A 69,962-nucleotide genomic window follows, 5' to 3' on the forward strand; every position below is an offset into this window, starting at 1 on the left:
TGCAATGCCATTCCCCTTCAAGTTGTCATTCCTGGCATAATAGATCATATGATTGTCAGATTCAAAATGGCCAATACCAGTCCACTTCAGTTCCCTAATGCCTAGGATATTGATGTTTATGTGTTCTATTTCATTTTTGACTCCTTGCAATTTTCCTAGAGTCGTACTTTGTACATCCCACATTCCTAGTGTTAATGAATGTATGCAGCTGTTTCTTCTCATTTTCAGTTGTGCCACATCAGCAAACGAAGGTCCCGAAAGCTTTCCTCCATCCACATCATTAAGGTCGACTCTACATTGAGGAGGCAGCTCTTCCCCGGTCATATTTTGAGTGCCTTCCAACCCGAGGGGCTCATCTTCTGGCACTATATCAGACAATGTTCCACTGTTACTTATAAGGTTTTCACTAGCTAATGCTTTTCGGAAGTAGACCACTAGGTCCTTCTTCCTAGTCTGCCTTAGTCTGGAAGCTCAGCTGAAACCTGTCCACCTTGGGTGACCCTGCTGGCATTTGAAATACCGGTGGCAGAGCTTCCAGCATCACAGCAACACGCAAGCCCCCACAGCATGACAAACTGAAAGACAGGATGGCACACTGGCTTTAGGGCTTCAGGTAAATGACTTAACTAGAATCTCTAAGCTTGATTTTCTTGGTCTGTAGAAATGAGAATACAATATCTACTTTATGGGGTACTTGTGAAGTGTAAAGGAGATAATTTATGTGAAAATCTCACCTGTTCATTAGGTTCAAAGTCAAAGTCCGCTTCCCTTGAAGTCCGAGAGTATGTGCAGTTGGGGTTTTGGCTTGGGCTCCAGCACTCATCACTATGTGACCTGGCCACATCACCATTTCTTGGCCCACAGTTACTCCCGTTGTAAAATGGTGGCGAAGAGGATCATTAGATTAGACTGTGGTTTTCAAAACTGCACCTCCATTGCCCCCCTCATCCATGCCACCCAAAATAAAAGAGCAGTCCCATTTTTATGCATTCTGTGTGAAGTCAGAGCAGCTAAGAGCATGAGCTGTGGAGTCGGAGATAATGAGGGTCTGAGTATTGGATCTGCCACCAGGGCACTGTGTAACATTAGGAAAGCTACTTAACTGTCTGAGTCTCAGTTTGTGTCTGTAAAATGGGGCTGTGATAAGGAGTGAATGAATTAATGTTATTAAAGTGCTTTAAGCAGAGCCTGGAACATAGTATTTGCTTGATAAAATTTGTTATCATTATATTAAATTTTGAGTAATATTTAATTTGGAAAAAAAAGATTGCTTCAAAGCGAGCTTCTCAGGCACCAGCATTATGCCCTGTATGATGGTAATACCACGGAATGTGAGGGTGGCCAGCATGGGTTTGGGAGCCAGATTACCTAGGTTTGACTCCCAGCTCCACCACTTACCACCTGTGTGACCTATAGCAAGTTACTCATCCTTTCTGTACCTCAGTATTCTCATCTATAAAAAGGAATGTTGATAAATCAGTCAATATACGTAATAGATTTATATATACTATATTGTGTATATTGACTCATTTATCAACATTCCCTTTTACAGATGAGAAGACTGAGGCATAGAAGAGAGGAGTCAATATATGTAGTATATTTACATATACTGTATTGTATATACTGACTGATTTATGCTTAGAACTGTGCTTATATATATATTTACACACATGACTGATAAATGCTTAGAATAGTGTGTAGCACGCGTTGTGATGAGGTGCTGTCAAGTCAATTCTGACTCATTGCAGCCCCATGTGACACGGTAGAACTACCCCACAGGGTTTTCTAGGCTGTAATCTTTACCAGAGCAGATCACCTAGTCTTTCTCCCGCTGAGCTACTGGGTGGATTTGAACCACCAACCTTTCAATTACCAGCTGAGTGCTTAATCACTGTGCCATCAGGGCTCCTGCTTGGCACATAGTAGGTACTGTTAGCTACTCTATGTTAGCCCTTAGCTGGTAATATAATTAGTTTTTTTTTTTTTTTAAATGCTTGTTTTAGAGGGAGAGGAGTCTTCACTAACTAGATTAAAAAAAAAAGAATTATTTTAGGTGAAGGGAAGGACAGCACACAATACAGGGGAAGTCAGCACCACTGGACTAAAGCAAAAGCTGAGAAGTTTCTTGAATGCAACCAAACACTTCAAGGGACAGTGTAGCAGGGGCGAGGGCCTGGGGACCATGGTGTCAGAGGACATCTAGGTCAATTGGCATAACAAAGTTTATTAAGAAAATGTTCTGCATCCCACTTTGGTAAGTGGTGTCCGGGGTCTTAAGAGCTAGCAAGTGGCCATCTAAGATGCATCAGTTGGTCCCAAACCACCTGGAGCAAATGAAAATGAAGAACACCAAAGACACAAGGAAAATATGAGCCCAAGAGACAGAAAGGGCCACATAAACTAGAGACTCCCATCAGCTTGAGACCAGAAGAACTAGATGGTGCCCAGCTACCACCAATGACTCGTCTGAGAGGGAACACAACAGAGAGTCCCTGATGGAGCAGGAGAAAAGTGGGGTATAGCACTCAGATTCTAGTAAAAAGACCAGATTTAATGGTCTAAGACTGGAGGGACCCCAGAAGACATGGCCCCCGGAATTTCTGTTAGCCCAAAACTAAAACTGTTCCCGAAGCCAACTCTTCAGACAAAGATTAGACTGGACTACAAGGCATAAAATGATATTGGTGTGGAGTGTGCTTCTTAGCTGAAGTAGATACATGAGACTATGTGGGCAGCTCCTGTCTAGAGACAAGATGAGAAGGCAGAGGGGAACAGGAGGTGGTTGAATGGACAGGAGAAATACAGGGTGGAGAGGAGGAGTGTGCTATCACATTATAGAGAGAGCAACTAGGGTCACATAACAATGTGTGTGTAAGTTTTTGTATGAGAAACTAACAAGAATTGTAAATTTTTACTTAAAGCACAATTTAAAAAAATGCTTGTTTTATAGCTCTTGTGTATGTATACTATCCTTGACAATAAAAAGGTTGTTTTTAAAAGAGAGAATTCCTCTGCTTATAAAAAATAAGTGAAAATCATTGGATTCAGTCTCTAAGGCTGCGCTATTCCAATAGATGTGGCTACTGAAATTTAAATTGATTAAAATTAAATATTCGGTTCCTCAGTTATACTAGGCACATTTGAAGTGCACAATAACCTCATGTGGCCCGTGGCGACTGTACTGGACAGTGCAGACATGGACCATTTCCATTATCCCAGGAAGTCCTATTGGACAGTGCTGCTCCAAGGCAATGGCCTTCAACTTGAGCACATTAGTCGTCACTGAAGTATTTGAGAAATACTCATGCCAGAACCCCACTCGCTTGAGTTTGCATTTAATTGGTCAACAGTGGGAGCCATTAAAGAGTTTGGGCAGGAGGGCAGCGTGAGTAGAGCTGAGCTTTTAGAAGCTTCCTCCGGCAGCAGCAGGGAGGTGGATCCAGGAACCTGGAATTGCCAGGCCCACGGAGAGGGTCTAGCAGTGGTCCCAGCTTAGGAGAATGTTTGTGCATGCCTCCGTGTGGAAGAGACGACAAAGTTCCTGGGGAGCTGGAGTCCTGGGTTTTCTTCTCAGGTTTTTCCAAGAATTGTGGAAGGGGTCAAAGCACCTCAAGATCTGACAAGTTCCAGTTTACCACTAAGAAAATTCAGTTTAATTTCTTGCGTAGGTAATGTGTGCACACAGTGCAAAATTTAGGAGACAGAGAAGATAATTTAGTGAAAATTTCTCCATGTCACCCCTGCCCCTCAGCCATCCCAATTTTCCTCCTAGAGGCAAAAAATTACAATTTTTTTAAAATTAATTCTTTTAGTTTTTTAAAATTGTATTCTAGATGAAAGTTTACAGTGCGAGCTAGCTTCTCATTAAACAATTAATATACATATTATTTTGTGACATTGGTTGCCAACCCCATGACATATCAACACTCTCCCCTTCTTGACTCTGGGTTCCCCATTATCAGCTTTCCTGTTCCCTTCTGCCTTCTAGTCCTTGCCCCTGGGCAGGTGTCCCCCTTTAGTCTCATTTTGTTTTATGGGCCTGTGTAATTTTTGGCTGAAGGGTGAACCTCAGGAGTAACTTTAGTACTGAGCTAAAACAGTATCCCAGGGCCATACTCTTGGGGATTCTCCAGTCTCTGTTAGGCCAGTAAGTCTGGTCTTTTTTTTTGTGAGTTAGAATTTTGTTCTACATTTTTCTCCAGTTTTATCCGGGACCCTCTATTGTGATCCCTGTCAGAGCAGACGGTGGTAGTACAATTTCTTATATTTTCTTCCAGTAATGTGCTCGCTCTATAATTTTGAAGCAAATGCAGAGCTATTTATTTTACACAAATTGTAGCATACTATAAACACTGCTCTGCACTTTGCTTTTTTTTAATATATAATTTATTTTATTTTTGTTATTGAGAATATACATGGCAGAACATACACCAATTCAACAGTTTCTACATGCTCAATTCAGTAACATTGATTACATTCTTCGAGTTGTGCTACCATTCTCACCCTCCTTTTTTGAGTTGTTCCTCCCCCATTAACATAAACTCACTGCCTCCTAAGGTTCCTATCTAATCTTTTGAGTTGCTGTTGTCAGTTTGATCCCATAGAGATAGATCTTAAAAGAGCACAATGTTCAAGGCAGACACTTTTTTACTAGGTAAGCTAAACTATTGTTTGGCTTTAGGAAGACAAGAGATACTTTTGGTTTAAGGTTTAAAGATTATCTCAGGGCAATGGTTTCAGAAAGTCTGGGTTCCATTAGAATGTGAAATTCTGATCTGCATTTTCCCTTTTTTGATCAGGATTTTTTGAGAGAATCTTTAATCAAAATGTTCAGTAACGGTAGCCAGACATGCAATTTGCTTTCTCCCCTTAAGAATATATCTTGGAATTCCTTCCCTATTCGGTACATGAAAGTCTGCCCCATTCATTGTAATGGTTGCATAATAGTTCACTATATCTCTGTGTCATCAATTATTTATCCAGTCTCCAGCTGACAGGCAGTTAGGTTGTTTCTTTCCTTTTGCTAACACAAGCAGTGCTGCATTGAGTAACACCGTACACATGTCATCCTATTCAGGGGTGAGGATCTATCACCATTTTCCCCTCCAGTTTGCAAAATGACAACGGCACAAGGGCATTCACAGCGACACTGTTTGCAGAAGTTTGCTGATAAGCAATGCTGCAAGTAACAGACAGGGGTGCCAAGGTTGGATAAAAAACCCCACTGTTCTGTATTGCCACAAACCCCAGGCTCTTTCTGCTTTCCCCTTGGTCCCTGGGGCTTAAAGTAAGGAAGCCCAGAGCCAGCGTCAGGCAGACAGAAGTGCCATGACTATGATCATGTCAGGCCACACTCTTCAGCCCTCTCCCACTGAGAATATTGCCTCTGAGACACCAGGGACAGAGGCCTGGGGAGGAGAGGGCCTGAACTGATAAGACTGAGTCCTAGTGGGCTCTCTGCCTGTCCCTCTTAGGAGAGATAGCCCTCCCTCCCCCATGGCAGGCATCAGGTCTGGCCCTGCTGGAGGAGGCTGATTGTGGCTTTTGCAGATGGCAGCGTGAGTACCCAAAGGTCATTTCTGCTACATGTTGTCTGTGGGCTCAGAGCTTCATTCATTCACCTGGTCATTTATTCCTTCATTCATTTACCCCCCTCCTAGGTGCTGTGCCAGGCTCTGGGTGATTGTTGGGGGATAGGAGTGGGCCCAAAGATGAGTAAGACAGGTGATCAGCCAGGACTTTAAAGACACTTATCCACAAGTGCTCTGGTATCCAGCCCCGGGTCCTGCCAGTCCACACCCTGATCCTGCTCCTACTCCAGGATTCCAGTTTGGAAGCTTCTATTTTTCTCATCTCAAATTCCACCCTTCCCTACTCTCTCCCCTTTATTTTATTTTTTTTCTCCCAACATAGACCATGATTACTTTCCTCTTCTGCACAACATTTTGTTTCCTCGAAGTTGTTAACTTTTTTTTTTTTAATTAGTTTTCTAGGTTCTTATTCACTAATTCAGCCAGAAATTCTCTACCAACTATTTCAATGTTTTTTCAAAATATTTAGACACATCAGATGATTTATCCATTTCAAGTTCTTGGTGACATCTCAGGAGCCATGGTGGTATAGTGGTTAAGCACTTGGCTGCTAACCAAAAGGTTGGTGGTTTGATCCCATGAGCCGGTTTGAACCCATGAGCTGCTCCGTAGGAGAAAGATATGGCAGTCTGCTTCCGTAAAGATTACAGCCTTGGAAACCCTGTGGGGCAGTTCTACTCTATCCTATAGGGTCACTATCAGTTGGAATTCATGCGAAAGCAGTGTATTTTTTTTTTTTTTTTTTTGGTGCCATCTCTCCCAACACCATCTAAATTTGGTCCGGATCCAGTCTAACCCAGTCTGACTGGTGGCCCTCTACTTCCAAGCACAGCTGACCTCCTGGAATCTCCCTTCTCCATCATCCTGTGGATTCCCTTCCCCTCTCTCCTAGGTTGGAGTCTGTGTTTTCTATGTCCTAGGTGTCCCTCTTTCATGGTTTAATCCCTTTTTTTGTTGGCATACATCCTCTGATAGCTTTCTGAGAAAGAGTGCTTAGAACATAAAAATTTTCTGACATTAGATGTTTGAAAGTGTCTTTATTTTACTCTCACGATTGATGGTTTGGTTTGGCTTCTAGGTTAGAACTAATTTTCCTTCAGATATTGAAACCCTTGCCTCAATTGTCATTTGGCTTCCAGTGTGCTGTTAAGCCTGAGGTCACTTTGTCTTAATTCGTTTTGAGTGATCTTTTCTTCTCTTTGAACTCTTGTGGGATCTTCTCTTTGTCTTCAGTATTATGAAATGTTGCAATGGTGAGGGACATTTTTATCTGTTATGCTGGGCCCTCTATGGATCTTTTCGATCTGAAAAACTCTTGTCCTTCTGTTCTGGAAAGGTGTCTATAATTATTCTTTTGATGATTTCCTCCTTCTGTTTTTTTCTGGAACTCTTATTATTCAGATACTGGACTTTCTGGGCTGGTTCTAATTTTCTTAACTTTTCTAATACTTCTAATGAGAATTTTGTTTATGTTCTTGTATTTTTCTTTCCCAAGAGCTCAGTTTTGTTCTCTGCATGTTATATTTTTATGACAGTCTGTTCTTGTTCATGTATACAATATTTTCTTTTGTTTTTCTGGGGAAATTATCGATGAGTATTTTTCTCTCTGAACTGTCTCCATTTTCATATGTTTATTGGTTGGCTTTGTCTCTATCACTCATGTGAGAGCCTTTCACTGGTGCCTGCTCATGTTTAATAGTTAAAGGCTATAAAGGCATCTTGTACCCCTAGACCCGTGGCTGGCTTTGACAACAGAGAATTTCATGTCAGGATTATCTGGTTGGAAACTTTGTTGGGGGAATCCCTGATGTCAGTCCCTATAGGTCTTCCCTCTTGGGCTGAACGTATTTTCCAGCGGAGATTTAATAGTCTCCTGCCTGGAAGCTAAAGGTCCAGTGGCCCATGTTGTGGGGAAAATAGGGCTGGAGGATCTCAGTGTTCCAAGTGCAGAAATTGCCTTAATTCTCCTGGTTTCTGTACAGTATGCCTCCCCTCAACTGCGCCTGTTTTTCCCCACAGTAGAAACTCTGATTTATTCCCTCTTGAGAAAAACCCTTCTTTATTTCTTCGGGGGTTGGGGAGAGGCAGACTCACACTAGCATGAAGTGGGGGAGGGGGTACAGAGATATGTCTCTTAAACAGCTTTTATCCAGTCCGCATTTCTGTTTCCCTCCTTTCTCATTCACTTCCAGAAGAACTTGGTGCCGTCTCTCCAGAGCTTTTCAAGGCTTCTACGGATAGATCAGATTGATTCTCACCATTCCCCGAGGCCAGCTTGCTTCTCAGCTCTCTTGGGTCAGCCAAGTCAGTTGCCTTTAGTCTATCTGCTTTCCAGCTTTCAAAACTTTATTGCTTTTGTGTCTTCTTGATCACTCCATCCTTGTTGATTTAAGTCTTCTCCAAAAAAAAAAAAATTTTTTTTAAACATTTTATTGTTGTTTAGGTGAAAGTTTACAGAGCAAATTAGTTTCCCATTCAACAATTTATACACAGCTCAATTCGTAATATCGGTTCAAAAATTCTTTTAAATGCCTATGCAAAAAAAAAAAAAATCCCTTTATTGAAGTTGTAGTAGGGTTTCAGGAGGGAGGGAGAGTAGCTATGACTATAAATTCAATATCTTTTACTGGAAAACATTTTTTAGTATTATTGTTAGGTGATACATGCACTGGTTACAGATTTCTAAAGGTAGAAAAGGGTACACAGTCCCAAAACAAGTCCCCTGCCTACCCTTGTCCTGCAGTTTCTATTAATTTCTTACATGAAGACCATCTTTTTTTGTATTTTATTTATTTTGTTGAGAATATACACAGCAAAACATATACCAATTAAAAAAAAATTCACCAGTTTTTGCATGTACAATTCAGTGACATTAATTGCACTCTTCGAGTTGTGCAACCATTCTCACCCTCCTTTTCTGCATTGTTCCTCCCCCATTAACATAAACTCACCGCCCCCTAATGTTCCTATCTAATCTTTCGAGTTGCTGTTGTCAGTTTGATCCCATAGAGGTAGATCTTAAAAGAGCACAATGCTCAAGGCAGACATTCTTTACTAGGCAAGCTAAACTATTGTTTGGTTTTAAGAAGACTTCAGGGGTATTTTTGGTTTAAGGTTTAAAGATTATCTCAGGGCAGTAGTTTTAGGGGTTCATCCAGCCTCTATGGCTCTGGAAAGTCTAGAGCCCATGAGAATTTTAAATTCTGTTCTCCATTTTCCCCCTTTTGATCAGGATTCTTCTATAGAACCTTTGATTAAAACATTCAGTAACGATAGCCGTACACCATCCAGCTCTTCTGGTCTCATGGCAAAGGAGGCAGTTGTTTATGCAGGCAATTAGCCACATATTCCATTTCCTCCTCCTATTCCTGACTCACCTTCTTCCTCTGTTGCTCCAGGTGAATAGAGATCAATTGTTGTCCTTTGAATGGCTGCTCGCAAGCTTTTAGGACCCCAGGTACTACAACAACAAACTAGGAGGTAGAACAGAAGCACTAAACAGTTATTTGGCCAATTAACTGTGATGGTCCATGAAACCATGACCCTAAACCTCCAAACCAAGGACCCAAATCCCACGAGGTATTTGGTTGTACATAAGCAGCCTCAGCAGCTACTTTTTGTTGTTGTAAATATGTCTATCACACAACTTTTGGCAGTTCAACTTTTCACAAATGTACAGTTTATTGACGTAAGATAATCTACTTTGTAACCCTACCCTTAATTGATGTGATTTTTCCATCACTATAAACAGAAACTCAGTTCTCCATAAGCAATAACCCCATTTTTCCCCCTCTTTCCTGGCCCTGGTAATCACTAATAACTTTGGTCTCTATATATTTCCCTTTTCTTTTTATGTAAGTGAGGTCATGTAATATTTGTCCTTTTGTGATTGACTTATTTCACTCAGCATAATGTCTTCAAGTTCCATCATATCGTTCCATCCATATGTATCAGGATTTCATTTCTCTTACCGGCTGAATAGTATTCCATTGTATGTATGTACCACATGAGGACAACCTTTTCTGACGGCAGAGGATGTATCTGCCTTAGTCATCTAATGCTGCCATAACAGAAATACCACAAGTGGATGGCTTTAACCTAGAGAAATTTATTTTCTCACAGTCTAGTAGGTTACAAGTCCAAATTCAGGGCGTCAGCTTCAGGGGAAAGCTTCCCCTCTCTGTTGGTTCTGGAAGAAGGTCCTTGTCCTCAATCTTCTCCTGGTCAAGGAGCTTCTCAAGTGCAGGGACCCTGGGTCCAAAGGACTGCCCTGTTCTGGTGCTGCTTTCTTGCTTCCCTTTGCCTTTTTCTCTTAAGAGATAAAGGTGATGCAGGCCACACCCCAGGGTAACTCTCTTTACATTAGTTCTGGGATGTGACCTGGTAATGGTGTTACAATCCTATCCTAACCCTTTTAACATAAGATTACAATCCCAAAATGGAGGACAACCACAGAATACTGGGAATCATGGCCTAACCAAGTTGATACATATATTTTGGGGGGGACATAATTCAATCCATGACGATAACTAATAAGGTGAATCATTAATTTTTACAATGAGAGGACTCAGCTTAGAAAATATTTGTTAAACAAAGACCGGTCCCTGCCCATAAGGGGGTTCTCTCCTCTGCTGGGCAGCAAGATATGTTTACCAGTAACAAAGACAGGCACTTCCCATTCTCACTGGTTTCTAAAATACTTTCACTATGTGTTAATTTCAGGGGTTTCTCACAGAAGTAGGACAGAACTTCTTAATGTTCTATCCATTTTTCAAAGGAGACACGTTGAGACTCAGAGAAGTGATTGCCCAAAGTCACCAGACTAGGTTGGTGTCATGGATTGAATTATGTCTCCCAAAAATGTGTGTCAGCTTGGCTAGTCCATGATTCCCAGTATTGTGTGATTGTCCACCATTTTGTCATCTGATATGATTTTCCTATGTGTTGTAAATCCTACCTCTATGATGTTGATGTGATAGGATTAGCAGCAGTTATGTTAATAAGCAGGACTCAAGCTACAATATTAGATTGTGTCTTGAGCCAATCTCTTTTGAGATATAAAAGACAGAAGCAAGCAGAGACATGGAGATCTCATACCATCAAGAAAGAAGCACCATAACACATCCTTTGGATCCGGGCTCCCTGTGCAAAGAAGCTCCTCTACCAGAGAAGGTTGATGACAAGGACCTTCCCCCAGAGCCAACAGAGAGAGAAAGCCTTCCCCTTGAGCTGGCACCCTGAATTCGGACTTCTAGCCTCCTAGACTGTGAGAGAATACATTTCTCTTTGTGAAAGTCATCTACTTTGGTATTTCTGTTATAGCAGCACTAGATGACTAAGACAGTTGGGGACTCTAGATTAGAAAGCAAGTTTTAGAAGTCAAGCATACCACCTGCGAGGTAGGACTTGAAGGTCTGGTTTCTCAGAGTGGTTCTCAGTTCTCTTGCTTTGCAATCAACTGAGGTGTTTTTTAAAAACTGACTCCCCACCTCCACACTGCACCTATTGAAGAGTAATCTCTTAGGCTGGAAATTTAGGAATTAGCATTTTTTAACAATCATTCCCAGTAATGTTTATGCACATTAAAGTTTGAGAACTGGTACACAGAAAAACTGCTCCGGGCATCTATCCAGTACCCAACCCAGTGCATCTATAACAGGGAGCAAATAAATTTGAGGAGGCTTCATGGAGAAGGTGCATTATGAGCTTGGCTATGAAGGCAGGGTGGGATTAGACACAGAAGAGGGTGGCGAGGAGAGGGGGCACAGCAGGCTTGTCTGGGGGAGGAGTTGAGCTTAGGCCTTTCCCTGTCCCTCTTCATTGTTGTCATCCTTATCATCCTTTCCATCTTCCTTTTAGCCTCCTCTCAAAACTTCAACGGTCTTTTCATGGATTGAGCTTAGTAGAATTTTCTGCTCTACAGGAGCAGGGAAGTGGGATCCACGCAGACGTGAATTATTAGCATGTAAAGAACACAGACAAGGTTGAAAAGTAGACTGCACCCAGTCACAGGCAGGGAGGGGCAAAGATGGATAAACAAGAAAGGACACAAAATTACAGGCGAATAGGGAAGGACAGGTGCACAGCACATCATCACAGGCAGAGGTAAATGAGCTGGAAAAGGACGTAAATTACAAACCTGGATGGAGGCAGATGTAATGAGGTCACACACAATCAAAGGCATAGCAAACACCTCGCACAGACGTAGGAGGATGAAAAGGACACATGCAGGTGGATGGATAGGTGGAAAGGCAGATAAGGATGGACTCAGGTGATTGCTCAGAACTGTGATGGGGTCTGAGCAGAACCTATTCCTTGACCACACTGAGTTGGGAAGGGATTAATCTAAAGTACCAGGCCCTGGCTTCTACGTTCCTGCTCATCTTTCGTCTCACTTGTTGCTGCAGAACGAGACCAGGCCCCTGGCTGGCAGGTCGAAATGTATTCCTGGATGTGCTTCCTGGTCATGGCCAGCGAGGTCGCCTCCGCCCTCTTATGTCACATTTATTTCAGCTCTCAAAGGTTTATTATTAGGCCTGCAGCCTCGATTCTTCCTGGCTTGCAGCCCAATTTCGCACAGATCCCTGGGGCACTGGCTTTTTTGGGGGGTATTTTATTCTAATCTCAACCGACTCGGGAGCTTCATTAGTTCACTCCAAGATCACTTCCCCTTTAAGTCATTTTCTTCAGTCCGTCACCTTCCCAGATTCCCTCTCATTCCCGACATCACTTGCAGTTTCTAAGAGCACCACATCTCCCATAAGTCTTAGCGCCCAAGCTGCTACTCTAGGGAACTTCAAGTACCGAAATGCTCTCCTCCCAGTCTCCGTGACTACCGCGGTGCCCTATGGGGCTTGTAGTCTCCTAGGAATTGTCAGGTGACCCAAAAAACTACTTATCCCAGGAGCCCTCGCGTCAGAGGCGGGTTTCCCCCCGCCCGTCTTTTTGCGCCCACCTTAATCCTTTCTCGGACTCCACCTCCCGCTGTGCTTTGCGTTGAGCTCCCTGCGGTGGAGAATGGGGCTGTGGCCAAAGTGTTCTCTGGGAGTTGTAGTTCCTGTGTTAGTGAGGCGAGGAGGAGGCGGAGTGACTCGGCGGCCATTAGCTGTGTGTAGTTGCCCGGGACTAGGAGCTTAAGTGAAGAGGGAGCCCTAATTCGTTGGAAATCGACCGTAGCCATGGTCTCCTACCGGGGCTAGTCTAGAGTACGGAGCAGGCGGGCTCTTCGGTTCCCCGCCCCGCCGAGTGGCGGGGCCCAGTAGGCCTCCGGGCATCCCCGGTCTCAAGTAGGCCTCATCTGCCGGCAAGGGCGCCCCAAAGGCGGGAGGCGCCATGTCGCTGGTTGCTTACGCCAGCAGCGATGAGAGTGAGCCGGATGAGGCTGAGCCGGAGCCGGAGGAGGAGGAGGCGGCGGCCCCTACATCTGGGCCCACCTTAGGGGGCTTGTTCGCTTCTCTCCCCGCACCCAAGGGTCCGGCCTTGCTGCCCCCGCCTCCCCAGATGCTGGCCCCAGCCTTTCCCCCGCAGCTGTTGCTGCCCCCACCCACAGGAGACCCCCGGCTTCAGCCTCCTCCCCCTTTGCCCTTCGGCCTGGGAGGCTTTCCCCCACCTCCAGGCGTGAGCCCGGCTGAGGCGGCGGGAGTTGGGGAGGGGCTGGGATTGGGGCTGCCCTCGCCCCGAGGCCCTGGCCTCAGTCTGCCCCCCACTATTGGCGGCGCCGGACCCCCCGTGGGGCTTCCCAAGCCAAAGAAGAGGACAGAGCCCGTGAAGATTGCGGCGCCGGAGCTGCACAAGGGGGATGTGAGTATTCCGGGAGGGCACCCCCAAACTGTCCATCGGGTTTGGACATGGGCTCAGCTGTAGGAGAGACTTGAGGAGATTATGGGACTCCCTATCCTTCGTGCGGGTAATTGAACCGAAGTTTGTCAACTTTGGGGATTTAGGGTACTTGTCCATTCGGGTTTCCAGAAGCTGAGCTGCCTGCAGAAGGGCCACACATCCTCATCACCGGGCACTGACAGGCCCAGGCCCAAGGGCACTTCTGCTTTCGGCATCTTCACCTCAGGCCGGCCTTCTTCCCTCTAACCATAATGAGAACAGGGTGAAATCTTACACCCGAAAAAGTGACAGAAAACAGGACTCCTGAGCCTTTGCTGAACATTCAGGACCAACCTTTTCTGTTACGTCTGAGCTAAAATCCTCTTATAGCAAAATAGAGATAAATAATGACATTATTCAGAAGCATCAAAGTCTGAAGAGAAAGAATTAGGAATCCTGGATTCTATTCTTGAGGGAGGTTAGGGAAGAAACTGAATGTTCTTTGGGTGCAGATCATTCGGCAGACATTGGCCCTTTACTTCAGTTATTACGGAACAGGGGGAGATAGCATACTAATTTTACAGATGAGCAACAGGGTTCCAGCAGGCAAGGTCTCACCTGGCGAAGGACATAGAGCAACGATTAAGATCTGGCTCTGGTTGAACTCCAGACCTATGCCTCAGTTTCACCATTTCGGTATCATCAAGCCTAGCTGAATTAGTCAGCTTGGGTACTATTTCTAGAGAAAGTAGCCAAGCTTATGATGTTGTTTCCTATACTCTGAAGGCAGAAAAATACCACTAGGCCTCACTAGGGCTAAAGGGGACATTAAGTCGAGGGGCAGGTAGCGTTTTAGAGTTACCCAGGAGTTCTTTCCTTTCCCTCTCCTCTGTGAAATTAGTTGATCATTCGCTGGCTCACCTTTGATAACCCTCTGGGAGGAGCTTATTCTCCCTCTTGCATTTCTTCAGATTGCCAACTCTGCCTATGGACCATATCTGTTTTTTGTACTTGCTGTTCCCTCAGCTTCTTCCCCCAGACATCCTAATGTTCTCCCTCACCTCATTCAATTCTTGGCTTAAAATCTTTGCTCTCACTGAGCATTCTCTAGTCTACCTATTTAAATTGCAATCTCCTGTCACCCACTGCTCTTCATTGTCCATCTTTGTTTTATTTTTATCCATAGCCCTTAGCAGCATCTAACATGCTGTTCATCTCCCTTCTTCCACTAGTATGCAGGGTACATGAAGGCAGGGACTGTTGTTTATTTTATTTGATGCTATATTTGTAGTGGTTAAGACATGGCTGGCACATAATAAGTACCCGATAAATATTTTCTGACTGAATTTGAATAGATAAGGATTCTTCATGGAAGGAGGTTCCAGGTTTGCCCTCACTATCTTATTCCAGACTTTTTTTCATGTAATTTCTCTCTTTCTCACCTGAGCCTGTCATTTCTAAGTCTAGGATCCAAAAAAAAGAGAAAGAAAAAACTTGCTCTTGCTTCGTCAAAACTTAGCTTGGTCTTAGTTTAAGCTGGGGCAAAGAAAGATCCCTGAGTGAGACAAAGGAAAATAGGCTGATTTCCTTGACATTCTCTTTTTTCTCCCCAGACCTTATTCAGCCTAATTGTGATGTGTGGGTGAGGAGGGGGGAAGATGACACTTTAAGCCAGTCTGACTCCCTCCACAGTGAAAGGTGGCAAGGCTCATTTTTAGTCTTGGTATTAGAAAAAACTGCTGGTAAAGGTTGTAGAATCTTCCATGTAGGCTGGCTGAAGTAGTGGAAAACTGAGAACTCCTACCTCTATCTCACCTTTTTAAGTACAACTCACTAAATTTCTGAGGTGAATGGTGACGTAAAAAAACCCAATCCATTGCCGTTGAGTCGATTCTGACTTGTAGCAACCCTGTAGGACAGAGTAGAACTGCCCATAGGGTTTCCAAGGAACAGCTGGTAGATTCAAACTGCTGGCCTTTAGGTTAGCAGCCAAGCTGTTAACCACTGCACCACCAGGGCTCCAAACAGTGATGCGGATAATATAAATAAAGCAAAATCCTAGCTCTCAGCTGGCTCAGTTTCCCAGTTTTGTTCTCTTCAAGTTGGTATCTTTGTTTTCTGAGTACACAATTTCTGGGGAAAGGTAGTGTGAACATGTTCAGGATGGTTAGGTGAGGGTGATTTTGGTCTTTAAAGTTATGTCCCCTCCGGTTTTAAACCACTCTGCTTCCAAGCTCCATGTCTTCCACTAAATAGGCTGTCAGTACATGTTTGAAGGAATGAATTAGGTTTCCTTAAATAATTTCCCATTGAAATTTGGTGCTGAAGTAGAAGATAATGAACTCCGACCTTTTTTTTTTTTTTTTTAAAATAATTCGGTATTGAGCTTCTCTGTGTCAGGAGCTGAGAGTACAGTAGTGAACATGATAGGTAGGCCTTGGTCAAAAGGAGCTTATGGTCTCTTGCGGGGGACAGACAAGGAAACACTTCAGGCAAAGTCAGAGAGGAACCATGATAGAGCTGGTGCCATGGGAGCACACTGAGCGGACACTAATCCAGCCTTGGGAGGTGGGGGAGGCTTCCACCCAAACCAAACCAAACCCATTGCTGTTGAGTTGATTCCAACTCACAGTGGCCCTGTAGGACAAAGTAGAACTGTCCCACAGGGTTTCCAAGGAGTGGCGGTGGATTCGAACTGCTGATCTTTTGGTTAGCAGCTGAATGGTTAACCAGTGCCCCACCAGGGCTCCAGAGAGGCTTCTAGGAGGGGGATATGTCTAAGCAGAGATAAGATAGATGAGTAGGAGGTAGTCTGAGAAAGGGAGGTGGCATGGGGAGGAGCTTATCAGGCAGAGGGAACAGCATGTACCAGTGCCTGGAGGTGAGAGAGAGTGAAAATGCTTTTGAGGACCCTCAAGTGAGTAAGTGAGAGTAGCTGGAGTATATGGGGGGCAGAGATGAGAGATGGGGCTAGAGAGAGGCCAAAGCTAGATGATAACAGGCCTTGGGTGGCAAGCTAAGGCCTTTGTTCCTAGTTGTAGGGTAGGGAAGAGCTCTTAAAGGTTAAGCAAGAACTCTCTGATCATAGATTATTGGAAGACTTGAAGGGAGCAAGCCTGGCAGAGTCACTAGGATGAAGGAGAGGATTCAAGGATGACCCCTGTCTTTTGGCTCAGGCAGCTGGGAGGGTTATTGTTATTGTTGTGTGCTGTTGAGTTGATTCCAATGTATAGTGACCCTATATGACAGAGTAGAACTGCCCCATAGGGTTTCCTAGGGTGTAATCTTTACAAGAAGGAGCCTGGTGACAATGTGGCTAAGTGTTCAGTTAACTGAAAGGTTGGTGGTTTGAACCCACCAGCTGCTCCGAGGGAGACAGATGTGGCAGTCTGCTTTCCTAAAGATTACAGCCTTGGAAACTCTCTAGGGTGGTTCCACTCTGTCCATAGGGTCTCTGAGTGGGAATTGACTCGACAGAAATCTTTATGGGAGCAGATCATCAGGTCTTTTCTCCCACAGAGCCGCTGGTGTGTTTGGACCACTGAGCTTTTGGTTAGCAACCTTTTAGGTTAATGCTGAGCGCTTAACCATTGCACCACCAGGGCTCCTTGTTGGGAGGGTAGTGGTGCCATTTACTTAGGAAATACATGAAGCAGAGCAGATTGGGGATGAGTTAGGTTTAATTGGTTGCAATTAGAAGCCAAGTCAAGCTAGCTTGAATGGTAGTGTGTCATAAACAGTCAGGAGTACCTCAGGAGGGTCTGGAATCACCAGCTGGAGATCCGTTGGGGACCCATATGGCTTCTTTTTGCACATTTGACTCATCTTTCTCTGCAGACCAGTGTCCTCAGCTGTTTAACGGTTGTTGCAGGTAGAAGATAACTACCCACAGCTTCTTGGATTTTATTTCCTTCCTTCTAGTCCCCAGGTGGTGTCATGGTTAACGTGCTGGGCTAACTGAGAGGTTGGAGGTTTGAGTCCACCCAGAGGCACCTCAGAATAAAGTCCTGGCCGTCTACTTCAAAAAAACCAGCCACTGAAACCCGATGGAGCAGTTCTGCCCCGATGCACTGGGGTTGCCATGAGTGAACAACAGCTGGGTTAGAGATCACCCCAGACTGAACTGCAACCCTAGCCCCAGGTCCAGTTTTCCAGGCCTCAGGAGTGTAACTGGGGCAGGTCATCCAATCAGCCGCCCTGAGGGAGGACAGGACAGTACCAGTTTCTCTTTCCAGGTTGTCTTAGTCATCTAGTGCTGCTGTAACAGAAATACTGCAAGTGGATGGCTTTAACAAAGAGAAGTTTATTTCCGCACAGTAGAGTAGGCTAAAAGTCCAAATTCAGTGCATCAGTTCCAGGGAAAGACATTCTCTATTGGCCTTCTCATCAACGTTCTCCCGGGCTAGGAGCTTCTGCACACAGGGACCCTGAGTCCAAAGGACAAGCTCTGCTCCCAGTGCTGCTTTCTTGGTGGTAGGAGGTCCCCAACTCTCTGCTTGCTTCTCTTTCATCTTTTGAGAGAGAAAAGGTGGTGCAGGCACCAGCCCAGGGAAACTCCCTTTACATTGGGTCAGGGAGGTGACCTGAGTAAGGGTGGTGTTACATTCCCACCCTAATCCTCTTTAGCATAAAATTACAATCACAAAATGGAGGACAATCACACAATACTGGGAATCCTGGCCTAACCAAGTTGACAAATACTTTGGGGGGGGACACAGTTCAATCCATGACACAGGTGCATTTCAAAACCAAATTCAGTCAGCTTTTGATTTATGTGAAGAATTAGAAATGATCCATAAAATGGATAGTCATCCCCTCCGTTTATTCTTTTTGCCCTGTTACTCCAGCCCAAGTTACCTCCAAACATCAGTTGATTTCATGGGCTCGGGATACAGGCTTCTGAAATTAGGATATGAAAAACCAAAATTAGAAGAGTATGTTTACTGTGAGAGTTTTCTGTCATATGATGTGTATTCCAAAGCAAATAGAAATTTTGGAGTTACCTGGATTAGGATTATCACTATTTTCAGATTGTTTATGCAGATAGTAGAAAATTTGAAGCTGTTACATTGAAATTTCACTGGTTGTGATGGTTTCTATTAACCGAGTAGGAGCCGACTGCCGTGGACTTAGTGGATTTAGCCTGAGGATGAAAGGGAAGGGGGAGAGCACTAATGCTTGTGGGATACCTACCTAATGTCTGACACCGTGCTGGGTACTTATAGCCCTGGAAGCCAAGTATTATCCCCAGTTGATTTTCCTAAAATCACAGCTTTAGAAGTTTTAGAGGTTGTATTTGAACACAGATGTGGTTTGTCCTATTAGAGTGCCTACTGAAAAGATAGAAGGAAGAGCCATGGGCAACCAGAATAAGCAAGCAATACAATGAGGAGTGCAAAAATGGGAGAGAAAACGATACCCTAACTGAAGGAGAGATGTAAGAAGATATTTGAGACCAAAAAGGAAAAAAAAAGTTGATGAATTAGTTAATTGGGATAATAGCAGAGAGGAGTGTGGTAGTGATTAGAGCTTAGAGCGCTGCGGGGGGTGGGGGGGTGGTCTGTTCTTGGGCCTTTATTTCCTCCTTGGCTCCTGGCCCTGGCCAACTACATTGTGATTGCTTTTTGGAAAGGGAGACTCTCAGAGCCAGAGCCTGGGAAGATAAGAGGAAGGCTGCCATGGGGAATGAGACGCTGATAGATGAGCAGATCCCACTGGACTTGGCTTAATGGAAAATGTCTGTTTCCGTTCTTGCTCAGCAGTCTTGGGGTGTGTGTGTCTTGTCAGTCTTGGCAGCTGGAGCAGAGGAGACAGTGGTGGCCGCTGAGGCTCGGCTTCTTATGAGGCTGAGAAGAAATATATTTTCCAGCCCAACATACTGTCTCGCAGCCCCGTGTGCTATGGGGTTTCCACGTCACCTGTCTCTCTGGGTCTCATGGCACAGACCCACTCAGATCGCCATTTACTGGTCTCTAGGACTTTCCAGGAGTTGACTCTACACCCTCCTTTTAATATGCTTCCGCACCTCTCATCATCAAGAAAGTTCTCCCAACTGTCTAGATGAAATCCTGTGTGCTGATGACTAAGCCTGTTGCCTCTAGCATCGTCCTTTTTTTTTTTTTTTTTATGAACATATACACAACAAAACATACATCCATTGAACAATTTCTGCAGGTACTTTATTGGCATTGGTTACATGGTTCACATTGTGTCACCATTGTCACTGTCTCTACCCCTGTTGTTTTCACCACCATTAACTTAGATTCTCTCTCTCTTAAAGTTCTCATCTGTGTTTTAGAGCTACTGTTGTCAGTTTGATCTCATATAGATAATTTAGAAGAGAGCAGTGCTAAAGGCAAACGTTCTTCATGAATTGAGCTAAAATGTTTAGTTTAAAGATGAGTTCCTGGGATAGTTTTGGTTCAAGGTTTAAAGATGATTGCTAGACAGTAGATTCAGAGGTTCCCCCAGTCTCAGTGGACCCAGTAAATTTGGTTTCTGTAAAATTTGAAGTTCTGTTCCGTGTTTTTCCTCCTTTTGACCAGGATCCATCTACTGGGTCCTTGATCAAACCAGGGTTGGTAGCCAGGCACTATCCATTTCTTCTGGTCTCATGGCAACGGAGGTAGTAGATCATGTATCTAGCCCAGTTCTTGACAGAAGCAGCATTGATTTTCCTTTTTAAATGCTCCAAGACAATTGTACCTCCCCCAACCCCGCGGGGGCGGGAGACCACTGGTAAAGGATGACTTGGGAGATACATCACACATCTTTTAGCATTTGGATTATCTCTCTCTGCTTGCTGGTATTCTGAACTGAAATTTATTTTTTTTGTGTGTTAAGCGTTAGGTTAATTCTTCGCTGCGCTTTCCATCTGTTTCCTTTTAGTTTTCAGTCAGGTCCTCATATGGCTGAAAGTGCTTTGAGTGGCATCTAACCCTTTCCATAGTGAACCAGTGAATTCCGTGTTTCTAACCTTTTCTGGGATGGAGTTGGCTGAAGGTAGTGCAAGAGGCAAGGGGTAGGTCCTTGTTCTATTTCCCCACCCTCCCAATCCCCCTTGACTTCCTCTGTGACCTTGGATGGATTATTGGTTGCCTTGGAGCCTTGTTTATCAGTTTTAGAAGAGAGAGATTTATTTCTACCTCTCCCTCAAAGATGAGTAGCCTTGGTTTAACAAGGTCTTAGGGGCTTAGCACATTTTTTTTTCTGTAGTAACAAAGCACTTTAAACAGCCCCAATGTCCACCAACAGGAGCAAGGAGGATAAATTGGTGTTACGTCCACACAGAGAAATACTATACAACAGTGAAAATAAATAGTAACTATGGGCATTAGCATGGATGAATCCTACATAACAATGGGAAGGAGAAAACTTATAAAATATATGATATAGTTGTATTTATATACAGGGCTTCGTGAGCACATTTTTGAGGTTCTTATTTTAGTTTCCTATTTCAGGGGGTTGTCATATCTAGCGGAGTCCCTGCGTGGCTCAAATGATTAAGTGCTGGATTACTAACTGAAAGTTGGCAGTTCAAATCCACCCAGAGGCACTTCAGGAAAAAGGCCTGGCAATCTGTTTCCAAAAGATCACAGCCATGAAAACCCTGTAGAGGGCAATTCTATTCTGAAACACATGGGGTTGCGGTGAGTCAAAATGGACTTGACAACAACTGGTTTGGGTGTTTTGGTGTGGTTGTATCTAGCATGCTATCAAAAGTTGATTCTGACTCATAGCGACCCAGTAGGACAGAGTAGAATTGCCCCATAGGGTTTCCAAGGAGTGGCTGGTGGATTCAAACTGCTGGCCTTTTGGTTAGTAGCCATAGCTCTTAACAACTGTGTCACCATGGTAGTGGTTACAAGCTACAGCTGCTAACCAGAAGATGGCAGTTCGAATCCACCAGCTGCTCTTTGGAAACCCTATGGGGCAGTTCTGTTCTGACCTATAGGGTCACTACGAGTAGGAACCGACTTGACGGCAGTGGGTTTTTGGTGAGCACGCTGTCGTGAAGTGATTTATAATGGGATTCAGTAGAAGACTGGTATGATGGGAAAAGAGAAAAGGATGACTGTGAGTAGCCATAGCAGTCCTCTAAATTGAGAAATAATAGGGTGTTCTGGAGTCTCCCTACAGGTTTTTCCATGCTTTTAAACTTAGGTTGTCAGTATAATGGAAACAATCTGTGACATTTAAAGAGAAATTAGGTTTATTGCCACAGCTGATGTGGCTTTCAATTCTATTAGCCACAGGACAGCTTGCGTACATTTTCACAGTAGCCACTTTTTGTTTGTCACCAAACCAAAAACCAAATCCACTGCCGTCGAGTCAATTCCGACTCATAGTGACCCTAGAGGACAGAGTAAAACTGCTCCATAGAGTTTCCAAGGAGCGCCTGGCGGATTTGAACTGCTGACTTCTTGGTTAGCAGCCATAGCACTTAACCACTACGCCAACAGGGTTTCCTTTTTTGTCACAGAATCTGAAAAATAAGAATATGCTTGTACAGTTTCATAAGTGTAATTGTCTTAAAGTTGGATCAAATTTATCTTCAGATTATTTTCATTGAACCTGTTGCCTAAGATGTTAAAGTTTAAACGTGCCTGGGGATTTCACGAAAACCTTGTATACTCCATAGTGATGGGTTCTGCGTGGGCTGTTAGAGAGGACTTTAGTTTTCATGGTCAAAAGACAAGGGAGGTGGTCAGGAGCCCCTGAGAGGTGATGGGAGTTTGGAACAGGTAGAAAACGTGTGGCTGTTTGGGGCTAGAGACCTTTTCTTTGGTTGAGTCGATGTCTTGGCAAGCCAGAGGACCATAATCCTTGAATTGTGTTTAGAGTTTTAGTTTACATACAGTTTCGTGCATAGTAACTTGGCTTCAAACAAGGACTGTTGTAACATATGCATGGATAAGCATTGTTTCCCCCTGAGGCTTGGGGAAGTTGGATGGCTTGTTAGGGATCCAGTTTGTGTTGAGCTGAGCCTCCTGCTCTCTTGGCTGTGTTACGTGGGACCAACGGTGGTATCCTCAGTGTGGGCCTCAGCACCATGTCACTGCAAAAGCGCAGGAGCCAGGACAGGTTCCGGTCCAGTTTCTGCTGTGTACTAGCCATGTGACCATAGTGTAGTCTCTCTGAGCCTTACCCTCCTTACTCGTACAATTCAGGTAGCAATGTCTGCCTTGAAATGTTGTTGTAAGGATTAAATGAAAAGTTGTGAGTAAATTGCCTAATACATAGTAGGTACTCAGTAGGCGGTTGTCTTTTCCTTTGGTGCCCTTGCCCTTATCCTCCACGTTTAGTTATCAAGACAGATTTCCCTTATGGGTTTTGAAAAATACATTTGGCAGTGGTTATCAGATAATGTATACTGAGTACTGTGAGGACAGATTGAACCATAAGATGTGGCCTTTGCTGTCAGAGTAAAGGTGAGAATGCATACGTGAAAATATGCTGTTTACACTGCAGGCACAAATGAACCAGAGCGAATATGGTGCCGTGCAAAACAGATGTGTGATATAGGGACACAGAGTGAAAAAAGAGTAAGGTGAGACTCATCAGGAAGATGTCTCAGGAGTTTTGAGTCAGAAGTACAGAATATAGGTTGATAAGCAGAGCAAGAGGTGGCAGCAAGACAGGAACAGGGAGGGAGGAGTGACATGAAGGAAGGCACAAATGCAGGAACGGCAGATTCTTGTGGGCATGCTTAAACCACACTTGATGCCCTTATCATATACTGCGTTATATTCCAGTGACTATTTGAGTACTTGTTATTATTTTTTACTGGACTGTAAGTTCCTCATGGCCAAGGACTTTTTTTATGTCATGACACACACAGGAAATATTTGAAGTGCACTGGGGTAAGTGGTCCACGGTGCGCCTCTAGGGACCAGTGGCCCAGGACTCTAGCTGCCCCAAGTCCTGCCTGGTGCTCTGTGGGCTGAGTGGGTCAGTATCGTCATACCTGTAACCAACCACTGGACACAGGTTGGGAAATACTGTGTGTGGTATCTAGCACAGTGTCTTGCACATAGTAGGTTCTCAGTAATTATGACTGAAATATCTTTTAACAGACAAATCCAGAAAGGAACTTGTGAGATGTAAGGGTTCGTTGAAAAAGGCAGGCAGAGGACTTGAGTTCACGTAGAATCTTGGAGATGAACGGGATCTTAGAGTCCTGCTTATAGGTGCCCAAAATGAGGCCTTGGAACAAATGGAAAGCTTTAAGGTTCTTGGTTTGGGGAGTAACTCCTTTTTTTTTTTTTTTTAAATAAAATGTTGAAGTTTGCTGTTCACATGCCTTGCATTTTCCCTGTAGTTGAAGAAGACACTGAGAAACTGGTACTGCACTAGAAGTGTAGTTATTTTCCAGTGAGAGAACCTGTGTTGGAGACAGTCCTGATGAGTCAGAGGGCCAGTACAGATGACCTCCTGTCTTGCTGCCAGTCCTCATAGTTCATCATTTGCCTGCCTTCTTTCTGGACATGAGCAACTCTCTCTGGCAGACAATAGATCATACTTGGAGAAGGAATGGATTTACTCCAATGGCTTTGACCTGTAAGGCCTCATAGAAGAGTAGTTAACATACCACTTAATCCCGCTGGAATTCCCCAGCCCTGTGGTTATGTAGTCTGTATAAAGTGGTTTTAGAAGTGATGCTGAGATTGGGTGAGATTGTGGGCCAAATCCCATTCATCTTCTGGTGGACAGATTTATAGGAAGAAGATTGGGTAAAGCTGTTTCTTCTACCAAGGACCAAATGGGAGGAAATAGTCTTAATTAAAGAAAACAGGTGACCAAGGGAGGTGGAGGCATACCCTGTTCTCTGTGGATGAGGGCAGGAAGGAAGCTCCGCTGTTGGGCTGGGCTGGGTGGTGCACCTCTGCAGAGAGGTGGGGCACGGACAAGACGGCCTCTGTTGTCCACCCTTTACATGTGCTTCATTTAATGTGAACGCTTCCTCCACTGTCCTAAACAGCGAGATCTTATTTCATTTCTTTTTCTCTTAGTCAGATTCTGAGGAAGATGAACCCACGAAGAAGAAAACTGTCCTTCAGGTAAGCTTTGTGACATAAAATAAGCCATTTTTTCTCATCCCATATTGTTTCCTGTAGAAGGACTTCCAAACCAGGCTTATAGCACATGCAAGTACTTGAGGACTGATGATTTAGGTTTGGTTGTTTTCTTCTATAACTTAAGACCTCGTGCTTCTCCACCCTCTCCCCATTGTGCCCTGACTTTTAGCATGGTGGGTGCTGCTGCCTCTCCTAGAGGCCAGGCAGTGGCAGGAAAATGAGTTATAACTCAATTCAATTCATTACGCCTCAGGTAAAAGGATTACTCAGGGAGGGCGCAGTGAATGGATTGATCAAAATGTTGTTAGGGATCATCTGTATTTTTAGATTATCCATCTTCTCCCTGCCTTGTTTTTACCCTAGAAAATAAGGACTGAAACATACTTACTGTGCATCAGGCAGCGTTCTAAGTGCTTTACCAGCATTCAGTCCTCTTAACAGCGCCTAAGATGTAGTGTCATATTATCATCCCCGTTTTATATACGAGGAAACTGAGGAACAGAGAGGTGAAGGACCGTGTCCCAGGTCAGACAGTTAATGGGGGCAGAACTGAGATTCAGACCCAGGCAGTCGGACTATAGAGTCCAAGCTCTTAATCATTGCCCGTGGCTGCTTCTCCACAATTCAGGACCGGAAGTCCTCAGATAAGTGGTGCTCAGAGACAGTCTCTCTGTTGCTTGCTACCGTTTCCCCTCATCCCAGTGCCTTTATTCTGGCTCCTAGGAGTTTCTTCCCGTTCTCCTTCACACAGCGATCTGTACTCTCTGACCTCATGTTGAGCATATGTCTCAGGGAAAAGCGGAAGTGGTGCTGCATCTTTGTGGTGGTTGTCTTGTGATTCAGGCATGCTGTGCTCAAGCCTGCCTTCCCCTGACTCTGTAGGGCATCGCTTCCACCGCTTGAAATCCTTTCTGTACAGTTTTATTAAGAGTTCTTCTGTATAGGGCACTGACCACCTAGGACGTGGTTCTCACTGAATTAGAGCTGTGCCCGCTAGGTGGTCTCAGCAGTGTGTGACTGTGGAAGTCAGAAATATAACTGGTCAGAGTGAAGTCTTGTCCATATTTATAGTGGGTAATGAAGGAGGACTCGCAGAAGAAGCTGGCATGCTAAGACTGAAGGAGGCCAGTCTTGCTCCTTCCTGGAGGAAGTGGGCTTGCAACAAAAATACTGGAGGGTCACAGGCTCAGAAGGCACCCCAGGTGTAAAAAGCAGTCTGTCTTCCAGATGGGAGGGAGAGAGAGTAGGTAGAGGAGCTTGGGGCTGTTAAGGCAGAGTAGAGACCCAGCACTGCAGAGGGATCTAGCCATGACCCCAGATTGTTGTCTGAGAAGTAGAACACTTCAGAGGAAGCCTGAGACTGTGCTCTACTGACACCTCAGCCTGGTTCCTATGAGTCTGAGCCTCTGGAGACTGCTAGGCTGGAAAGACCCCAGTCTGTGAACACAGATGGCAGGGAGAGGTCTCTCTTGGGATGAGTGGTCTCCTCCTGCCTGGCCCTCTTGACTGCACTCTTTCTGGGCAGTTCTTGGCTGAGAAGGCTGGAGTACTTGGTACTCCAGGACAGTCTCCTTTTTCAAACCGGCAGCTCCCATAGCCCCACAGTTAGGCAGAGCTGGCCCTTTCCGATCCAGAAAGTACAATCAGAGATTCTTATAAGTAATAGGAACTATGGATGGGTTGGGTCAATTAGTTTACAAACTGATGAGTTAAATGCTTGACTCTGGCATAAACAAACTGAATATGCCATATCTGGAAGGCTTTTTTTGGGTGGGAAGGGACTTTTGGCAGAGCTTATGAATGTCTACTTTGGATAGCACCTGGTTCTTGACTCTGGGTAGCAATGCAGAGGAAAAAGAGAGCCCCCATGTAAAGAGGGAAGAGAGGCTGAGTGATGAGCTGGAGAGAGTTTGGGCTTTTGGGGAGGAGGGATGTTAGGTTAAGAATGTCTGATCTCCTCTAACTTCACAAGGGGGAAAGAGAATCCAGATCAACAGCGCAAGGCTGATCCTATGGGGCGGAGGTCAGACAAGCCTCCTCTCTCCACCGTCTTTGCCAATTCTGACACCAACCATCCCTCCAGCGGCACTCTCTGCTTCCCTGCTGGGTTCAATAATTCATTGCAATGGCCACACAGAGCTCACAGACGATACTCACAGTTATGGGGTTTATTAGGGAAGTAGCAGGTTCAGGAATGCTCAGGATACAGTTCTTCCATCAGGACAGCTTCTTTTCTGCTGTGCTGGCAGGCACCTCTCTCTGGCCCTTAGACTCTGCCCTGCATCTGCAAGTGTTACAAAGCTCTTCTAGCTCTGCTGATAAGTGCCCCGAGGCACCCCCGCTCCGCCAGTGAGCCTTGGCCCAAAGGTGCTCAGCTTTCTCGTGCCATAGACCGGGAAGTCCAGTGCACTCTGTCCTTCCAGTCTCTCCTGCCAGTGCTTCTCTGCCTCCACTTCTCGCCGTCTTCAGTGTTACAGCTGTCTCTTACTCCTTCTCTACTGGTTCCCGGAGTTTCTCAGCGTAGGGATCCTGGGTCCAATAGATGCACTCTGCTCTTGGCCCTTCTTCCTTGGTGGTGGTGGGATCCTCTCTCTGCTCTGGAATTGGCTCTCTTTTAAGCCTAGCAGGATGGCAAAACTGACCAGTCTCCTTGGTGGACCACAATTACCTTATTTACATAGTCCCACCTAATCACTTGGGTGGGTGTTTCAAGACTAAGGTGAGAAAGGCCACACAAAAGTGATCCATTGCACCACAACATTGTAATTGCCAGAAACGTGGAAGGGGGGGAGCATTGTCGCAGAGGGCAGTGGAGCTGGGTTGGGATGGAGTTGAGAACAAGAGGGATGGCATCTCACGTTGGGAGAAGTGGCCAGCAGAAGGGCCTGAAGTAGATCAAGCCTACCTAGATTGCATGACCTGAGTGAATAGAGGTAAGATGGAAATAAGGGCTGGTAAGATTTTAGGCTGGTGTCCATATCAGTAGTTCTAGTTCTTGACATTGACGATACATAACATAAAATCTCACTTGTCATCTTTTTTCTCTCTACCCCAAACCCGGGCTTACCAGGGATCCGGCGAGGGGACTGGTTTGTCTGCCTTGCTTCCCCAGCCTAAAAACCTGACTGTGAAAGAGACTAACAGGTTGCTCCTGCCCCACGCCTTCTCCCGGAAACCCTCGGATGGCTCCTCTGACACTAAACCCTCCAGACTGGCCCCTAAGACCAAGCCCTCCTCTCTTGCCCCTGTCGTGGGCACCACAACCACCACTCCGTCACCCTCTGCCATCAAGGCTGCTGCCAAGAGTGCTGCCCTGCAGGTGACAAAGCAGATCACGCAGGAGGAGGACGACAGTGATGAAGAAGTCGCCCCTGAGAACTTCTTCTCCCTCCCTGACAAGGCTGAGCCACCTGGAGCTGAGCCATACCCTTACCCCATCCCCACTGTCCCCGAAGAGCTGCCTCCAGGGACGGAGCCAGAGCCGGCCTTCCAGGACGATGCAGCCAATGCTCCCCTTGAATTCAAGATGGCGGCAGGCTCAAGTGGGGCCCCTTGGATGCCTAAGCCTGGGGATGACTACAGCTACAATCAGTTTTCCACATATGGCGATGCCAATGCTGCTGGTGCTTATTATCAGGTGGGTAGGAGGCATGGAGGGCTGGCCGGCGATGTTGGAACATGGGGGCCAGGGGGAGCTTTGAGCCAGTGACACAGCCTCTGTGGTGTCACTTTGGCTGAATTAGCGAACCTTCTAGCGTATTGATTTTCCTGTATCGAGTTGGAATCGACTTGATGGCAGCGGGTTTGGTTTGGGTCAGGTTATTAGGCCTTAAAACATTTTAATTTTATTCTGAACCAGTTGCCCAAGTCTTGAAGTCTGACGGACTTGAAGAACCTCATATTGATTCCTTTGTTCTGAAAACAAAATCTATTGTGAGAGCTTAGGGAGAAGGTGGAAGAGGAGCGTGCTCTCAGTGAACGAAGAGGATAAGTGATCTATGGCACAGACTTCTAGAGAGCAGTTAGCCTACGAAGAGTTTCTGCAGGTGGGGAGTATTGAGAAAACCAAAAGGAAGGGGGAGGGGGGCTGAGGAGGAAAGGGGAATAAGGAAAATGGTGCGAGGCCTCGACCTAGTCATGAGAGGTTGGAAGGACTGAGGCAAGTCCCTGGAGAGGAGAAGGCCAGGGACAGTCGTTGGGGCAATGACAGAGAATGTGTTCTGAGGGCAGTTGGGTTTGCATCCCAAGCTGAGTCTGGGCACATCGTTAACGGCCTAAGTCTTGGGTCCCTCAGCTGTAAAATGAGAATGATAATAGTGATCTCGTAGGGTTGATATGAGAACTGCGTTAGCTTAGCATGGTGCCTGAACATAGCAGTGCTCCGTGAATGATTATTACAACTATTTTTATTCATATGTTATTGGAAGAGATCCTTAGATTTGTTCTGTGTGGCCTCAGAGAGTGAGAATATAGGGTGCCAGGCTGTAAATTGGTTTACTGCCAACCTGGAATGGTCGCACAACTTAAGGCCTCGTTAGCCCCTGTGACTCTGAATAAAAACCAAATCAAACCATTGGCGTCAAGTCAATTCCGACTCATCGTGACCCCATAGGACAGAGTAGAACTGCCCCACAGGGTTTATAAGGAGCGGCTGATGAATTCGAACTGCGGACCTTTTGGTTAGTAGCCAAGATCTTAACCACTGTGCCATCAGGATTTCCCAACTCTGTGGATGGTCACTGTTAATCTTACTTCAGTCTGGGTGTTAGGGGGAGGATAGTCTTTGAGGGGACCATGTTCTAACCAGAGAGCTTGGCTGCTAACGGGAAGGTTGGCAGTTTGAATCCACCAGCCACTCCTTGGAAACCCTTTGGGGCAGTTCTACTCTGTCCTGTAGAGTTGCTGTGAGTCAGAATCAACTTGACGGCAACAGGTAGGGTTGGGTTGGGTTGGGTTTGGTTCTAACCAAGACTTCAGCAACAGTTGTGTTTCCTAAAGCATTCCTGCAGGACTGCCCCATAGGGTTTCCTGCAGGAAGGATTTCCTGTTCGCCTGCCTTTTGGTCTGGTTCAAACCCCTGCTGAGAATTGCCTTTCTAACAAGTTCCCAGGAAGTTATACATAAGAATCACCTGGGCATCTTGTTAAACTGTAGATTCGGATTCAGTATATCTGGGGGTGGAAATGCAAATTCTCAGCAGGGAACTTGTTGGAAATTTAAATTCTCAGCAGGGGCTCAAACCAGAACAAATGGGTTTGAAGCCCTGTTTTCCTGTTAAACCTTGTATCTCATAGGCTGATCAGGGTTAGTCTATCTCTTCTTAAGGCTGTTGTTAGAAGGAATGAGGTAGACAGTAGATGATGAAAGTGTTTTGACCTAGTTGGAGGAAGAAAAGTTGCTATTTATAGCTAAGAGAATACTGGTTTACATCAAGCAAATGAGTTACAAATTGGAATTCTGTATGTAGCTATAAATACCATTGAGGCAGTATATGCAGATTAAATCATTTTAAGTGCACTAGTTGTTGTTAGGTGCTGTGGAGTCAATTATCGACCCATATGACAGAGTAGAACTGCACCTATAGAGTTTCCTTGGCTGTAAATCTTTATGGAAGTAGATCGCCAGGTCTTTTCTTCCGCAGAGCAGCTGGTAGGTTCGAACAGCTGACCTTTGAGTTAGCATCTGAGCACTTAACCACTGCCCCACCAAACCGGTTGCCATTGAGTCGATTCTGACTCACAGCGACCCTATAGGACAGAGTACAACTGCTCTATAGAGTTTCTAAGGAGCGCCTGGTGTATTTGAACTGCTGACCTGGTTAGCAGCCATAGCTCTTAACCACTATGCCACCAGGGTTCCCACTGCCCCACCAGGGCTCCTTAAATGCACTAGAGGCCCGTGCAATTTAAATGTATTTTATTGTCACACTTTCATAGAAAATTCATACTCTAATCATGAATTTTTATATGTTATTTTTATTTAGCAATTATTAAACTATTTTTTCCATTTAGCTCACTATAAAATGAATGTTTTTAGAGGGGCATTTCTTGAGAGTTTTGGGCAAAGGTGGTAGAAGTGGTCAGGAAAAAGTGTAGGCAAGGAGGAAACTATTTTTCAGCCCTGTGGCTGCCTAGGCTGTCCCCACCAGGGGCCTTGCCCTTGCCTTTACTTCCTCTCCCTCTAGGGTCATCAGCGGCACCTGGGCAGCTCCCCACTAAGGGGAATCATCAGACCCTGAACTAAAAACCTGACAGCACACACCTGGTCTGTTCCCAGCTTTGTGAATTCCATACCACCCTTAGAGTGGTTTATTTTATTTACAGATACCCTGCAACCCTTTTAAACAGTCTCCCTGTGGCCAGAGACCCTAAATAGGCTGAGGAGCAGGAATGGATGCCCTCACACCTTCTCATCCTGCTCACATTCGGCTTATTGGACTCTGACGAGGAGGAGGAGCAGGGCAAAGGCGTAGGGAGGGGTTGGTGGGTACACTTGGGAAGCAGGAGAGAAGGTGTGTATTTTTTGTCACCTTTCCCTAAAAAAATATCCCTCTGGCTGCCTGGTACAGGTGAGGAAACTGCAGGGGCTGTTCCTGAGTTACAAGGTCAGTCCTTAGGACCGCCGCCTTGAAGTGGCCCATGTCGAGGGCTGTAATGTGGGCAGGTCCACTGCCTCCTTGATGAGGGTTTTCTCTGGCTCTGGACAGACCCAGTCCCCTCTCCACTGTGCCCTCAGTGTGGTGTGTTCTTTCCTCCTTGCTGCAGGATTATTACAGTGGTGGCTACTATCCCGCACAGGATCCGGCCCTGGTCCCCCCCCAGGAAATTGCCCCAGATGCCTCCTTCATCGATGACGAAGCAGTAAGTTAACAAAGCGCCAGTGGCCTTCTTTGACCCACAGACCCCAGGTTTCAAATCTGAAGCTAAAGGAAATAAAAAAAAAAAAAGTCATATCTGCTAGGATTAAATTTGGCGACATATAACTGAGAAACTCCAAAGAATAGTGGTTTCTATGAGGGAAGTTTATCGGAGGCAGGCAGCCCAGGGGCGGTATGACGACTCTACAAAATTGTCAGGGATCTAGCCCCCTTCTGACTGTTGCTTTACCCTCGTCAGGTTGGGGCCTTTACCCTCATGGTCTTTGGTGGCTGCTAAAGCGACAGCAATCCACCTGCACTCCAGGCAGCAGAGTGCAGAAAGACCGGGGTGGGGACCCTTCCCCTCGTCTTTTAGGAAACTTCTTCAGAGTTCCAAAGAACACTTCCACTTCTATCTCATTGACCAGAATTTGGTCATGTGGCTGTATCTAGTTGCAAGGGAGCCTAGGACATGTAGTCTTTCAGTTGAGTGGTAACATGCCTAGCTAAAAATATGGGCTCATTCATACTAAAGAAAAAGGGGAGAATGGATTTTGGGAGGCAGTCAGCAGCAATTGCCACATCATATAACCCCTGGGTTTCACACTATTGTGTCCCCTTGCTGCCGGGTTTCTCCCCAACCTTCGGACAAGGCAAGATTAAAGCTCCATGTCCTTGACTGTCAGGCGCATATCCAGGATGTAAAGCGTTGTTCCATCTACAGGGAGGTCACAGCCTGTTAGGAGGGAGTTGGACAACTAGGAGGTGCTATCTCTTTGCATGGAAGGTCTTATAAAAATAATCCTTTCGTACACACCTTTTCATAGAAGGTGTCCATTTTTTGGTGAACTTCCTTCTGTGGTTAATGTGTTCATCCAGTCCTGTGTGTCAGCACCCCTGTTGACCTGCTCAGTAGTTGGGCCTTTTTGGCTCAAAGCCCAGGAGGCGGCTGAGTACTCATTCAGTGGCAAAAGGCACAGTTTCTTGAGGGCAGGGTGACCCTAGAAGGCCTCCCGAACGTTCACACCGGGCCCTGGGTCTCACCAGGCTTTGAAATGCCTATTCTTCTGTTACCCTTGATTCACACTCCCTCCAGGCACTTCTCTGGGCAGTCTGTGGTGTGCTCTGCATTGTTTTTTGAGGAGGAGAGAGCAGCAGTCTCCTAGAAAATTTGCCATATCTTTTTTTTTTTTTTGAGGCTCCTTTTCCACCCAGCTCCATGTTCTCCCTCTATAGTGGCCACTGTGATGTGGGGTCCGGTGATTGGTAATATTGACCTAATGAAAAGGACCCAAAACCCCACTGCTGTCGGGTTGATTCTGACTCAGTGCGACCCCATGGGGTTTCCAAGGCCATAAATCTATGGAAGCAGACCGCCATACCTTTCTCCCCTGGAGCTGATAGTGGTTTTGAACCACTGACCTTTTGGTTAAGCAGTCGAGCGCCGTAACCACTGCACCACCAGGGCTTCTCAGAAGTGAGAAGGACAGAAGTGTTAAAAGAACTGATTTTCAAAGGAGAAATCCTGCATTTTTTTTACCCTGAATTCTTTTTTTTTTTTTTAATTTTTATTTTAAGTGAAAGTTTACAGATCAAGTCAGCTTCTCATACAAAAATTTATGTATACCTTGCTTTATACTCCTAGTTGCTTTTCCTGTAATGCGACAGCACACTCCCACCCTCCACTCCCTATTTTTGTGTCCATGCGGCCAGCTTCTTACCCCCTCTGCCTTCTCATCTCCCCTCCAGACAGGAGATGGCAACATAGTCACATGTGTCTACTTGATCCAAAAAGCCCACTCCTTACCAGTATCATTTTCTATCCCGTAGTCCAGTCCAATCCCTGTCTGAAGAGTTGGCTTTGGGAATGGTTCCTGTCTTGGGCTAACAGGTCTGGGGACCATGACTTCCGGGGTCCTTCTAGTCTCAGTCAGACCATTAAGTCTGGTCTTTTTACAAGAATTTGAGGTCTGCATCCTGCTGCTCTCTTGCTCCCTCAGGGATTCTCTGTTGTGTTCCCTGTCAGGAAAGTCATCAGTTGGTAGCCGGGCACCATCTAGTTCTTCTGGTCTCAGGCTGATGTAGTCTCTGGTTTATGTACCCTTTTCTGTCTCTTGGGCCCATAATTACCTTGTGTCTTTGTGGTGTTCTTCCTTTTCCTTTGCTCCAGGCGGGTAGAGACAAATTGATGCATCTTAGATGGCTGCTTGCCAGCCTTTAAGATCCCAGACGCCACTCTCCAAAGTGGGATGCAGAATGTTTTCTTAATAGATTTTATTATGCCAGTTGACTTAGATGTCCCCTGAAACCATGGTCTCCAGACCCCTGCCCCTGCTACGCTGGCCTTCGAAGCATTCAGTTTATTCAGGAAACTTTGCTTTTGGTTTAGTCCAGTTGTGCTGACCTCTCCTGTATTGTGTGTTGTCTTTTCCTTCACCTAAAATAGTTCTTGTCTACTGTCTGATTAGTGAACATCCCTCCCCCAGCCTCCCTCCCCCCGTCTCGTAACCATCAGGAATATTTTCTTCTCTCTTCAAACTGTTTCCCGAGTTCTTATAATAGTAGTCTCATACAAAATTTGTCCTTTTGCAACTAATTTCACTCAGCATAATGCCTTCCAGAGTCCACCATGTTAACCCTGAATTCTTAATGTGAAAATTACATGCAGTTCTTTTCGGCAGATACAATTTATACATAATTTAAGTGCAAATTTATACCACTGCACCTCTTGCTTCCCTTGCCCAGAGTCCAGCAGGCCTCCTGAGAAGAGGGGGCATTCATGTGGCATCAGGTGAGCTAGGGGACTTGGTAGAGGGCAGGGTGAAAGGAAGTGTACTGCACGAGGGGAGCTGAGGATGCAGAGGGACTGGTGAGTCACAGAGTCATGCCATAAACTGCAGATCCTTGGGGACATCTGACCCCCCACCCAGATCTCCCGCTCCTGTATTTTTTTTCTTTCCCAGTTTAAGCGACTGCAGGGCAAGAGGAACCGAGGGAGGGAGGAAATCAACTTTGTGGAGATCAAAGGTGATGACCAGCTCAGTGGGGCCCAGCAGTGGATGACCAAGTCTTTGACAGAAGAGAAAACCATGAAGTCATTCAGCAAAGTAAGGGGGAAAGATCTAATGGGCGGCCAATTTAGGAGGCCTCCAGAGGACAGTCACATTCCCATCCTGCCCTTACACCCCGCGGTTACTGTCCTGACACCTTTAGCAGACACCTGTCGCCCACAGTACACTGTTGGGTCCATGCACAGAGCCTCACAGCCACAGTCAGAACTTTGCTCTCTGTCAAAGTTGCTGAGTGGTTGCTGAGACTGAATGTTGGAGCAGTTTCCTACCCTGCAGTCGGGAGGAGCTGATATGTCGTGGCTCCTTCCCTGACTGGGTGGAAACCACAGCTGCTCTGCCCTCTGCTTGCTGTTACTCTGGGACCTGGCTCAGCACATTGCGGAGGTGCGGGCACAGCAGAGCCTCAGAAGTCATGGGGTCCCTGGGTTCTGAGCACGCAGCCCCTCCTCTCGCCCTCCTCCATTATTTATCGTAGCCAGCACTGGTCTTTGGAGATGCTTTTATTCCTTGTGTCTTCCTCACCGCACTCTTACCTTCCCTGTGCTAGTTTTCTTCAGTCAGTTTGACGAATATCTCTTCACCTAGTAGCTGAGTACAGCAAATGTGGACATTTGTGAGCCTGCCACGGCGGGGAAACGTGGGGAAGCCCTGGATTTGAGCCCAGCACCAGCAGGGCCGAGGTCGAGGATTTGATTCCCTTCTCCTCTCCCCATTTGCCTTGCTTTGTTCTGTGGCCACAGATGGCCATCCCAGCCCCAGCCGTTTGTTTTAACTGAACACTGGTGGTCATATGGGACAGAGCAAAGGATTGTGGTTAGATCAGCATAGATCCATCACTGTTTACTGGAAAAACCACTTAGGAGAGCAAGCTCTACTAACTGTGGGTTGGGCAGCATCTTCACATAGTAATAGCTACTGTTGCTAGTGCTCACGTGGGCCAGGGATGGAGCTGGATGTTCTATGTGTGTCATCTTTAACTGACACATTAAATTACATTAAATAACAGCAAGGGAGTGGAATTCGCTATTTTCCCGACTCCAAGTTTTCTTTCCACCATCTCAATGTATCAAGCTAGATTTTTGAAAAGAAGGAAAAAAGAGTTGCTGTCCTCGAGGAGTTTATATCGTAGCTGGGAGAGAGAGATGTAAGGAGGCTTGAGTGTAAGTGATTACAACGCAGATTGATCACAGAAATGCTGAGGAGAGTCCTGAGAGGAGTGTGGGGAGCTGGGTGGGGCTGGTTAGCAAGCTTCTACTCTGACACAACACTGGCGAGGACAGGAAAACCGCCGAAGGAAAGGCCAGGCTGACACAGACTTTACCAGTAAATCAGAGCATCAAAGTTGGGTTAGGGGTTCCGTGCAGTTAGGGGTGGAGGCTGGAAGATTGGAGAGAGGTAGAATGATCATGAAAATTTGAATTCCAGGGAAGCTGCTGGCACTTCCTAGAATTGGGGGGTGGGGGGTTTCAGCCAAAGACAATTAATAGGAGAGAGCTTGGTAAGCAGTAGGTGGGAGACAGGTTAGACATCTGGCCCGGCTAGGGAGAGAGGGATGAAGAGGGTTTAAGAGGGAGATGGCAGAGGGGCTGTGAGGGGTCTGGAGGGAGGGAGGAAGCCGCCTGTGCCCTGGCACTGAAGCTCTTCTCAGCTGATGGCCGGCAGGAAGATTGGTGTCAGGTGTCCACTGTGCCTGGTGCTGAGGGGAGGGGGTTACCCAAAGAAATAGAAGACACAGTGCCGACCTCAAAGTATTTCCAGTCTAATGGGGATATTAGCAGGCTATTTCAGGCAAGTATTTTGAGCTTGGGTTTTTTGTATAATGGCTTTAATAAAAACTGCTTTGTAAGTATATAGACATAGAAACAGCTCCACACTGATCTTCCTCCCCCAGGGTTTGGGATGTGTGGTTAGTTTCTCAGTCCCCCACCTCGCGGATCCCTGCTGCTGGCTGGGCACAGGAGAGAGGAGAGACGGCTGCATTTCTGCCTGCAGGTTAATGACTCTTTTCTTCTCTTGCAGAAGAAAGGTGAGCAGCCAACGGGCCAGCAGCGGCGGAAACACCAGATCACGTATCTGATTCACCAGGTGAGAAGGCCGAGGGCCCCTGGCTGCCAGGCAGGATCCCTGTAAACCTGGAGCTGTGAAGGCTGAGGTCTGGGCTAGAAGGCCAGGAACCAGCTGCCAGCGGGTGTCCCGCCCCCCGCCCCCCGTTCTCTGTGTGGCCACTAGAGGGGGATGTGTACTTTAGGATTATCCTGGTCCGCTTCAGTCTCCCTTCAGACAAGGCTCAGGTCTTGGTGCTTAGAATAAACTTGGCAAGTGAGGATATTTATTTGGATAAGCATAATTTAAGAGGAGAAGAAAATGGTTTATCATAGGGTTTTTTTTTTTAACCTAGTGAGTTTATCTAGTAATTAAAAAAACAAGTTTACCAAGTTTTAGCAAAACATCCATCCGTTGAGGAGGCTGCTTTTGTATTCTCCACATATGTGGCAGAGAACAGCAACACATAATTCAAAATTAGAGATCATCGAAAAAGGTCTTCTGGAATTAGAAAATATGTTTCGGTATTTATTTGATATGACTCAGCAGTTTTCGGGTATTCATCTAATCATGGGACGGACATCTGCGACCAGCCGTACTAAATGCCCGTACTAAATGCCGTGAAAGGTACAGACACAGGATGGGGCCCTTTCCGGGGAGTGTGTGCTCTGGTCAGCAGTCTCAGCAGCAAACCTCGCTTTCGTTGTCCTTGTCATATCGTTCCCTTCCTTCTCAGGCCTGTGTACCCTCACCTTATAATTGGTAGGAAAAGAATTTAAGAGTAGGGTTTTTTTAAAAGCCACACTCTTAATTCTCTGCCCCCCACTTTTTCCAGGGGAAGCGAGCAGGCGTCAGATAACTTCTGTGGGAGTGGGGTTTGGGAACCCTTGTGTAGGGTGGTGGTTGACATTGCCAGAATGCAGTATAGAGCCAGGAGTTGTCAGGGTCAGAAAATGGCAGTCATTATTCTAGTACCTCAGTAAGATTTTCATAGCTTCAGTTGTTATTTTAAGCTGGTGTGAATGTCTAGGCTACAACAGACATTATATTCAACACCACAGCAAAAATGTAACTCTGGACTAATTTATCGTTGGTGCATGTCCAGTTTTGACCTGTCCGAGTCTTTGAGGCTGTTTTCTCCCACTCTGCTAGTCAGGTGTCTGAGGCAGCTAATCTCTCGTCTTCTTTTCAGATACCAATATCTAGTTCTCATTTGTCCATCTCCCACTTGAGCATTTTGGTTTTAATTCTAGCAGAGAAAGGACTGGATTCTTGAGTCTTTGGCTTGTTAGCTCCCCAAAGAGATAATTTTCTTTACTCTTTTTGGTACCATCTCTTCTACTCAGATGAGAGAAGATTAGGTCTTTCAGGCAATTTGCTTGCTATGATGGGAGAAAGATTTTAAATTGGGAAGTTCGCAGAGGCAAGAGGGAAGTAAGTGTCTCTCAGAATCCCCATTTTGACCACCTTCCCCTTCTTCCTTGCCACAGGCTAAGGAGCGGGAGCTGGAACTGAAGAACACCTGGTCAGAGAACAAGCTCAGCCGCCGGCAGACCCAAGCCAAATACGGATTCTAGGGCTCTGGAATGGATTGCTCCCAGGATCTCCTGCCAGCCCAGCTGGCCCGGCCCCCAGCTTTGCCTCTGGGACCCCAGCTGCTCTCAGCCCTGGATCTCTTTCCCTGAGGACCCAGCCCTCGCCTCTGCGAGAATGAACATATTTGATAGATTTTTTTCTTAACAAAAGTTAGAATACTTAGCTCCTTTCTGTCTAGGAGCTAGCACAGACTCACGAGTGAGGCCTCAGAAGGGGCCTTGAGTTATTGGACGGAAGTTCTGCTCCCTGTTGGGTGTGATGACATGTTGAACCCCCTCTCTACTTTTTTTTTTTTAAACCAGGGATGTCTGTTGAAATAAAACATGCAGCCTGACAGACGTTGCCTGCCCTCACCCCTTTCCTGCTTTTTAGTGTGGTCTCCTTTCTCTGTTCTGAAACCTTTTTATTTGTTATCCTGTCCCCAGATCTCAGTTTTTATCTTGTGTAAAGAACCCTCCAGACCATCTTGAGCTACCTTGATGATTGCTTTCCATTTAAACTGGGGTTTGTGGCCATTCAAGATCCTAGAAATTGCATGCAAAATTTTATGTAGAGAGAGGTGATTTTATCAGGGGCCTGTGATCCTAAATATGGCAAGTATTGCTGATCTCAGGAGTCTTTGAAGGCTGGGGGAGTCAAGGAGAGTTGTTAGACATAATAGATTAAGTCCAGCGGGAGGTACAGTGGTGAAATGCCTGTCCCTAAAGATGATTCAGATTGACACTGGCAATCATCGCCCTGGACTGGTTTGGAAGCTTTGCTTAGAACTTGGGAGCTAGACAGATCTCCTTGGGGGCTTCTGGATTCCTAGCTTTTTGCTGGGAGGAAGGGGTGGGGTGGGTAGGTGGCTGGAGAAGGGAGGTGGTGGGGTCTATGGACTCCATTGGCTATAGGGCACTGTGATGCCCAGAAGTGACAAGGTAGATGGCATGAGTTCTTCTCAGGGCAGGGTTCAGGTAGGGATGCATGGGACACCGAACGGCACGCTCATTGTACTGCAAACCCACTACTGAAATAGGTCGCTAAAGGTACCAGAGCTCTAGTAGCCTTAACTGCAGTGGCTCTCTGGGGGAGGAGCATTGAAACAGGAATATGCTCCGACATGAAGCAAGGCCTTGGGTGCCAGGCAAAGGAGTGTTGGCTGGACGTAGATGCTTGACTCTAGGCAGTAGCTGCAGGTTTCAGAACAGGAAACACTGGGGGGAATTCCCGTTTGACACTCCTGGCAACAGAGAGGCAAGTCTATGTCCAGATGGACACTTTGAAGAGGTGTGTGGAGGGGACTTGGGAATGGGAAAGGAGACACAAGCGAGGAATCTCACCATGCTTCTGGTCCTGTGTGCTGGGGTAAGCTGAGGAGTCTGTTTCTCATTAAGTACAGAGGAGGGTTTCATCACTTACAGGAAAACCATCCGCTTATCTGAAATCTGACCTACTTCGGGTTGGAGCCAGACAGGGCTCCTGCATCCCACAGGGACACTGGGGCTGCAGCTGTCCAAATTGGTACATCCAGCCAGTCCTCAGCAAGGAGCATCACCGCCACCACGACTCACCACCGCACACATGCACGGGGCTCAGGACTGACACCTGCCTCAGGTGGTGAGGTAGGCTCACCAGTGCCAAAGAGTTTTGAGATCCCAATGAGTCAAACAAAGGCTTTCTTCCCTGTATCCACTATGTTATTGATACAGCCCTTCCCCGAGTTGCCACACCCCAGGGAGTGAACAATTCAACCTTCTCACTTGAGGGGCGGCATCATGAAGTAGCCGATGTACTCTGGGCTGGGAGACAGGAGCTGGGGTGTAGACAGTCCCAGTGTCTTCTGGGAATGGGTGGAGTCAGGCCAAACGTCTCCTAAGGTTCCTCCTGCCTCCCGCTTCCTTTGGTTCTTTGTAAGTAATCTTCGGCCAGTTTTTAGTCCTACCGAAGATGACGTTTTATTTGGTAATTGGAATTTCCTGGTCAAGAGACATGCTGACAGGCTGGAAAATGGACAGACATCATTTGGAGAAGGAGCCCTGGTGGCTCAGTGGTTAGCCAAAAGGGGGGCCATTCGAACCCACTAGCCACTCCTCGGAAACCCTATGAGGCAGTTCTACGATGTCCTATAGGGTCATTATGAGTCAGAATTGACTTGATGGCAATGAGTTTGGTTTTGTTGTTGTTGTTGTAGTTTGTTTCCTGGAGGTAGCAGCCTCAAGTTCTGAGACAGGGAAGAGAAGACAGATGAGGGAGTGGTAAGAAGGAATAAGGAGAGATACTTGGCTAAAATTGGCACAGCGACAACAGCCAAGGGGCAGAGGAGGAAGGGGCAAAACTTTGGTAGAAGTGGATCCAGATAGCACTGGAAGATGCTGGAGGGACTGGGGCAAAGCTCAGGTGTGAAGAGTTGCACTGATCAGGACCAAGAGCTGAGGAAGCTGCCGTCCACAGGGGTCAGAAACTCCGGAGGTGGTGAAGCTGACTTAATTAGGGTGTTTTCAGTTCCTGCCCCAAAGCCTCTGGGCCTTGGGGAGGGGCCCCAGGTAGGTCTTTACACTAGCTGGGGTGCTGACCTTACTATCTAAGAAGACACAGTATATTGAGGAAATGGTTAAAGTGCTATGGGGCCTAGGGAAGTGGTAAGGATGCTGGGACACTGCTGCCTGCTCCTGTGTGTCCTTTATAACCAACCCCCCTCAAGCTTTCAAAAGGAGCCCTGGTAGTGCAGTGGTTAAGTGCTCAGCTGCTAACCAAAAAGTCTGTGCTTCAAACCCACCAGCCACTCTAGGGGAGAAAGATGTGGCAGTTTCCTCCTGTAAAGATTACAGCCTTGGAAACCCTAAGGGGGCATTAGTGCTCCGTCCTGTAGCGTCGCTATGAATCGGAATTGACTCGATGGCAATGGGGTTTTGGCCTTCGCTGTCTTTCAGGTGGGGACAGAAGATCTTAGGCTAGTAGAGGAGGTAGCTCAGGGCGGGGCCTCAGTGATGGCTGGCCCCCAACTCTGAGTGGGTTCTTGGGGGGTGATGTGCTGTGGAATCGGGAAACCTCCCTACCTCCAAGCCAGAGTTAGGGATCATCTTACTGAGGCAGTCTAATGTATTAGCTGAGCAGGAAAAAGGCAACAGCCATCAGACTGGCCATGCTGCTGAAGAGGCTGGAACTGGAGGAAAAAGCTGGCCCTGCCATGGGAGCAGTGCTCTGTGCTCATAGCAAGGCCTTCTCCATGCTCTGGTAGGGGGAGAGGCTGTCTCTTTACAGATCTGAGAGTGGGCTGAGCCCAAGAAGGCCATGCCTGGAGGCCACAGGAGGAGGGATGAAACGACCATGTGAAAATTGAGTCAGCTGAAAATGCTCTCCAGCTCCTGGCATGGTCGGCTTTGGCCGGGGAAGAACAACCCACCCACTCAGCATAATCACCCACATCATGAAGTTTCAGCAGGCCCCAGGCCTCAGCTTGAGAGTGAAGTCGGCAGGATGGTGCAGGGTGCCCAGAGTTGTGAGGGAAGGGGGGCTCTGCCACCTCTGGTCTCCTGGGCTGGGCCTGCAACTGGAGCTTACAAGAGGACTGGGACATTTTACCCGGGAGGGACCCTGTGGTAGGAGGAGCCCTGGATTGGGAGGATAAGATTTGGGCCCTGGGCCTGCCTCTGCCTCCAAATCTGTCACCTCCCTTCTCAAGACCTCAGCTTCCTCTTTGGTTAAACCAAAACACCAGTCAGAAGGGGTCTCTGAAGTCCCTTCTAGCCCCAGCAGCCATGTTTTTCAAAGCTCTTCACCTGCATGATCTCATCTGCTCCAAATGGCAGCTGTGTGTCCAAATAATGAGGCATCACCTCCATTTCATAAAGAATGTGGGGAACAGTGACACAGAAAAAGGGTTCCCTCCTGTCATGGATTGAATTGTGTCCCCCAAAAGTGTGTGTCAACTTGGCTAGTCCATGATTCCCAATATTGTGTGACTGTCCATTTTTGTCATCTGATGTGATTTTCCTGCGTTGTAAATCCTACTTCTATGATGTTAGCGAGGCAGGATTAAAGATAGTTATGTTAATGAGGCAGGACTCAATCTACAAGATTAGGTTGGACCTTAAGTCAATCTCTTTTGATATATAAAAGAGATAAGCGAGCAGAGACATGGGGACCTCAAACCACCAAGAAACAAGAGCCAGGAGAATAGCACGTCCTTTTTGGACCCAGGGTCCCTGTGCTGAGAACCTCCTAGACCTGGGGAGATGGATGACAAGGACCTTTCCCAGAGCCAGCAGAGAGAGAAAGCCTTCCTCCAGAGCTGGTGCCCTGAATTCAGACTTCTAGCCTCCTAGACTGAGAGAATAAATTTCACTTTGCGAAAGTCTTCCACTTGTGGTATTTCTGTTACGGCCGCACTGGATGGCTAAGACACCTGCCAAAGGTTGCCCAGCTAGTTAGCCCAGCGCCACAACAGGGACTTGGGGCCCTTCTGATGATGTACCAGCATCTGGATTCTCCCACCAGCCCTTTGGTGTGTCCGCCCCCGGCTGTGTTGAGGCTCGGAGGGAGGGAGAAGGCCGCTCTGCCTCTCTCTAGCTGCCTTTGCTCCTCCACAAACACCAAGTGGGCCGCTGTAGTTATTTGTGACCCTCTTCCCCCTCCCCCACCGGGTCTGTCATACTCCGAAGTCTCAGTAAACCCCCTCTATTTTCTGACTTCTATCTATCTCTTGCTGCACAGTAAGCCTCTCTCTTCCTTTTCTGCACCCCATCCTCCCCATCCTTAGCCTCAGTCAGGACCCCGTTCCTTCCCCTGTTCCTCTGTGAGGCTTCGCCTGTCTCTGCCCTGACCCCTTCATGGCCAGCCTTCTCTTCCAGTGCAAAGCTCTGCACGCTGGGGCTCTAGCCACCTAGAAGAATCTATCTTGTGTCTTATTTTTCTCTCAAACTGGGGGCTCTCTAAGGCACTCAATCATGGGTGAGTCCCTGAGTCTACTCTGAGACCTTTCTTGCCCTTTGAGCCTCCTCCTCGGTTTGGGTGACCCACCTGCCCCCCTCCCCGCCACTGTTTCCTCTGGCCCAGAAGGGAGTTAGACCAACAGAAGGAAGTGGAACCCCAACTCTGTTGATTCAGCAAACATATTTCTCTTTAAGCTGATTAGCACTGGAGTGGAAAGGAGGGGAATTTGCTAGTCACTGGAGCTGGCGCCTGGGCCAGGCTGGGGGTGGGGTGGGGTGTGTGGCAGCGCCCAGGCTTAGGGAACACAGCTTGAGAGAAGGGTCTGGAGGATTCTTGTGCCTTGGGCAGGTACAGGGCTCCCTCAGCAGAAGGAAGGACCCTGACAGGCACTGACTAAACTCTTGTAGGAATGATAGCACATAGCACCCAGGCCTGGGCAGCTGGGGAGCCGGGGGTGGGGGGCACTCTGCTCTGAGCTCTGGGGACTACCCAGGGGCAGACTCAGCCCGGCCTTAGACAGCCCCCAGTTTGAGACAAAAATAAGACACAGGACAGATTCTTCCAGGTGGCTGGAGCCCCAGTGTATGCAGCTTTGTACTGGAAGAGAAGGCTGGCCCTGAAGGGGTCAGGGCAGAGACGGGGGAAGCCTCACAGAGGGACAGGGGAAGGAATGAGGTCCTGAATGAGGCCAAGGGCCTAAGCTCAAGAGGCTGGGAAAATAAGAGAGAGTCCTGGAGTCACTGCAGGGGAATCTCTACCCGCCAAGGGTCTCCCACCCACAGCTAATAACGTGCTCTCCCCTTCCCCAGTCCTGTGCTGACAGAGGAGGTCAAGGAGCCACCCTTCAACTGCTTCCCTCCCTGTTCCTCCTTCTCTACTGTGTCCCTCTGCCCTGCCACCTGCCCAGCCCATCCCAGCTAGGGAAGGAATACTGTGCACAGTGATGTCTGTGTCCCTTGCCTTGGTGTCTCCCAGCCCCCAGTCCACAGACCTGTGACACGCCGCCCCCCCCATTCAAGTACCTCTCAGCCCCAGGTCCTTCTCTCCCCACTGCAATGGCAGTTCAACTCCTTGCCTTTCACAACAGGAGAGAGACAGGGAGAGAGAGCCAGACACAAACAGAAGCCTGGAGGACTTGCACCCCTGAGGCGGGAGGTGGTTGGTGATGATTTATTAGGCAGGGAAGGATCAACAAACAAGTTCTAACATCTGTTCTCACCAAACCATTCCTCAGACAACAGCAGCATTGGACCAGGGCCCAGCCTCAAAGGCTCAGAGGGCCAAGGAAATGAGACTCCAGGAGGAGAAACCAGGGCAGCAGGAGCCAGCAGGGCGCTCCTAGCCCACTTCCTCACCATCGTAGAGGATTGCCAAGCACTGGGCCATCGGATTCCTGGAGACTCTCAAGAGGGAACCAGTGGGTGTGTCCCGAAGAGGAAGTGGACCTCACATTTGCTCCTCCGGCCTCCAGACTTCTTTGGGGGACCCAGACCTGCCAGGAGAAAGAGCTAAGCCTGGGATCCAAAGGAGGGCACCCAGTGTCCAGGCCCCCATGTGGCAAAACTCTGAAAAGCAGTCAGGTTTCCTATCTGAGGAAATCTCTGATGTTTCCTATGAAGAGTTAGTGATGTGGGGTAAGGAACGGAGCACTAAACAGGGAAATTAATTTGCCTGGGTTCTAGTCCTTGACCTTGGCCAAGTCACTCTCCCTCTCTGGGCTTTATTTTCTTATACGCACAGTGAGGGACTTGACCCTAAGGGCAAACGTGCTGCAGCTCCTCCTCCCTCCCTCATTCACAGCAGACATCACTAATCAATCATGGTGCTCTTTTCTGCTGAGTTCAGATATGACCTTCACATCCTTTCCAGTGCAGCACTCTAGGCAGCCAGGACCAATGGATTGGAGTTGGCATGCAAGGTGACACCTCTTTGCCATCCTTGCAACAGATGATTCCTGAGGTCCTTTCCAGCTTTGATCACCTGCAGTTTGTTCCATCCACATTTCCTGACAAGGGGGCCCTGGTAGTGTGAAGGTCTCTGGCTCTGATATTCCAAGTTATCCTCCCCTAGCTCAGACTCACCAGCTACTGAGGAGGTCCCAGGGGGAGCCATGCCTGTCCTCGGTCCTGGAGCACCTGTCTAGAAAGGTTGTGGGGGAGGGTATGTCCCCAGGGGGGTGGGGGCTGGTGAGGCAGGGGAGGGCCTTGTCCAGCCACAGAGTTCTCAGAATGCAGCTGTGGACCACCTGGATTCTGCAGAGATAAGGACAAGCCCTAGGTCACACCTTCCACCCCCTGCCTTTAGGCTCACCTGCAGCCTTAAGGGCCAAGACTTCTATTCTGAACAGATCTTGGCCTTTATGCAGACAGGGGAGTCTAGACTCCTCTCAGTCATTCACTCAACAAACATTTCCTGAGCACCTGCTCTGTGCCAGGCACTGTACTGGGTGCTTCAGATGAGTCGCGTCCCAGCCCCTGCCCTCAGGGAGCTCACACTCTACTGCAGGGTGGGGAGATGGGGCCCCAGGTGGTAAGTGACACGGCAGGTGAGTATAAAGCCCAGTGATGGCCTCTGTGGTCAGGTCAGGGAAGTCTTTCCAGAAGAGGAGAAGTGCAAGCTGGTTTTCAAGGGTGATTAGAAGGTTGCCAGGCAGTGGGGGGCGGGGGGTGGGGGTGAGTTTGCAGGAAATTACTATAGGCAAAAGGCCTGATGTGTGCAAACCCTAGAAGGCTTGAAACCACTTGGTGTGTTTGGAACCATGCGTATAGTTCTGGGAGGAGGGGAGCAGCTGGCGGTGAGGCTGGAGAGGGTGAGACCCAACCCTACCACCATGTATGGAGGGCCTCATGGGCCAGGCAGCTGTTTTAGAAAGACAACTCTGCCTTCCTTGGGATACAGTAGATCAGAGGTCACCGGCTGGTAGTTAGGAGACCAATTAAGAAGCTCTTGGGAAAGTCCTGGTGAGAGATGATTGGGACCGGAACTGGGGAAAGGAGAAACATATTTAGGATGAGACCCAGGAGAATTAATGGCTTATGGGGGGGATGAAGAGGGAGGAGATGTAGAGGGAGGCCTGAGGATTCTGGTTTGGAGAGTTGGGTGGCTGAAGAGTTATCAGTCAGGACAGGAAACAAGGGAGGAGCAGTTCTGGGGGGAAAGGGTGAGAGCAATGTTGGCTGTGTTGAGTTTGAGAGGCTGCGGGACACCAGTGAGCTGACCAGAAGCCTGGAGAGAAGTCTGGATGAGACATGGACTGGCAACACCAGCTCAAGGAAGGCAGTAGTTGGCAGGGTATGGGTGGTTGTGAGAAGTCATAAGGAGTTGAGGAGGAAGCCTGGGTGCCAGTAGGGAGGGAGGGTGGGCAAGGAGCTGAGGAGGGGAACCAGGAGAGCAGGATGGGGGTGGCAGAGGGAATGGAAGGGGGTGGGAAGGACAGTGGGTATCATACACAACATATCACCGAACAGATCAGTGGAGTCGGGGGGAAGGTTGAAGAGGGGTGTGCAAGGGGGAGGGGAGTGTGCTGAAGGAGTCTGGGAGTGCACATGTTCCCTCCTCTAAGCTCACTGAGATAACACAAGGACCCCAAGGACTCTTCTTCTTCAGGAGTTAGGGCCATGAAGGCAGAGGGGAGCCAGAGCAGGATCAGACTGGGGAGGTCACGGTGAATGGAACCGAGATTCATGGTACACAATGGGGTGGGCCTCAGGCAGGGCTGAAGAGGATCTGATGGACAAGACGGACACAGACCAGGATGCAGGCTGTGGTGGGGAAGATGGTGGGGCCTTCCTGGGGCCTCTACTTTCTCTGTGAAGTAGGAGAGGATGATATGTGGAGAAGCAGAGGGAGTGTTGGGGTGGGGGCTTGGCAAAGGTGGGGCAGGTCTGTGACCTGGGGGAAGGAAAGGGAGCAGTCTCTGGGCCTGGAAAAAAGTTGAGGATAATGCTGGTCATCTGGACCAACAAGTCCTTCCCATCTTCCCTCAGGTGTCTGACCATCACTCCGATCCAGGCTTCAATGGGAACACCATCTCTATCCTGCCCAACCTAGTTTTCAGGGACTCCTTCCTGTGGTCTAACCTTTCCCCGCACCCCCATTTACCTGGTTTCCTGAGACAGGCCTGGATCGGCATTTCTGTAGGATCCGGTGCCCCACAACGGACTGTGGTCCCTCACGCCTTGAGGGCACCTCCACCTCAGCATAAATGTTGCTGGGGGCTTCCCCGGGGCTGCCCCAACCCATGGCGTAGAAGGCTATGGGCTCATCAGGCTCATGGTAAATCGGATTGGAGGGCTTGCGTGGTGGGGCCAGGCGGGGTCGCGGAGCGGGGCTTGCATAGACTTCAGGGGACTGCTGAGGTCTGGCTGGGATGGGAGGCTTCGGCCTGGGTGGCTGGGAGGGCTAGGAGAGAAGGTGAGGCCAGGGAGGAGAAATGGGTCAGAGCAACTGAGTCTGGGCCAAAGCTGGAGCCTAAACCCCAGCTTGAGTCTCCTCACCCTTTAGGCCCTGCCCCCTCTCGTAGCCTCACCCTCCTTTTTGTTCCCACCCTCTCTCTCTCAGGCCCCACATCCTCCCTTAGCCACTCCATCTCAATACCTCCTTTGACTCCCCAGCCCCCTCTTTCTGCAGTGGGTCTGGGGCCTGTCCCTGTTTGACGACTGCAGTATAGTGGGGGGTTGGGTCCTGGATTTTGCTTCCAGAGTCTGTTCCTTCAGTCCTCAAGGAAAGTCCTGCGGGCTCAGGAGTCTGCTGGGAAAGAAGAAGGCCTGAGGGACTTGGTGTGGGGGGTTATAGGGGCAGGTGATCCAGTAGGACAAAATGGAGGTCCAAGTGGACCAATGGTTCAAGTGGAGGATGAGAGTGGGGGAGGCACAGAACTTTGGCTTGGGCTGGGGGGCTAGGTTCCCTGCGTTAGGAAGGGAAAATGGAGAGGGCAAGGAGGCAGGGGCAAAGGGGGGTGGAGGTGGTAGCTCTGGCCACAGGTCATATCTAGCATTAAATTTAATTTCATCTGGAACACAGGGCTAGACCAGTCTCCATTTGCGTCTGTGGTTGTAAAAATGCAACAAGGCTCTAGAAGTCTTTAGCATGGAGATGGATCTCCGTGACAGCTGTGCCTGTGTTTATTCTGCAGATGCCTGAGTCTGAGTGGAGTTGTCCCCTTCTCTGTTTTTGTGGGCACAGGTACGCGTGCGTGTGCGCGCGCCCATGAGGCTGTATATTTACCCCATAAATCCAAGCCTGTGTGGACTCTCATGCAGCCAAGCGTCTACCCTGAGATCCCGGGAGAAGCAGAATTTATGGAGATATAAGCCAGACTTTTTAAGGGCAGAGTAATAGCCTCGGGAGAGCCTTAGTTTACTTCCCTAGTAGGTATGCTTTTAGCCCAGCACTTAGCCCTAGGTTCATGAATGTTCTCCACATGCCCACTACTCTGGTAAACTGAGGTCATAGGGCTTAAGTTAAGGTCACAGAGCTTTCCTCGTGCTCCTGCAATACACCACGTGCATGTCTCCATCTGGAGGTCTACAGGCACTGCAGGCTTCCTGGGCTCAAAGCAGAGTTCTTTTTTCCTGTCCAAACCCTCCCTCCTCTTTCAGCATTCCCTTTATGATTAAATTAGCATCTCCACCCTGGTGCTAAGACAGCACTTTGGGAGTCAACCTTGACACCGTCGCCTCTCCCTCTCCCTCCCCACATCTAATCAAGCACAAGCCTCACTCCTTCCACTGCCTGAACACCTCTCACATCTGCCCACTCCTCCCCATGCCCACAGCCACCGCTCCGGTCAGGCCTCCTACTGCTCCCCTGCATCCTCTCTTGCCCCTCTAGCCCATTCCCCACTCAGTGGGTGCAATGATCATACAGAAGCTCCCCTAGCAATCCTTCAGTGTCTTCCTGCAGCCCCCAGGATAAAGTCCAACCTCCTGAGAGGATGAGTTACAAGATCCTGGATGGCTGGAGCCATAGAGCCTCCTGCTTCCCACCATTCTCCCTTTAGCTCTCTGAGCTCTGGCTAGCCTCCCTTCACCCCCAGGCTTTCCTATACTTAGTTTCTGCTGCTTGGGAATCTTTAGTCCCCGCCTATTCCTCATAAAATTCCACAAAAGAATTGCCCATAGGCACTGTCCTCACTTCTTGATGGGGACCCCAATCAAGCTCCATGAAACTGTTCTTGTCAAGATTACCAATGACCTCCTCTTTGCTAAATCTAATGGTCAATTCCACACCTATTGCCAGCCCCTCTTCCTTGACTCACTTTCTTCACTTGGCTTCTGGAACTTCATACTCTCCCGGTTTTACTCCTTTCTCTGGGCTGTTCCTTCTCAATTTCCTTTGTGAGTTCCTCCTCATTTCCGCAAACCTGAAATTCTGGAGACTTGGTCTTCATTTCTTTTCTATCTATACTCACTCCCTGGGTGATTTCACCCTTCCTGGGGGCTTTAGAGTTCATCATCATGATGTTAGCTTCCAGATGTTTCTTGCCAACGCAGACCTCTGTCTCAAAGTCCAGGCTTGTACATTCCAACTCCCCACTTGACATCTCCATTTGGAAGTTGAATGGACATCTCAGACTGTGCAAACTGAACCCCTCATCTCCCCTCCCCGCAGACTTGCTCCTCCTACAGCCTTCCTCATCTGGTGAATAACAACTCCATCCTTTCATACACCTCACCCATTCCTGAAAAAATGTGTCAGCTTCACCATCAAAACAGATCCAGCATTCCACCCCTCCTCAAAGCTCCACCTCTATCACTCTGGTCCAAGCCATCATCATTTCACCTGAAATATTATAGTAGCCTCCATCTGGTCATACTTGTCCCTCCCAAACTTGTCAGGCCATGTCTTTCCTCAGCTCATACTCTCCAGTGCCATTTCATCTCATTTGGAATAAAATCCTAAATCCTTACAGGAGCCTACAGAATCTCCTCCTCTTGCCTCTCTGATCTCACCTCCTACCTCTCTATCCTTCAGTCACCCAGCTGGTTTTCTTACTGCTCTCACTATTCGCCAAACACATCAAGCATCCTCTTACCTCAGGGCCTTTGTTTCTGCTGTTCCCTCTGCCTGCACTGCTTTCCCCTGTTGTCTGTGGCTTCCTCCCTTACTTCATTCAGGCCTCCATTCAAATGTTCCCTTACTAGAGTGGCATTCCCAGACATCCCCATGTAAAATAGCCCAGCCTTGTCACTCCCTATCACTGCTTGGTTTTTCTTCACAGGTCTTACTTATCACCACCTGACATATGTTTTATTTACTTGTCTATCTTATTTATTTGTTGTCCTTCCACTAGAATGTAAGCTCCATGAAGACAGGAATATGTGGGTCGGTTTTGTTCATTGTCATTTTCCTGTATCCAGAACAATACCTAGCACTTGGTGCCCCTCAGAACTGCATGAAACTCCTCAGGGAGACACTCCCTGACACCATGCTCCCAGGCTGAGTTCCCCAAGTGAGCCAAATGACACCCCACCCTTATTTCCCATCTCATCACACTCTCTACACTTGATTCCTATTACTGCTGGAAAGTTAGCTTCGTGAGTTTGAAACCCGCTTGTCTTGTTCCCTGCTCAGTTCCTGGGGCCTGCCAGCCCCTGGTGTATGGTAGGCACTCAATTACATGTCTCTAAATTTAATTTAGAAGAACTGTGTGCCTAGCTGGTCTCTCAGGTCCCTCCTGTCTTTGTGTGGCTGGTCTGGTCTCTCAAGAACACCTCCCTCAGCACTCATCTTTCTCGAAGGGCTTGCCAAGGAGATGAATGGGCAAGGGAGGCATGGCTGGGTGGTCTGCTGGTATTGCGGTCCCCGGGCCTGGGCTCTGACTGGGTGGGGAAGGGGGGAGCTGGCCTGAGTCCCTGGGGTCTTGGGGCAGGGTCCGGGGGGCGTACCTGGCGCTCGCAGGGCTCGGTGAGCTTTTCCCCGTACGGGCTGAGTGGGCACGTTGTGTAGTGTCGCAGCAGGTCCTGCAGCCGCGCGTGGGCACTGTCCTCGCCCAGCACCACGTGGCGCCCGTCCCGGAGCTGGGCCAGCAGGAAGTGGCGGCAGCAAGCCCGGCTCCTGGGGGTGTCATTCGGGGTCAGACTCGCTTCTCTTCCCTGACCGGGACCACCGGCGCGGGGCGCGACCCCTGTGCGCACTGCGCCTGGGTCTCCCAGCCTCCGCCCCCGGGGGCTGAGCGAAGAGCCCCGCCCCTCCGTCTGCAGCACGAAGCACCGCCCCCCGGCGCGGGGCCCCGCCCCTCACCTGTAAGTCAGCACAAAGGTCACGGCGCTCTCGCTGAACCGCACCAAGAAGCATCCCTGAGGCTTGGTCTCCAGCAGTCTCTCGGCCTCCCTGTGGGTAGCGGAGAGAAGAGGCAGAACCCTGCTATGACCCTCCGGGCCTCGCCCCGTGTCCCCGGAGCTCCTGGGGGCCCATCCCCCAACCTAGTGTGCTGAAGTGGCTAGAAAAGGGCCAGGGTGGAGATGGGGAAGGAGGATGCGAGCACTGTGCTTCCCCTGCAGGGACTGGCGGTGTGAGCAGGGGCAGGGTCCCACTCAGGACACGGGAGGCCAGGTGGCCCACCGCGCTGCAGGTCTGCTCACCCTCATCCTGAAAGTGCAGCCTGAAAGGGCTAAGGCTGCAGCAACAGGAATGGTAGTTAGACTTCTGGATATCAGAAGTCCCAAACTGAACTGAGGAGGTGAAGCAAGAGATACAAGGGCTATGAGGCTGAGAAATAGAGGAAGAGGGAAAAGGTGGGGAGATGGGGAAGAAAGAGGAGAGAGCTGCAAGGAGCCGGAGACAAAGATGGAGTAAATGGAGAAAGAGATAGAGAGATGGAAAATATGGTGGCACAGTGGTTAAGAGCTACGGCTGCTAACCAAAAGGTCAGCAGTTCGAATCCACCAGCCGCTCCTTGGAAACCCTACGGGGCAGTTCTACTCTACCCTACAGGATCCCTATGTGTCAAAATCGACCCAAGAGCAACCCAGTTATGGAGACCTTAAAGACAGGAGGATAATGGAGCCTGAGAGGGAAAACCAAGGCACAGAGGCAGCTGGACTGGATTCTCTCTAATTATCTCCCCTGGGAGAGATGCCTAGGAATTGGGAGATGGGAGTCATAGTCTCAGTCTGCCCTGACTGGCAAGGGACCCCTGCCCCTCTCTGGGCCTGTTTCCTCCTCTCTGACTCACTTTCGGGTAATGAAGCCATGGAACCAGGCAGGGGCTGCCCCGTGCTGCAGGAGCCAATGTGCCTGGGTCTTCTGGAACCAAGCCCGGGTCTCGGCCTGCAGGGTCAGGCCTCCTTCCCCAGGCACCTCCTCAGCCTTTCCAGCCCCTTCTGGATTGGAAGCAGTCCCCCGGGCCTGGACAGACACCTGCTAGGGGAAAAGTCCAAGGAGGGAGAAGCAGCCACGATTAGCAGGCTTTCCTCTAACGCCAAACCAGCCACCACCTTCTCACCCCTATACCCAGCCCCTCCTGTGCATGGGGAGGAAGCTCCCCCCACCAGACCAATGGCCTGTTTTAGAATGTATTTGCCCAGAAAGCCCTTCCCAAGATCTCACTTAAATCCTGTCTTCAGCTCTAGCTGTTTTGGTTTCCAGGGAATGTCCTTCCACTTCCTTTTGGGGCACAAGGGCCTTTCATCCAATAGCAGTGAGCTGTTAAAATGTGCTTCGATGGGGATGAAACAGGTACCAAGGGCTTCCAGACAGACTGGAGGTCATTGCCTGGCCCGAGGGATGAAGGGAGATGGTGCAAGACACCCCAGAGGCGGGGATGAGGGAGTGCTCCCCGACAGTAGGGGGAATTGAAGCTGAGTCCAAAGGAAGATTCCCTAATGACTAAGGGGTAAGGGGAGTCTCAGGGTGGTGCAGATGTTTATTGAACTCAGCTGCTAACTGAAAGGTTACAAGTTCAAGTCCACCCGGAGGCACCTCAGAAAGAAAAGTCTGGTGATTTACTTAGGAAAAAGCAGCCATTGAAACCCTATGGAGTACAATTTCTACTCTGACGTGTGGTTGCTAGGAGTCAGCATTGACTCCATGGCAACTGGTCTGGGAGGGTGAGGAGAATTGAGATGGAGACCTGGGATGCAAAGGGCAAATGAAGGCCGTGGACATAGACTCCCAGGTGACTGCTTATTGGGCACCTGCTAGGGGGAGAGTCCAAATGTACTGTTACCTGTTAACCTGTGGACTCAGCCTGAGCTTCCCAGGGCCAGAGGAGCAGTGTGTGGGCCAGGGGGCAATTCGGCAATGAAGGGGCCTCTCCCTTTCTTCTTCACCTCCCTCGGCTCCCCTAGCCCCGTCATCCACAGCTCCAGATGGCTCCTGCTCTGTCTTCCCATTGCCCATCTGCAAGCCCTCATCTGTGGGAGGGTGGGAGCAGATGGGGAGGGCTGCATTCCCTCAAGTTCCCACTCACCGGAACCTCAATAGCCAAAGCCCTGGGGCTGAGCTGGGCCTCCTCAGCCTCCAGGGCCTGGGATCTGGGCCTCGGGAGCAGGTCCAGGTCCTGGCAGCTCCTGCGGGTCAAGTCCATGGGCAGAAAGGTGCTGAAGGTTGGGCTGGGGGCTTGGCGACTCCCTGTCAGCATAGAGAGGACTGCTGGGGTTTCTCACTCCTCTCCCCAGGCTCAGAGGACCCTGCATGCCTCTGGCAAGGGACCAGGGGAAAGATTTCTCAGCGATGAGGAGTAAGGAGTCAAGGAGATCCTGAAGGGCTGACGCAGTTAGAGGGTGCTTGTCAGGGGAAGGAAGGTCTGGGAACTAAGCTGGCCTTCCGATGGCCCAGAAGTTCCACCATAAGGGACGCAGATTTCTCCTGGCCCAGGGTCCTCCATCTCGCATTCCCCTTTCTCCTCCCAGCTCCCTCCTCTCTAAGAAGCACTCAGCAAACCCCCATCACCTTTGTCCTCAGGGATGAGTGAACATGGAGCCCCAGAGGGAGGAGGAATCATGGGTGCCCTGATAGTCAGCCTTGCCATCTTTGGCTTGGGGTGGGAGCCCTCACCCCTGAAATGGGAGCTCGAGCCCAGGAGAGACAACAGGGGTGATGAGGGAAGTCCTAATGTCTCCTGCCCCCCACATTCTTACACTTTCCACTTACCTTGGGGACATATCTGAGCCAAGGGGAACTCCATGGGGGCAGCCTTAGAAGGAGCCCCCGGAACAGGGTGTATGTCTGTGTTCTGGAAAGGTGTGCACACTCAGCAACTCATCTTTCCCCTCACCCTGGCCCCAAGGGGCAGGAAGTGTCGCCTCACCCACAGCCTTAGCCCCAGCAGAGGACCCACGTCATGGAAAGCCATAAGACAGTTGTCCCTCCCCCCGGAAGCCAGGCAGTTGAAGGTGGTGGTGGTGGCACGTATTGGTGTCACTCTGTGTTTGGGTGTTGGGAAGTTCTTACTACTATCTGACCTTGATCTCTCCTGATTCTTTCTCTACTCCCTCACCCCAGGCTGGGACCTCCCTATCTCTGTCCCTCTGGGCTTCTGCTTTCTTACTGGTAAATCCCCTAGTGGTATGTTCTGAGCAGTGGGAATGGGGATGTCAACCTCAGAAGGATCAGATCTATGAGGTGCCTGGGGCTCCTCAAGTTTCACAGTCAGGATTGTGCTCTGAGTGCACATGAGGAGGGGCAGGACAGGGCTGTGACAGGAAGGTAATGGGCCAGACTTCTGGAAGAACTTTTTGAGATCTTACAAAAACTGCAGGGGTGGAGGGTAGGGAGATGGGGACCTGGCTTCCATCCTTGAGCAGATAATGGAGCTGGGTTAGGGCAAAACCAGGCAACTCTGGAGAAAAGGAAGGAGAATTCCCTCTAAGTTGGAAAAAATAAATAAATAACCCATGGCCATGGAGTCGATTCTGACTCACAATGACCCTATAGGACAGGAACTGCCCAATAGGGTTTCCAAGGCCATAATCTTTACGGAAGCAGACTGCCACATCTTTCTCCCGCAGAGAGGCTGGTGGGTTCAAAGTGCTGACCTTTCAGTTGACAGCTAAGTGCTTAACCACTGCACAACCAGGGTTTACTGCCAACTAAGCAGGTTGTAATTAATACAACACTGTTAGTCGTCGTTGTTAATAACATCAACAACTCTGATGTCTTAAAGTTGCGGTGTGCTTTATACGCACTCCACACACCAGAGGACCCATCCTATTTCCCTCTCACTTGATCCTCACACACTAAGAAGAAGAAAGGAAACATGATCTCCATTTTCCAGAAGGGTAAACTGAGGCTAAGAGAAGTTTGGTGCCTTGGCCAGGGTCTTTCAGTGTCTCAGGAGTTGGTGGCAGAGCTGGGACTAGAAACTAGAGCTCCTTTCACTACTGTCACCATGATTTAGGCCAACAGTCCATGACTATGTGCCAGGCACTGTTTGTGGGGCCAAGAACTCAGAGAGAAAAAGAACCTTGTTCCTGCCCTCGGGATGTCAAGTGGAGGAGACAGACTTTCCGGCAAATACTTTTTAAAGATGGTGGTGGGGTAATGGTATGGGCTGGTGCTATGGGAGCTGTAGTGTGGTAGCAATAGTGTTGGCCGTCATCTGACTTCAGAGGGGAATCAGCATCAGTCCAAAGCCGACTCCTATGAGATGGAGGTCAGACATACCTCCACTCTCCAAACTTTTTACCAATTCTGACACCAGCCACCTACCCCATGGCACTCTTTACTTCTCTGCCGGGTGCTATAATTTGTTACATACAACAGCCACACAGAACTCATAGACCATACTCACGGTTGTATGGTTTATTAGGGAAGTAACATGTGATCGAGATCAGCAGGCTACAAGTTGGGATCAAGATTAGGAAGCATGTAGGCAAAATCTCCCTTCTTCAGTGCAGGACAGCTCCCTTAGCTCCTCTTGGCCGCGGAAGCAAGTAGGCACTTCCCTCCGCAGTGCAAGTCCTCTCCCAGCTCTGCAGGCCTCTTCTCAGGGCCCTCAGGATAAGCCTCCCCTTGCCCCCTGCCCTGCTCTGAAAGTGCTCCAGCTCTTGCAGCCCTGAAGGCAGCTGCCCGGAGTCACCCCACTCCACCAGCAAGCCCGCTGCCCGAAGGCGCTCAGCTCCCTAGCTCCATGGGCCAGGAAGCCCACCATGCCATCTTGTAGCAGCCTCCTGGTTCTGGTGCTGCCACTCCAGTGTTACAGCTCTGTCTGTTCCCTGGGTCTAGGAGGTTGTCAGTGCAGGGACCCCGGGTCCAAAGGACACATTCTGCTCCAGGCTCTTCTTCTTGATGGTGGTGAGACACCCCTCAACCTCTGTGAGATGGCCGCTTATATAGGCAAGTGGTTCAATCCTATTGGGCATATTTTATGTACCCTATTTGCATAACTGACCAATCCCCTCACTGGACTAAACTGGCCAATCACCCCTGCAAGTGGCTGCATCTATTTGCATAAAAAGTGGCATTTTCTTCTGTCAGAGACTGGCTTCTTCCCTGGGGGAAAGTAATAGGCTTCTCCAAAGGACTAGGGCAGCTGTAACAACTCCTCATGGCCTTGGGGAAATATCTCCCAAGCTGTTTTCTTTTTCTCTTTTTCACAGGAAGAAACTCATTTCATCATAGAAGCCGACCCTGAAGACCCCTAATTCAGCCTGGTGTGTGTGCGTGGAGGGGCTGGGATGTGGGAAGAGGAGCCTGAGCTGAGTTGTGGAGGATGAGTAGGGTGGGGAAAGCCTTCTTAGATAAGGGACAGCATGTGCAAATGCACGGAAGGATGAGATGGCAGAGTGTGGGGGGCAGCTGCAGGGGACAGTGTGAGTAGAGAACAAGAGGGGATATTTTTTTTTTGAGAAACTGCCAGCAGTAGGTTATGCAGCTGGAGGGGTCAGGGCCAATCACATGTCACCAGGAAGGCGTTTGGACTCTGGACTCTCCACCTGGGCTCTGTCTTATGGGGGCAGCTGCTTGCTCCCCATCTCTGTGCAGGAGGATGCTTTTCCCACCAGTCTCTGCTGGTCCTGCCATGCCCACACCCCAAGGCCTTACCTCCCCCAAAGCTGCCTGCTCCCCTTCCCTTCCTTAAAAACACTTGCCTTAGCCTTGGTCCCATCCAAGGAGTTGGAAATGAGACTGTGAGGACTGACAGGTGCCTGAAAGGTCTTCATCCCTAAACTCCTCATTTTATTGAATTGAAGACTGAGGCCCGGACAGTCACTTGTCCCAGGTCCATGGTTAAGTTAGAGGTGGAGATGGACCACCTGACCATCAATATTGTAACCAATTTATTGAGTAGTCTCAAAATCTCAAAACAAAAACCAAAAAACCAAACCAGTTGCTGTCAAGTCGATTCTGACTCATAGTGATCCTACAGGGCAGAGTAGAACTGCCCCATAGTGTTTCCAAAGGGCACCTGGTGGATTTGAACTGCCGACCTTTTGGTTAGCAGCATAGCTCTTGACCACTGAGGATTTCCAGTCTCAACACAGTGGGATTCAAATCTCACATGGCTTTATTTTTCTGCAGTCACTACCTTCAATGAGGCTTGCCCTCTTTCTTACCCGGTAACAACATCTCGAGCAGATACTATAATTTTCACTCACTTTCAGGCAGTAAGAGTTCAGATCGATCCACTTTAAAATTTCAACATCCTATCGTGTCTCTGACTTAAATGACTTTTCCTTCCTCTCTTCTCCTACTCTGTTCCCCTGGCAGGTAGCTGAGGGGGTTGGAGTGGGGAAGGGGTGTGATCTGCTCCCCTTGATCCCCCCAACCCTCTGGGGCTGGGGACAGGCCTGAGAGGGGAGACTGAGTATTGCTGTATTGGTTATCTATTGCCGTGTAACAGATTGCCACAAATTTAGTGGTTTAAAACACACATATATTATTTCACAGTTTTTGTGGGCGAAGAGCCCAGACATGAATCTCACAAAGCTGAAATCAGTGACAACCTGGATGTGTTCTCATTTGGAGGCTCAACTGGGGAAAAAATCACTTCCAAGCTCACTAAAGTTGTTGGGAGAATGTATTTCCTTCTGGTTGTAGAATTGAGGGTCCTGGCTTCTTGTGTGCTGTTGGTTGGAGGTTGCCCTCAGCTCCCAACCACCTGGGCCTCCTAACATAGCTGCTTACTTCTTCAAGGCCAGCTAGGCAGAGAGCCTCTGGCCAAACACGTGTTGTAATCTTGTGTCTTAGTTACCTAGTGCTGTTGTAACAGAAATACCACAAGTGGGTAACTTTAAAGAACAATTCTGGAGGCTAGAAGTTCGAATTCAGGGTGTAGTTCTGGTCTATTCCAGCTTCTAGCAGCTGTCAGCCATCCTTGGAGGTCCTGGCCTTGTAGACACTTCTACCTCCATCATCTGTCTCCCTCTCCCCACTGTGTCTGCCTGTCTTTGTGTTTATCCTGCTCTTTTTATAATTCAGAAGTGATTAGGTTTAGGATCTATCCTACACTGGTATAACCAATTGACTTCATTATGGAAGGTGATTACCTTAGATTAGATTATATTCACAGGTACAGGAATTAGGATTTCAACACGTATTTTGGGGGACACTATTCCATCCATAACATGATGTGGTCACAAACACATAATTCTGTACTCTTTTGCCATATTCCTTCGGATAGAAGTAAGGCACAGGTCCCGTGAAAACCTTAGAGTCTGTCTGCCACATAACACTAGTGTCTTATGGCTTATGTCACTACTCACCTATTGGTGTGGAAGAGGCCTGACCTCATTCTGTCCATGGCTGCTGGTGGCAGTCTTGTGTCCACTTAGGAAGCCAGATCCCATGACCCACCGTGTGGCTTTTGATATAAATCAGAAATGGAGAGGGGACTCAGAGAAGATAGGGTCAGCATGTGGGGTATGAAGGCCATTCATTCCTGGAACTTCAACTTGGACTCCAGTCACCCCCAGCCACAGAAAAGGGGGGCTATGATAAAGATTCCATTGCCTCTATTCAGACAATTGAGATAATGGAAAAGCTCAATATCATCAGTCAGAACAAGGCCAGGGGCTGACTCAGAACAGATCATCAATTGCTCATATGCAAGTTCAAGTTGAAGCTGAAGAAAATTAGAACAAGTCCATGAGAGCCAAAGTATGACACTGAGTATATCTCACCTGAATTTAGAGACCGTCTCAAGAACAGATTTGACACATTGAACAGTAATGACCGAAGACCAGATGAGTTGTGGAATAACATCAATGACATCATACATGAAGAAAGCAAGAGGTCATTAAGAAGACAAGAAAGAAAGACCAAAATGGATGTCAGAAGAGACTCTGAAACTTGTTCTTGAACATTGAGTAGCTAAAGCGGAAGAAGGAATAATGAAGTAAAAGAGCTGAACAGAAGATTTCAAAGGGCAGCTTGAGAAGACAAAGTAAATTATTAGAATGATATATGCGAAGACCTGGAGCTAGAAAACCAAAAGGAAAGAACACGCTCAGCATTTCTAAGCCGAAAGAACCGAAGAAAAAGTTCAAGCCTCGGGTTGCAATACTGAAGCATTCTTCGGAGAAAATATTAAATGACATAGAAAGCCTCAAAAGAAGATGGAAGGAATACACAGAGTCACTATACCAAAAAGAATTGGTCAACGTTCAACAATTTCAGGAAGTAGCATATGATCAGGAACCACTGGTACTGAAGGAAGAGGTCCAAGTTGCACTGAAGGCACTGGCAAAAAACAAGGCTCCAGGAATTGATGGAATATCAATTGAGATGTTTCAACAAATGGATATAGCGCTGGAGGTGCTCACTCATCTATGCCAAGAAATTTGGAAGACATCTACCTGGCCAACCGATTGAAAGAGATCCATATTTATGCCTATTCCAAAGAAAGGTGATCCAACCGAATGCAGAAATTATTGAACAATGTCATTAATATCACACTCAAGTAAAATTTTGCTGAAGATCATTCAAAAGCAGCTACAGCAGTACATCCACAGGGAACTGCCAGAAATTCAAGCTGGATTCAGAATAGGACGTGGAACCAGGGATATCATCACTGATGTCAGATGGATCCTGGTTGAAAGCAGAGAATACCAGAAAGAAGTTTAAGTTTTATTGACTATGCAAAGGCATTTGACTGTGTGGATCATAACAAATTATGGATAACATTGTGAAGAATACTAATTCCAGAGCACTTAATTGTGCTCATGAGGAACCTGTACATAGATCAAGAGGCAGTCATTTGAGCAGAACAAGGGGATTCTGTGTGGTTTAAAGTCAGGAAAAGTGTTCATCAGGGTTGTGTCCTTTCACCATACTTATTCAATTTGTATAAAACCAAAACCAAACCCACTGCTGTCAAGTTGATTCCGACTCATAGCGACCCTATAGGACAGAGTAGAACTGCCCCATAGAGTTTCCAAGGAGCACCTGGTGGATTCGAACTGCTGACCTTTTGGTTAGCAGCTGTAGCACTTAATCACTATGCCACCAGGGTTTCCATTCAATTTGTATGCTAAACAAATAATCTGAGAAGCTGGACTATATGGGGAAGAAAGTGGCATCAGGATTGGAGGAAGTCCCTTTAACAACCTGTGTTATGTAGATGACACAACCTTGCTTGCTGAAAGTGAAAAGGACTTGAAGCACTTACTAAAGACTACAGCCTTCAGTACGGATTGCATCTCAATATAAAGAACACAAAAATCCTCACAACTGGACCAATGAGCAACATCATGGTAAATGGAGAAAAGATTGAAGTTGTCAAGGATTTCGTTTTACTTGGATCCACAGTCAACTTCCATGGAAGCAGCAGTTAAGAAATCAAACGATGCATTGCATTGGGCAAACCTGCTGCAAAAGATCTCTTTAAAGTGTTAAAAAGCAAAGACGTCACCTTGAGACTAAGCTGAGCCTGACCCAAGCGCGGTGCTTTCGATTGCCTCATATAGATGCGAAAGCTGGATGATGAATAAGGAAGAAGAAAAATTGACACCTTTGAATTGTGGTGTTGGTGAAGAATATTGAATATACCATGGACTGCCAAAAGAACGAAAAAATCTGTCTTGGAAGAAGTACAACCTGAGTGCTCCTTAGAAGCAAAGACGGCGAGACTACGTTTCGCATACTTTAGATGTATTATCCGGAGGGATCAGTCCCTAGAGAAGGACATCATGCTCGGTGACAGGTCTTTGTAAAAGGGGAGGACCCTCAATGAGATAGATTGACACAGTGGCTGCAGCTATAGGCTCAAGCCTGACAATGATTGTGAGGATGGCGCAGGCCTGGGTAGCATGTCCTTCTGTTGTTCATACAGCTACTATGAGTCGGAACTGCCTTGGCAGCACCTAACAACAACATGATAAAGGTGGCAGTGGTTTGGGAGACAGGCAGCCCTTTTAGAAATAAGTGGTCAATTAAAAGAATCTAAGGAGGTGTGTATAAGTTTTGTGACCAACACAGCCCACCCCTTGTGTCTTCTCATACTACTGCTCCCATACTTCAATATGGAGCTTACATTTGTCCTGTGCAAAAAAGACATCCTTACTTATTCCCCAAGAAGGGAGGTATGGGTCCAATAAGTGGCAAAACTCTCTTCAGGAGGGTTTTTCTTGAAGACTAAGACAAGAGAATTAGTGAAAAAAATATCATGCAATCCTCATAGTTGTATCTGGTCCAGAGGCTCTAATTGATATTCACCATCTACGTGTTCCACTACTCATTTTACATACCTCTGCCTTCAGCTCGCACTTCCTCTGGTCTGGGTTGTTTTCCTGGTGGGGGGATCCAGACCTTCATTCCTGAAAGGTCTACACTCCTAGTGCCCTGCCCTCATTGGTTGTTGTAGCTACCTGTTAATAGTCATCACCAGGTATAAAAGTATTAAAAGAATCCCTTGGTACAAGACATTCTCTGCCCTGCCCTCATTGTGTAGTAGCTATCCTAGCTCCTCATGATAATCATGATTAACTATCCCAGCCAGTATATAAACTCCCTTTCTTTGCCTGTCAGTCCATTGCATGAGAAACCCAAAGTGACAGATTTCAGTTCAGTGGAATTCTTACTATGACACCTGGTGGAAGTCTCCTCCCTCTGTTAACAAGGAATTCGAACCTGGCGGATCCAAAAATCATAGTGAAGGGAAGCACAAATTCACAAATAAGTCTTTGGATGTAATAGTGACAGAAGCCATTCTAATTCCAGCCCTTGTCACCCAGATCCATGTATTCTAAGGCACATAGCATACTGTGAGCACTGGTTCAAGTATATACTCCATCTAGAGGAGAGGGGCCCCAAGAAGGGGTTGTTCTCCAGATGGTATTTTCCTGAACTTTCAACAGGCCACTTCGGCATTCCATCAAGCCAACTTATTATTGGTGATGAGGCAAGGTCAATAAATCCTGAGGTCATGAACTTATTGTTGTGCCTCTTTGCTGTAAAATTAGTTCCTTGGTCTAAGGCACTGTGGTGTGCCTCTGTTGATCTATTGATCAACAGATCAGTAGAGATCTATTGATTATTCTGGCATTCTGTAAGCATCTGGGTGGTGGTGCTGGAGTTTGTACTGATTATGGTAAAGACAACTCACTGCCCCCTCAGAAGATGCAATCAACCTGATGTCAGATGGATGGCTATTTTGTTTTCCCACTAAGGAATAGTGCTGTATATAGGGCTCAGTGTCAGTCTCTTCTGCGAGCAGGTTGGTTACTCAGCAGTAACACTCAACTTTGGTGAGAGGGAGCCTCCATCTTGCCACCAAGTCCACTATGCTTATCAGCTCATTGTGACTGAGGACTGAAGGGAGAGGCTAGCTGACATCCATAGAACTAGTTATTTTGAACACCTGCTTGTTCTATGAGGCCTCTGTGATGGATGGACTTTGGTGGACATTAATATGAAGCCCAAAGATTGGCACCCTTGGAGTGTTAGGGCTGGGGCTAGGGTGAGCCAAGTGAGTTGCCTAGGGAGCAAAATTTAAGGAGGTTCTCACTCTCAGAATTGTGCAAGTACACTGTAGTCCCAGCCCTAGACCACCTTTTTTCCAGTCTTTCCACTGTACTCCTTCTAGGGCCCTGACCAAATGGCTAAGCTCTTTTCCAGTAGCCAATAGTCCCTCTATATCTGTAAAAACAGCATTGTGGGGGTGGGGGTGGGGCGTCAGACCCCCTTGTCTAACTTCACAAGGGGAAAGAGAGAGTTATTATCAGCATCGAGAGCCCAAAGCTGAGTCCTATGAGGTGCAGGTCGGATATACCTCCACCCTCCAACTCTTTTACCAATCCTGACACCAGTTGTCCCTCCCATGGCGCTCTCTACTTTCTTTGTTGGGTTCGATAATTCATTGCAATGGCCACACAGAGCTCACAGACCATACTCACAGTTATGGGATTTATTAGGGAAGTAACAGGTTACTATTCAGGATCAGAAACTACTCAGGATACAGTTGTTCGATCAGGACAGCTTCTCAGTCATGCCTGCAGGCAGGCCTCTCTCTGGCCCTTGGCTTCTCTGCCCCTTGCTCCCTTGGCCCGGCCTCTGCCCTGCTCGGGCAAGTGTTACAAAGCTCTTTAGCTCTGCCAACAAGTGCCCGGGGGCATCCCACTCTGCCAGTAAGCTTCGGCCTGAACGCTCCCAGCTCTCTCCATGGGTTGGCAAGCCGAGCTCCACTGACAAGGGCCTAAAGGCACCCCATTCTGCCAGGAATCCTCCTGCCTGAAGGCTCTCAGATCCATGGGTTGACATACCTACTGTAACCACTTTGCTGTGCCTTCTCACACCGGTCTTGTGGTTCTGCTGCTGCTTCTCACTGTCTGACACCATCTCTGGTGTTACAGCTCTCTCTCTCTCTGTCTCCTGGGTCTAGAAGGTTCTCAGTGCAGGGACCCTGGGGTCCAAAGGACATGCTCTGCTCCTGTCTCTTGTTCTTCATGGTAGAGAACACCTTTCTGCCTCTGGTATGGCTCATTTTAAGCCTAGTGGGATGGCAAAACTGACCAATCCCCTTGTTAGGGTTCTATACACCTTATTTGGATGATCTCATTTTTAGGTGCCGTGCACCTTATTTGTATTATTATCAAGTGGTCCAATTCCCTTGGTGGGCCACAAGCACCTTATTTGTATAGTCCCACTCAAACTTCTGGTGGGAGTTACAAGACCATGGCAAGAAAGGCCATCCGAAAGGGATCAATCGCACTGCAATATCCTTACTCCAGACTATTCCTCCCAGTGTACAAAGCAGATGACCAAGCGTATGCTTGCAGCTCTGCCCCCTGTGTGAGGAGTTCCTCTTACCACTGTCCTTCAGGGACACCACTGTGTAGGACTGTAATGTTGCTGTGCCAACATATCATGCTGACCCATTCCTGGGCTTGGTCTGAGTTCTTTCCTCCTCTTGAGTTATAAGGAACCCCCCATGAAGTCATAAACCTGGGTCGAAGGAGAACCAGCGGTGTAGTGGCGATAGGTGATTTGGGAGTCTGGGCCACCTGCTCATACAATTTACTCATGTGTTCTGAACCAGCTCAAGCCTGGTCCAAATGTGTTACTTCCGTCACATAATGGATTGCTGCTTTGCGTGTCTAATTTTGTTACTCAGTGGATAACAGTCAGTTTATGATGGACAGCTCAGACCGAATGGTGACTTGGTGTCCATTGGTCAGGCACTCAATCTCAACAGCACATTAGTAGCTGTTTTTCAGAGTGTAATTCTTTGTCATGGAGGGCATGATTTTGTTCAAGAACCCTAAAGTATATGCTTCAGTTCTCTGTTGGAGTTTGCCAGAGATGCTATAGAGGTCCAATCACCACAGGTATCTCTAGCACCACTGGACATTCTGGGTAACGCGGCCCAAGAGGCAGAGCTGCTTGTATCACGGCCTAGACCTGCTTTAGGGGCCTTTCTGGCTCTGGAGCCCACTCAAAACTGGCAGCCTTCTGGGTCACCCAGTAACTTGGTTGAAGCCGTGTTCACAAGTGCAGTATATATTGCTTCCATAATCTAAAATGGCCAAATAAATGTTGTACCTCTTTCTTAGTACCAGGAAGTGAGGGGGCAGTGGTGGTTCAGTGGTGGTACTCTTGCCTTCCATGTTCAGGAGACTAGGTTCAATTCCCAGGCAATGCACCACCTGTCTGTCAGTGGGGGTTTGCATGTTGCTATGATGCTGAACAGGTTTCATTGGAGCTTCCAGACTAAGGCAGACTAGGAAGTAAGCCTGGTGATCTACTTCTGACAATCAGCCAGTGACAATCCTGTGGATCACAATGGTCCAATCTGGTCATGGGGATGGAACAGGACCAGGCAGAGTTTTGTTTTGTTGTGCATGGGGTTGCTATGAGTCAGGGAAGTGCAAGGTACAGCATTTTGCCCTTTCAACAAGCTCCAAACCAGGGATTTTTTTGGTCAAGGAAATCTGAGGAGGTGCACAAAGTTTGTGTCCAATTCAGCAAGGGTAATACACACTGGAAAATACAAATATCTTTCTTTGCCGTTTCATATCTACCATCTACTTTCAGGGAACAAAACTGATCATTTTTCATTTTTACCACCCTAACCTCTCTTCCCAGACTTTAGAAATAGCACACCATTGTCTTGTACAATCAGTCATTATTTGGCAAGTAACAGCCAAGGGCTGGCCTTGTAGAAGACATTGCCTTATTTGAGGATTACCTGGCACCATTCCGTAGGTGAGAATACTGAGATCAAGGCAAGGGGTTAGCATAAATCGTGTACTGAAAACATTGTATCTGGGGCTTCTAACCTGTAGGGGTGGGGAGGGAGATTATAAATCTGGCTGTTTGCTGTAAACAAGCACTGTGCTAAACACTTTACATACATGAACTCATAGCAGGCTCATCAGGTAGGTGCTATTATTATCACCTCTACTTTATAGACAGAGACTCTAGGACGTAGGAAGGCTAAGAGACTTGCCCAAGGTCACACAATCAGGAAGTGGGGATTAGAACCAGGAATTCTGGCTCCAGATCTCGGGACTCCACCACTTGGCAATACAGCCGCCAAGGAGTTAGGGATGCAATCCCACACAGATGGGTGGGTGCTGCTTAACTGCTTTCCAACTGGATTATTTCATGTTAAAGACACCTAAGCAGAGAGGAAAAGGAGCCAGACTTTCAAAGCCTTTATTACAAGAGCATAAGAGACCTGTATGGAATTTCCCTGAGAAGACCTGTATATTTGAGCTTTTAAAAAGTCAGAATCCAGGAAGCTTTTCTAACCATAGCCACAACTATCCTTTCAATAACCCCAGCTTTGCAGCAATTTTGACCCCAAGCACGAACTTGTTGGCGCAACCCTAGTTCCTTTGGGTATAATTTTTCATCCAGCAGAATGTGCTTTGCTGACATCGTGAGCAATCATGTCACCCCTATCACATTGCCGAAAAGAGCAGTGATGTCTTAGAGTTCGCATAACACCTTTCCTCTGAACAGCTCTAGGCATTTGCAGAATCAAAGGCACTGCTTTATAGTTACTCTTGCTGTATCTGTTTAGTCAACAGGTGTTCTACACCAAACGTGCTAGGGGCTAGACGTGCAAATGTAAATACAAACTCAGCTCCCTGTGCTTTGGGAGCTCACCATCTGGGTGAACAGAAAAACTGGTAGTATATTAACCTTTTAGTGCCTGCTACTTCTTCTTGGCTACTGAAAACTAGCAGGTAACAAAAGAAGTGAACTGGAAGTGGGGAAACTGAAATGGTCAACCCTTGGCCAAGACTTCAACAGCTAGGTTTTTCCCCGGATCTGTGTGTGTCTGGGAGTCCCTGGGTGGTGCAAACGGATAGTATACTCGGCTGCTAACCAAAAGGTTGGATGTTCAAGCTTACCCAGAGATGCCTTGGAAGAAAGGCCTGGCAGGTGATCTACTTCCAAAAAATCAGCCATTGAAAACTCTGTGGAGCACAGTTCTGCTCTGACACATACGGGGTCTCCATGAATTGGAATCAATTCAGCGGCAACTGGTAGTAGTGTGTGTGTCTGGTTGGGTTTCTAACTCACAGCTTTATTATAGGATTAGTATAATGAGCCAGGGCTAGTAAAGTTGTTCCTTGTTCTTATGAAGAGGGAAAAAACTCCTCCATGAAATAACATATGCAATTTTTTGAAAATCATAAGGCCTTTAGCAAATGTCATATTAATTTACCTGGTTTTTAATATATCATAGTGGGCTCAAAGATCAACTAATTTACTTGCGAAAACAATGACTCAGTGGCAGAAATGATCGGTTTCTGAGTTTCTTTTCTGCATTCTTTTCCACTCCAAGGTGGAAACCTTGTCTTGTTTATGTTGAATTCCCAGTGTCTGGCAAAATGCTGGTATATAGGAGGTGTTCAATCATTATGTATTGACATGTTAAGAAAAAAAAAAAGAGAGGAAGAAATTTAAATAAATCTTTTAGAGACTAACAGCCCCAAAGCAGAGGCTGTTCCATGTTGACTTTGCTCCCAGCCCCCATGCGTGTATCTCTGTCCCCTTCACAGGCAGCTCTGGGCAGCTCCGTGTGCATCTCCTCACTCTCAGCTTCTGTGTCATGGTAGATGATTTCTCCCACACACATACCTGTATCTACCGTGGGCACCTACATGGATCGGAGGGTCAGAGGAAGAAGGGACTGGAGTCACCCTCCCTTCTGCAGGTACCTATGTGACCGTGGAGAGAGAATAGGAGTCAGGTCTTGAGCCCCTGCTCCACCACTTACTGGCCCTGCAACCTGAGGCAAATCCTGTAGGCCCTCTGAGCCTTGGTTTCCTCATCTGTAAAATGGGGATAGCCCAGACTAAGTTGTTGTGTGTAGGGAATGAGTAGTCACCTGTAAAAGGCTGCTGCACTCAGGTTGAGGACTATCACTGATATCACTATTTATTACATCAAGCGCAGTAATAAGAAATTAAAGTCCAGTGAGTCGGCTAACTCAGCACAGAGTTGAGCCCTCCATGATATGTCAGGTAGTGCTTAGCTCTGAGGGGACAGCAGCAAGCAAGATGCACAAGACCCCTGCTTTCTGTGAGCCTTCATTCTGGTAGGGAAGAGAAAAATAAACCTGTGAACAAATTGTTGTTGTTAGCTGCTGTGGAATCTGCCCCCGGCCCGTGGCGACCCCGTGCACGAAGGAACCAAACGCTGCCCAGTCCTACACCATCCCCATGATTGCTTGTGGATTGGATTGTTGTGATCCCTAGAGTTTTCACTGACTGATTTTCAGAAGCAGATTGTCAGGCCTTTCTTCCTAGTTCATCTTAGTCTGGAAGCTCTGCTGGAACTTGTTCAGAACCATAGCAATGCACAAGCCACGCTGGGCACGAGGTAAATTGGCCAGGACTCGAACCCTGGTCTCAGAGTGGAAGGTGAGAAATCTGTGATACAAATTATGAAGATAACACAGGGTTGGAGACCAGACGGTGCCTTGGAAGGCCTCTCCTGAGGAGGTGACACTTTAATGCACTGACCAGAAAGGTAAGAGAAGCCAGCCATTCAAGGTCTGTAGAGAGTACCCCAAACGGGGAGGGCGGGGGCAGTGGGTGCAAAGATCTGGAGGTGGGAATGAGTGCCTGAGACCTGGAGCGCTGTAGCAGTCCCAGAGCCAGGCCCTGCATCCCCGTCTTTCAGCACCCAAGGCAGCTGCCTGCCTGCCTCCTGGCTGCAAACTTCAGCCTGAGACCCTGGGGTGAGGGCTGTCTTGCAGGAGCCTGTGTGTCCAGCTCAGCCTTTCCCACACCAGCTACAGCAGCGCTCGTTCTGTTACAGCCTCCTGCGAGTGCGGTTTTCTTAATTTGGGAGGGCGGGAAGGCTGGCCCAGGCCTGTGGCGGGCCGGGTGGGGCAGAAATGTGTTACCAAAAACCGAACCAAATTTTTTGCCCTCAAGTCAATTCTAACTGAGAGTGACCCTATAGGATAGGGTAGAAATGCCTCATAGAATTTCCATGGCTGTAAATCTTTGCAGAAGCATATTACCACATCTTTCTCCCGAGGAGTGGCTAGTGGGTTTGAACTGCCAACCTTCCACTTATCAGCTTAGCTCTTAACCATTGTGCCACCAGGACTCCTGAAAGGTGTTGTTGGTGTTGTTAAGTGCCGAAGAGTCAGTTCCGACTCATAGGGGCCCTATACACAAAAGAACGAAACACTGCCCAGTCCTGCGCCATCCTCACAATCGATGTTATGCTTGAGCCCATTGCGGCAGCCACTGTGTCAGTTCACCTCGTTGAGGGTCTTCCTCTTTTCTGATGACCTGTACTTTGCCAAACATGATGTCTTTCTCCAGGGACTGATCCCTCCTGACAACATGTCCAAAGTATGTAAGATGCTGTCGTGCCATCCTTGCTTCTAAGGAGCATTCTGGTTGTACTTCTAAGACAGATTTGTTCATTCTTTTGGCAGTCCATGGTGTATTCAATGTTATTCTCCAACACCACAATTCAAAGGCGTCAATTCTTCTTTAGTCTTCCTTATTCATTGTCCAGCTTTCACATGCACATGATGCGACTGAAAATACCATGGTTTGGGTCAGGCACACCTTAGTCTTCAAGGTCCTTTGAGGCAGATTTACCCAACAGAATGGGTCCTTTGATTTCTTGACTGCTGCTTCCATGGCTGTTGATTGTGGATCCAAGTAAAATGAAATCCTTGACAACTTCAGTCTTTTCTCTGTTTATCGTGATGTTGCTCGTTGGTCCAGTTGTGAGGATTTTTGTTTTCTTTATGTTGAGGTGCAATCCATACTGAAGGCTGTGGTCTTTGATCTTCGTTAGTAAGTGCTTCAAGTCCTTTTCACTTTCAACAAGCAAGGTTATGTCATCTGCATAAAGGAGGTTGTTAATGAGTCTTCCTCCAATCCTGATGCCCCGTTCTTCACATAGTCCAGTTTCTTGGATTATTTGCTCAGCATACAGGTTAAACAGGTATGGTGAAAGAATACAACCCTGACACACCCCTTTCCTGACTTTAAACCAATCAGTATCCCCCTGTTCTGTCCGAACAACCACCTCTTGATCTATGTAAAGGTTCATTATGAGCACAATTAAGTGTTCTGGAATTCCCATTCTTCGCAATGTTATCCATAATTTGTTATGATCCACA

General features: G+C 47.8%; 2 protein-coding genes across 8 annotated transcripts; one reads left to right on the forward strand and one right to left on the reverse strand.

Annotated features, from left to right (window-relative positions):
- The first annotated feature begins 12,580 nt into the window (after nucleotides 1–12,580).
- PRCC (proline rich mitotic checkpoint control factor) lies at nucleotides 12,581–38,168 on the forward strand. Of its 3 annotated transcripts, XM_064282732.1 has the most exons (7): nucleotides 12,595–13,391; nucleotides 24,422–24,469; nucleotides 27,558–28,124; nucleotides 31,252–31,347; nucleotides 34,307–34,450; nucleotides 36,434–36,499; nucleotides 37,948–38,168. In XM_064282732.1, exons 1-7 carry the CDS (start codon nucleotides 12,924–12,926, stop codon nucleotides 38,032–38,034), a joined length of 1,476 nt encoding a protein of 491 aa, XP_064138802.1. In that variant the 5' UTR covers nucleotides 12,595–12,923; the 3' UTR covers nucleotides 38,035–38,168. The 3 variants fall into 3 exon arrangements, with proteins under 3 accessions (XP_064138803.1, XP_003414993.1, XP_064138802.1); XM_003414945.4 differs by lacking the exon at nucleotides 34,307–34,450 and having other exon boundaries at nucleotides 12,588–13,391; XM_064282733.1 differs by lacking the exons at nucleotides 34,307–34,450; nucleotides 36,434–36,499; nucleotides 37,948–38,168 and adding an exon at nucleotides 34,089–34,300 and having other exon boundaries at nucleotides 12,581–13,391.
- Nucleotides 38,169–44,074: 5,906 nt separating this feature from the next.
- Nucleotides 44,075–54,825, reverse strand: SH2D2A (SH2 domain containing 2A). Of its 5 annotated transcripts, none has more exons than XM_023554097.2 (9): nucleotides 54,065–54,824; nucleotides 53,382–53,481; nucleotides 52,146–52,330; nucleotides 51,212–51,301; nucleotides 50,857–51,025; nucleotides 47,564–47,716; nucleotides 47,069–47,368; nucleotides 45,049–45,219; nucleotides 44,346–44,459 (listed from the first exon to the last, which is right to left on the reverse strand). In XM_023554097.2, the coding sequence occupies exons 1-8, from the start codon at nucleotides 54,073–54,075 to the stop codon at nucleotides 45,052–45,054; spliced, it is 1,176 nt and encodes a 391-aa protein (XP_023409865.1). In that variant the 5' UTR covers nucleotides 54,076–54,824; the 3' UTR covers nucleotides 44,346–44,459; nucleotides 45,049–45,051. The 5 variants fall into 5 exon arrangements, with proteins under 5 accessions (XP_023409864.1, XP_023409865.1, XP_023409861.1 ...); XM_023554093.2 differs by having other exon boundaries at nucleotides 53,382–53,542; nucleotides 54,065–54,823; XM_023554095.2 differs by having other exon boundaries at nucleotides 53,382–53,611; nucleotides 54,065–54,823.
- Nucleotides 54,826–69,962: the final 15,137 nt, after the last annotated feature.

The sequence above is a fragment of the Loxodonta africana genome, chromosome 3 (assembly GCF_030014295.1).
Source record: "Loxodonta africana isolate mLoxAfr1 chromosome 3, mLoxAfr1.hap2, whole genome shotgun sequence".
In the NCBI taxonomy this organism is placed as follows: Eukaryota; Metazoa; Chordata; class Mammalia; order Proboscidea; family Elephantidae; genus Loxodonta; species Loxodonta africana.

Excerpts from the sequence above, each read along its gene's own strand:
- PRCC (XM_064282732.1), top strand. The coding sequence starts at position 12,924 with ATGTCGCTGGTTGCTTACGCCAGCAGCGATGAGAGTGAGCCGGATGAG. Across the intron at positions 13,392-24,421 it reads CGGAGCTGCACAAGGGGGAT|TCAGATTCTGAGGAAGATGA; the intron begins GTGAGTATTCCG and ends TTTTTCTCTTAG. Across the intron at positions 28,125-31,251 it reads CTGCTGGTGCTTATTATCAG|GATTATTACAGTGGTGGCTA; the intron begins GTGGGTAGGAGG and ends TCCTTGCTGCAG.
- SH2D2A (XM_023554093.2), bottom strand. The coding sequence starts at position 54,098 with ATGGAGTTCCCCTTGGCTCAGATATGTCCCCAAG. Across the intron at positions 51,026-51,211 it reads ACCTTTGTGCTGACTTACAG|GAGCCGGGCTTGCTGCCGCC; the intron begins GTGAGGGGCGGG and ends TGACACCCCCAG. Across the intron at positions 45,220-47,068 it reads GGCCTGTCTCAGGAAACCAG|AATCCAGGTGGTCCACAGCT; the intron begins GTAAATGGGGGT and ends TTATCTCTGCAG.